General features: G+C 37.1%; 5 protein-coding genes across 10 annotated transcripts; 1 reads left to right on the top strand and 4 right to left on the bottom strand.

Moving 5' to 3' along the window:
- The first annotated feature begins 3,489 nt into the window (after positions 1–3,489).
- tubb2 (tubulin, beta 2A class IIa) lies at positions 3,490–9,266 on the top strand. Its single transcript, XM_016449694.1, has 4 exons — positions 3,490–3,650; positions 3,966–4,074; positions 4,797–4,907; positions 7,934–9,266. Exons 1-4 carry the CDS (start codon positions 3,594–3,596, stop codon positions 9,004–9,006), a joined length of 1,350 nt encoding a protein of 449 aa, XP_016305180.1. The 5' UTR covers positions 3,490–3,593; the 3' UTR covers positions 9,007–9,266.
- Positions 9,267–11,506: 2,240 nt separating this feature from the next.
- ssx2ipa (synovial sarcoma, X breakpoint 2 interacting protein a) lies at positions 11,507–31,756 on the bottom strand. 5 transcript variants are annotated; one of them, XM_016449697.1, is made up of 15 exons: positions 31,578–31,755; positions 28,546–28,703; positions 27,187–27,353; positions 20,531–20,731; positions 19,920–20,030; positions 18,887–19,022; positions 18,647–18,722; positions 18,390–18,570; positions 16,974–17,121; positions 15,384–15,520; positions 14,312–14,485; positions 13,360–13,477; positions 13,079–13,217; positions 12,200–12,317; positions 11,507–12,109 (listed from the first exon to the last, which is right to left on the bottom strand). In XM_016449697.1, exons 2-14 carry the CDS (start codon positions 28,589–28,591, stop codon positions 12,206–12,208), a joined length of 1,746 nt encoding a protein of 581 aa, XP_016305183.1. In that variant the 5' UTR covers positions 28,592–28,703; positions 31,578–31,755; the 3' UTR covers positions 11,507–12,109; positions 12,200–12,205. The 5 variants fall into 5 exon arrangements, with proteins under 5 accessions (XP_016305183.1, XP_016305184.1, XP_016305181.1 ...); XM_016449698.1 differs by having other exon boundaries at positions 11,507–12,317; positions 14,312–14,482; XM_016449695.1 differs by having other exon boundaries at positions 11,507–12,317.
- A 2,235-nt stretch (positions 31,757–33,991) lies between these two features.
- mcoln3a (mucolipin TRP cation channel 3a) lies at positions 33,992–44,779 on the bottom strand. The gene is made up of 12 exons (XM_016449711.1): positions 44,564–44,779; positions 43,977–44,141; positions 41,851–42,004; positions 41,553–41,634; positions 41,361–41,457; positions 40,655–40,754; positions 37,076–37,188; positions 35,989–36,138; positions 35,769–35,870; positions 35,475–35,597; positions 34,372–34,578; positions 33,992–34,138 (listed from the first exon to the last, which is right to left on the bottom strand). The coding sequence occupies exons 1-12, from the start codon at positions 44,777–44,779 to the stop codon at positions 33,992–33,994; spliced, it is 1,656 nt and encodes a 551-aa protein (XP_016305197.1).
- A 4,513-nt stretch (positions 44,780–49,292) lies between these two features.
- LOC107660423 (B-cell lymphoma/leukemia 10-like) lies at positions 49,293–53,387 on the bottom strand. 2 transcript variants are annotated; one of them, XM_016449722.1, is made up of 3 exons: positions 53,026–53,387; positions 51,336–51,624; positions 49,293–49,804 (listed from the first exon to the last, which is right to left on the bottom strand). In XM_016449722.1, exons 1-3 carry the CDS (start codon positions 53,074–53,076, stop codon positions 49,365–49,367), a joined length of 780 nt encoding a protein of 259 aa, XP_016305208.1. In that variant the 5' UTR covers positions 53,077–53,387; the 3' UTR covers positions 49,293–49,364. The 2 variants fall into 2 exon arrangements, with proteins under 2 accessions (XP_016305208.1, XP_016305206.1); XM_016449720.1 differs by having other exon boundaries at positions 49,293–49,807.
- Positions 53,388–56,295: 2,908 nt separating this feature from the next.
- exosc4 (exosome component 4) lies at positions 56,296–58,913 on the bottom strand. Its single transcript, XM_016449723.1, has 3 exons — positions 58,642–58,913; positions 57,454–57,660; positions 56,296–56,858 (listed from the first exon to the last, which is right to left on the bottom strand). The coding sequence occupies exons 1-3, from the start codon at positions 58,810–58,812 to the stop codon at positions 56,499–56,501; spliced, it is 738 nt and encodes a 245-aa protein (XP_016305209.1). The 5' UTR covers positions 58,813–58,913; the 3' UTR covers positions 56,296–56,498.
- Between the last annotated feature and the right edge of the window lie 12,903 nt (positions 58,914–71,816).

Genomic DNA, 71,816 nt, shown 5'->3' on the forward strand with positions numbered 1-71,816 from the left:
GTTATTATGTCTGTATCAATGAGTGTATGCCCATTGGTATTTTGTTACCATGTCTGTGGCACTTTATTGTTCACAGTGACAAAAAAAAAAGCATGTGAACATGAAAAAAATGAAACTTTCAATGAATGACGTTGACGTAATGAGACTACAATTGTCATCTTTCATTTGTGGTACATTTATACCAACAGCAATAATATATTTATAATGTGCGAACCCATGCCATGAGTTTAAATCATTTTTTAAATTGTTAAAAATTAGTAAAGAATACTAATATTTCATTCCAATTTTTAATTGCTAAAAATATCCCCTTTCCATTTTCCATGTTCCATTTATGTAACATTACTTTGGATAAAATGAAAAGAATGTTTTAAAATGATTGTGGCATATTCTTAATCATTCCAGATAATATTTAGTTTCTTTTTACTTTCAATAAATAGTATTATTGCCCTGAAGTATGTCAAATTTGTAGAAAGGTTTTTGATTATTTTTGTCATTTAAATGACATCTTTTGTATTTCGAGTTATTCCAAAGACGGTGCATTTTCTTCTCAAATATATACCATGGCCTTCTTCTGCTGTATCTGCTGACCTGCTTTAGCTTTTGCTACTGTTGTTACATTTGCTATATACACATTATGAGTAATGATGAGTCATTCATTTTCAAGCATGTTACATCAAAAGAACAATCTCAAAAGAAAAATCACACTTTTACATTTGCAGTCACAATGTGACTTGTTAGCATGATTTGGCTTTGAGATTTGTCTAAACTGTTTAAAGCAATACAAAGACTCACATTTTGAAGGTCTTAAGTCCCAAAAGGGATTCAGCATTTAATGAAACTGATTTCCTAGCCAAGAATTTTGGAGAAAGATAAGGCCAGAAAAATATTTAACACAAGTGTGCAAATACTGACGTGAATCTTCGGCCAGTGCATGCTTAACATGAGCTCTTTTATTGTTGCTCTTAATATTAAATCAATGTTTATGAGAGCAATAGTTTTACCTTCAGTGCTTGTGCCACATTAGTTTCAAGATTATTCAAACTGTTGATTTGCCATGAGAGTAGTTGATCTGAAAGAGTCTGCTATAATGCTTATTGCAGCAATGCTGAGAAAAAATGCATACTTGCAATCTAAAGTGTCAAGATTGTAATTCAAAGCACAAAACAGCCACACATGAATTTGTGCTTGTGTAGCTAGAATTATTTGTTCATTTACTTGGAGAAGGTATGTTTTGGGCCAAATCTCTTCCTCCACAACGTTGAATTCTCAGCTCACTATTTGACACTAGACATTATGAATTATTCATTATGGTCAAGTTCAAAAACAACAGTCCAATTTAACATTTCGAACAGGTTAAATGCCGTAGTTCAAAGTCTTGACACTTAAGAATACACATAAGAAAGCTATATTGTGACGACTCTTCCATAGGCAACTCGCGCAACTTCTTGCTTTCAGGTGGAATCACTTGACATGCCAGTCTTATGCATAGCATGCAAAGATTGACCGTTAATAAGAGAGAACAGGTGCAGTGTTTAACATTGAGGTGCACTTCACATTTGCAGATCAACCACTAGATATGAACCACATCAAACTGACCTCTTTTAAAGCTAGTAATCTGATCTGTCTGATGTGATCTAGGAGAAATGAATGTTAGAGCCAATGCAAACTTTTAAATTCAAATTTGTGATTACTTGAAAAGGATCTCTAATACAGGTATTCCCTCAGAATGTAAGAAACAAGAATACCGAGGATGATTGTAAAAAAAAAAAAAAAAGATTGTTTTGGGGTTTAATGTACATTTTTTAACATAAATAATGCACATGTATATAAAGTCATATGTGTCGTCGTAATATACGTTATTGAATAAAATATATTTATTGATACATTTATTGGTTTACTGATGAATGTGTAAATATGTTGCCTGATAAAATACAGTCTACAGAATAATAATGCAGAATTATATATATATATACACACACTGAGCACATCCACAAATGGGATAGAAACATTTCTACAGATGGATAAGCAGTCCAAACAGGCTAAGAGAAATGGAAATGAATTAGAATTAGAATTAGAAATGGCCTGGTCTGCCTCAGTGGTCTAATAACAGCGTTCATCAATCTGGAAATGACTGAGATGGCCAATCAAATCAAAGGTTTTTTTATTGTACAGAGAAGCTGAATATGATTTTTAGGGCGACACATCAGTTTTAATGGGAATGGGCGTGAGTTAAGATGCAGATTGCCAGTATATAGTTTATCTTTGACAACTGGTTTACGATAGAAAATGTTAAACAACCAACAGTATAACACCCAGGAATGCAAAATTCTCCAGTAAATGGATATATTTTCTCAAGTTTCTTGTGAAGCATTGTGTGAACTGGGTGATCATGAGAAAGTCTATCAAAACACAGGTCAGATCCTTCAGGCATAGACACACAGGATCATTATTCATTTAAAGGGGTCATAGGATGCTACATGCACTTTTACAAGTTGTGACACGGTAAAAAAGGTGTTTTTTACACTACCATTGTGAAATCTTAACCAAACTATGTTATAGACTTTTCATTAATACCCTAAAGAATCATATCAACTTGTGGAAAATGGGCATCTTATGACCCCTTTAACAAGCCAAATCTTCAGCTGACGAAATGTCTTTGGGAAAAAAAGTTCAGTAGATAAAAACTCCATAAAATAATTGGTGAAAATGACATGATCTAGGACCTTTATTATTTACGTACCATTGTAAAAACTGTAAGTCTGTCCCTCACAAACAGGTTTCTGTTTTATTTTATATTTAAGACCAAAGCAAGCTTTTCAACTGAATATCATGTGCCTATATATATATATATATATATCATTGTAAAATTTCAAGATTTGTCAAATTATGCAAAATATTTGAAAATAAATGTAAACATTTTTCACATTAAATGCTAGTTATGAAATTAGCCATAGCAACACAGTTTTCTTTTTCGACAATTTATTCCATAATCTTAACATAATAATTTCATCACCTCTAAAATAGTTGAAAATTGTAGCCTACATAATCAAAATGTGGAGGTTTGGCCAATGGAGAGTAAAATAACTAATTTAGAGCAATCGATTTAAAACCCTTCTCGGAATATTTAATAAGGGCAACACACTGAGCACTACATTGTTTAAAATGGTAACCACAGGCTTCCGCGTGGCTAAGCATGTAAGCTAAAGTTATTGGCAGTTATAAAAGTTATGATAAATTAAATTTATCACATTTGCAATGTAGAGTCTCGCTGCCCTCTGCAGGAAAGATGTGGGAGTAAATAAATAAATATTAGTTTTGAATATGAAATAGAAACAAAACTAGGATTTCAACAAACGTATATGTCAAATTAATCAACATTTTGAGGCAGGTGTGTGTGTTTTCTGGCGTTTTCGCGTAAACGCAGAGTCAGCGTTTGTGACGGAGGAACACGAGATGCTGCAGCACGTCGTCCACTGCGTCAAACCCGCGGCTCGTGATTGGCTGCCGGCGAGAGACAGAAGAGGAGACCGAGGAGCTCAGAGCCGCATCAGCTGCAGACACACGCCGCATCCGCATCCTCACACAGCAGCGCAATGAGGGAAATCGTACATATTCAGGCCGGACAGTGCGGCAACCAGATCGGTGCCAAGGTAAGATCATATACATCACATAAGGTTTAGTAGATTAGACGTGGAAGCAGTATCTTACATTTTTTTATTGTAAAATAAAGAATGCAAAGTGTTTTACGAATCACTTTGCTATAAATTGCAAGAAAATCCTTTAAGTTCTTGTGTTTTATGTGGCATCTTCTGATCTGAATGGGTGTGGTGAAGGTCTGCAGTGGCTCTGTGCAGGACTCAGTACATCGGTCAAATGGGAAAACTGCTGCATCATTGAGTAACCAATGTGAATGGACATGATGTAGCTATTCAGCATTCAGTTGTAAAACATTTTGTGCGTTTCAGTTTTGGGAGGTGATCAGTGATGAACACGGAATCGACCCCACTGGCAGTTATCAAGGTGACAGTGAACTGCATCTGGAGAGGATAAATGTTTATTACAATGAGGCATCTGGTAAGCAATTGAGTCAATGATGCTACTGTATATGTCAGTCAGAGAATTTTGATGTGCCAGTCAGTTTTTGATGAGATATACTGTATGCATGTATTAGGTAATGGTTTTGCCAGCTCTGCTCCCTTGACTATAGACCGCAGCTGTCAGTTATTGACTATTACAGAGGCGAGGCCCATCTGACCGCCGCCTTATAGGCTACATTATAGATTTTCAATTTTAGATTGGTTTAGGTTTCACCCGACTTGATTACTGCCCATCTTTTTGTCCACGGTTTGCTTAAAAGATGACAAATTTGGCTTGCATTTCTGTGGTTTTAAACATCAATCCGTCATAACCCTATGTGAATGCATTAACATTGTGGGATATTCGCACAATCATTCAACAATACCCAGATGTGCTTTTATGGTTGTAGAGAAAACCGTTTATCTGGAGCTGCTGTTGTCCTCAAAAGGGTGAAGCAGGGCAGGGAATATGGATGATGTTGCACTTATTTAAAGAGGGTCAGCATTTACTATACAGACATCTTACCAAAGTAGTAAGGAAATAAATTATGCATACATTAATTTATAATTAGTTATATGTATTACATGCACCAACTGTAAAATCAAATTCACTTATATGAATTTTCTAATTCATGAACATGAAACTGAATCTGTTTTTTTTTTTTTAGATTGGATGTTTCAACCTTTGGATGTTTACACCAAACCTATTTTATTTCACAGGAAGCAAATTTGTCCCTCGTGCCATCCTGGTGGACCTGGAGCCTGGCACCATGGACTCGGTCCGCTCTGGCCCATTTGGACAAATCTTCAGGCCAGATAATTTTGTGTTTGGTATGTTTATTACACATTATTAATCCCATTATTAATCCTGTACAAATACAAGAGGCCGAAGACTTAAAACTATAAATCTCCTTCCTTTGTTGTCTATAAAATAATAAACTGGGCCTAAAGATGCTGAGAGTGATGAAAAAGCACCATAAAACCAGCCAATAAAATTTGTGTGCAATATTCCATATCTTCTAAAGCTTTAGAACAGCACAAGATGAGAAACAGACTGCTTGTTATTCACTGAAAATCCTACACTGCCGTTGCTCTAAAACCTCAGTCATGCTTGCATTCAATCCCAATATTGTACATGCATAAGCAAAAAAAAAAAAAAAATCTTGACCACATCAGCAATGCAGCGATATTTCTGTCTATGTCGTGGACTCATGCACAAACAACAGCACATGCTAGTAATTGAGTACTCAAATTGAAGGATCCACTAGATAGTGTGCATGCACTGAATGCGTCCATCCACACACACTGTCAGTTAAGTATACTTTCAAAGACTTAAGGCTCAGATATACTTAAGCGAGATCCAAGAACAAATGGATGCATCAATTTTTAACTAAATCTGGTCAAAACAATATTCATTTGGAGTTTGTTTTTTCAGCTTGAAACAACTTCCGGCGCAAACCCGCTAACACTGCACAGTTCGTCACACTCTATTCAAGTCTTGCGATCTCTAGTAATGAGCTGATGAGTTGAATCAAGTGCAGGAGATGAAAGAGACATCCAAAATATGCAGTGAGGAGGGTACCCCAGGACAGCTTTAAAAAGCACAGATCTAAACACCACTCCACTTGAATCGGATTATTCAAACAGTAAAATGCTGTTCAAGTATTTCACATTTTGTTTACCACCTGAACGAAGAATGAAACCTTTGCTGTTGGCATATTGCTGAATTTACTCAAGATGGAGTGGATCGTAAAAACACAGTACACCTATTTCTTAACAACCTCTGGTTTATCGTTTAAACCAGTTTATCGCCTACCCCAACTTGTCTTTAATGCATGCTCAAACTTGGTGCAACTTTACAAGCCAAATTTGAATGAGATTGGAGAACTTGGTGGAAGAGAAAACTGTGATCTAAATAGTGACCTAAATTTCCATCTATTCCTTACACAGCCAGAACACATCGTCTTGACTACTTTTATGGAGCTGTTTTTGTCATAGCTCAACAGCCCACACCCATCCCCATAATGAAAAATCATACCGTGTAGAAAATGTTGTGTTCCACAGAGAGAAATGTCATATTGCTTTAGAGCAAAATTAGTGTGAGTAAATGATGATTCAACTAACCCAGGTTTTCTGGAGGCACACCAACAGTACACATTTTGGATATCACCCTTTTCTGACCCTTAATTTTTGGTCTTGAAGTCTCAAACTAACAAATTGATTAGTGGAATCAGGTGTGTTTGATTAGGAAAAGTTCGTTTTGGTGTGCCTCCAGGAACAGGGTTGGGAAACACTAAAGCTGGTCGCACGCTGGACGAGAAGCGCAGCCATTCGGCGTCTGTCTGCGGCACCTAGCAACGATTCAAAACAAAGTGAAGGCATGGCGCTGCGCTTCTCGTCCGGTGTGCGACCAGCTTTAACCAGGGATCTCCAACCCTGCTCCTGAAGAGCTACTGTCCTGCAGACTTCAATTCCAACCTGATACAACACAACTGCTTGCAATTGTCAAGCAACCCTTAACACCTTGTTAGCTGGTACATGTATGTTTGGTTGAGGTTGGAGGTGAAATGTACAGGATGGTAGCTCTGCAGGAGCAGGGTTGGAGACCCATGCTGTAGAACCGAGGTTCTCAATCCTGGTTTTGGAGAACCCCCAACACAGCACGTTTTTAATGCCTCTCTTATCTGACACACACATTTGAGGTCTTGGAGTCTTTACTAATGAGCTGATGAATTGAATCAGGTGTGTTTGATTAGGGCGACATCTAAAATGTGCAGAGTGTGGGGGTTCTCCAGGACCAGGATTGAGAACCAGTGCTCTAGAACTGCGGTTCTTAATCCTGGGCCTTGTGACCCCCCCTGCTCTGTACATTTTGTATGTTTCTCTTATCACTTCAGAGGTTTGTTCCATTCGACCGCAAGTGCACTGCAAAGTGGACTTCACAGGATATTCCGTCATGATTCCAGTTCGAAAGGAGCATACATTTTCCATTCAAAGGGCATTAAAGTTGTGTGAGACCTGAACTATGCAAATTTCTTGATTACGGTTAAATAACCCTTCACACTTCTGAAGTAAGTTTTGTCTGTGTGTGAAGACGCTGCAGGGAGTGATGTAGTGCAAATCTGTGTTCTTAAGTGAACTTCAGCCAATTAAGAACTGTTGCTCTAGAATATTTTGTGTTCCACCATAGCTTTAGGCATGGCAACAGGCATGGGCAAACTCGGGCCGGTGTCCCTGCAGAGCTTAGCTCCAACCCTAATCAAACACACCTGAACAAGATAATCAAGGTCTTGCCAGGTATACGTGAAACTTCCAGGCAGGTGTGTTGAGGCCAGTTGGAGTTAAAGTCTGGGTCAAATTTTTGGTCAACTAACCCAGTGATTCCCAACCCTGTTTCTGGAGGCACACCAACAGTACAAATTCTGAATGTCTCCCTTAATTAACCCATTAATTTTAAGTCTTGAAATCTCAACTAACAAGCTGATGAGGGGAATCAGGTGTGTTTGATTAGGAAAAGTTAGAAAATTTGTAGTTTCGGTGTGCCTCCAGGAACAGGGTTGGGAAACACTAAACCAGGCATATCCAATCCTGCTCCTGGAGAGCTACCGTCCTGCAGACTTCAGTTCCAAACTCGCTCCAACACACCTGCCTGTAATTATCAAGCAACTCTGAACACCTTGATTAGCTGGTACAGGTGTGTTTGGTTGGGGTCGGAACTGAAATCTGAAGGAAGGTAACTCTCCAGGAGCAGGGTTGGAGAGCCTTGAATGAAATTAACCCTCCTCTTCCAAACAGCCGGAATTGTTCATTTTAATCAACCTCTGTGTTTAAACTCGGACACGTGGGCTTTCTTTCAGGTCAAAGTGGAGCTGGGAACAATTGGGCCAAAGGCCACTACACAGAGGGAGCAGAGCTAGTAGACTCAGTTCTGGATGTGGTACGCAAGGAGTCCGAGAACTGTGACTGCCTGCAGGGCTTCCAGCTCACACACTCCCTGGGCGGAGGCACTGGTTCTGGGATGGGCACCCTCCTCATCAGCAAGATCCGTGAGGAGTACCCTGACCGTATCATGAACACTTTCAGCGTCATGCCTTCCCCCAAAGTGTCAGACACAGTGGTGGAGCCCTACAATGCTACGCTCTCTGTGCACCAACTGGTGGAGAACACCGACGAGACCTTCAGCATTGACAACGAAGCACTCTACGACATTTGCTTCCGCACACTTAAACTTACCACACCTACTTACGGCGACCTGAACCACCTTGTTTCAGCAACAATGAGCGGAGTCACCACCTGTCTGCGATTCCCAGGTCAACTTAATGCCGACCTCCGCAAGCTGGCAGTCAACATGGTGCCCTTCCCTCGCCTCCACTTCTTCATGCCCGGATTTGCGCCCCTGACAAGTCGGGGTAGCCAGCAATACCGCGCTCTTTCAGTGCCAGAGCTAACGCAGCAGATGTTTGACGCCAAGAACATGATGGCAGCCTGCGACCCGCGACACGGCCGCTACCTCACCGTGGCAGCCATCTTCCGTGGCCGCATGTCCATGAAGGAGGTGGACGAGCAGATGCTGAGTGTCCAGAACAAGAACAGCAGCTATTTTGTTGAATGGATCCCAAATAACGTCAAGACGGCAGTCTGCGACATCCCACCACGTGGGCTAAAAATGTCCGCCACGTTCATCGGCAACAGCACAGCCATTCAAGAGCTGTTCCGCAGGATTTCAGAGCAGTTCACCGCCATGTTCAGACGCAAGGCTTTCCTGCACTGGTACACTGGCGAGGGAATGGATGAGATGGAGTTCACAGAGGCAGAAAGCAATATGAATGACCTGGTCTCTGAGTACCAGCAGTACCAAGATGCCACCGCTGACGAAATGGGCGAGTACGAGGAGGACGATCTTGAAGACGAGGAGGATGCTCGCCATTGAGACAGCTGATAGCCAAGTAGATGTAGTTTTCAAAACCATTGCTTTTAGTTGATCTGACAATTTCCATAATGTAAAACAGTGCCGCTACGCCATAATTCAAAAGTTGCTACTGTGTTTAATTGATGTTCAGGAAAGATGCAAATTAAGTCATTCAGTGAACAGCGATCAATCCATCTTGGGGAACAAAGGGTACATTAAGACATGTTTTGTAACGTATGCTTCAAACTGCAGTTGCCAAATAAAATAAAGTGGTCACTAATATAAATTAGTCTCCTGTCAAAATGGTTCCATTCATTTTTACACATTCATTAATTAAACTCAATCACAAAAAATAAAAAAATCTGACCTTTAGCCGGATGACTATAAGTAAGGTACATAGGTTGATTCCCCTAAAGCAGGGGTTCTCAACTCTGGCCCTCGAGGTCCACTTTCTTGCAGAGTCTAGCTCCAACCCTAATCAAATACACCTGAACAAGCTAATCAAGTTCTTCAGGATTTCTAGAAGGTTACTGGCAGGTGAGTTTGATCAAGGTTACAGCTAAACTTTAATGCTGTGACTCAACTGTGTCACAACACTGCTGTTTGAGGATCCCGACCAGCCCGACTCACCAGTGGCCTAAGTTTGGGGGAGGAACTACCTGTTTGTCAACCAATGGCAGATGGAGGGAGGTTAATGGGAAACCTTTCTTAAAACATGCAAACAAGAAAGCAGGGTTGTCAGGTCAGCGAAACCATCCCAATTGCTATTCAAAACTATCCCAAAACTAGACCAATCACATTTTTATGTGGGTTTCCCCTCCATCAGGGGTCTCCTCAGGTGGAATAGCATTCTGGGGGCGACTGCTTTAACCCGCAGCAAGAGTGTAAAACAATGCCCAGAAAGTGGCACGTCTGGTAACCTTAGTGTAAAAATAGCCCAATTCAAGAAAGCCACTTAAAGAGTTAGTTCAACCAAAAATGAAAATTCTGCCATTAATTACTCACTGTCGTTCCAAACCCGTAAGATCTTCAGTACACAAATTAAGATATTTTTGACAAAAAACTGAGCATAGAAAACACGTCCAGAAACGTAGCAAGGACATCGGTAAAATAGTCCATGTGACATCAGGGGTTCGACCATAATTTTACGAAGCAACGAGAATACTTTTTGTGCACAAAGAAAACAATAATAACATAATCAATTCTTCTCCCCGAGTTACCATTTTGGAGAGTGCCCCAGAACGTAATCAGCATTGTTTACGTTCTGTAGAAAGCGCGCACATGCTGAACGTAAACAGCACTGATTACATTGATTACGTTCTGGGGCACTCTCCAAAATGGCGGAAGACAGTAACTTGGGGAGAAGAATTGATGAATAAATTGTGTTATTATTGTTTTCTTTGTGCACAAAAAGTATTCTCATAGCTTCGTAAAATTACGGTTGAACCACTAATAGCACATAGACAATTTTACCGATGTCCTTGCTACGTTTATGGACCTGGGAACATTGCAGTTGCATTGCTGTCTAGGGAGGGACAGAGAGTTCTTAGATTTCATAAAAAATATCTTAATTTGTGTTCCGAAGATGAACGAAGGTCTTACGGGTTTGGAACGACATGAGGGTAATGACAGAATTTTCATTTTTGGGTAAACTAACCCTTTAAGACGTGTTCGTGTTTACATGTACTGTTAGTGGCTACCTCTTAATACCTTTATACCAGGAGTGTCCAAACCTGTTCCTGGAGGGCCACTATTCTGTAGAGTTTAGCTCTAACCTTAACTGAATACTCCTGAAGTTAATCAAGGTCTTAAGACTCACCAGAAACTTTGGCTAGGTTTTAGCTAAACTCCAGGATGTTGGCCCCTCCAGGAGCAGGATTGGACACTCCTGGTTAATACAGTAAATATTCAGCCTTCTCCACCTGACTTTACTACCATATTATGAAATATCCTAGTCAAACAACTTAAGCTTGGTTTACACTACACAACGTTTGCCCAGATTTACAGTCTGGAGGAGTAGACGGTAGAGACAGTCTGGAGATTTTGGTCACTCGAAGTCGACAGATTTTTGCAGAAAATCGCATAGGTGTAAGGTGGTCACAAACACCGATTTCTTAGCTTCAAACTAGGATTCCACCTAGACATGTTTGATATTTTTAGACAATTTAGAATGCATATGGTTTTAATTTGCCATGCATATTTTAGAAATGAGGCACATGTCTCTGTGTGAGTTTGTTGTGTTCAGAGCAACTTAAAAGTCTGATAGTGTGTGATCCTCAGTCATTTAGTGTATCATTTACAGTCAGCAAGGGAATTTTTGTTGGTATTTTGTCCATAAATTGTTGACTGGATTGTGCAAAGTAAGCGTCACACATCTGATTGTGATTGGCTCAATTGCTATGTGGCCTTACATATGTCAGCAGAGAAGGGAGTCATATCATAGGAAGACAAGTAACATTCATTAAAGAAAAAAATAGGGTCAATTATGATTTCATGCCAACTTTAAAAACACAAATAGATCTTTAATTTTCAAATCTTTCAAACTTTATTGCACTGATTTAAAGAAATTGATCTTTAAATGTGTAAACGTGTTCTAAAAGTAATTCTATCAAAGTCATTCTTGATTTTTCAATATAAATATTCAGCATTCAAGTGGAAAAAAGCCTGTTCTGTGTCTTGCATTAAAAAAAGATGTGATCAATACATAGTACTTAGCATCACTAAATTATAATAAAAGTACAAAACTAAATGTGAAACCCAACCCAAAATAAGTGTTTTTGCAACAATGGCAAATCAAAATATCAAATTATATTAGTATTTAAAAGCTACATCAAACATCTCTCCTCTTAAAAGTGCTTAATGAATTAATGTAACATTTACAGCTCACAAAATCATCACAACCTGATTTAAGGTATATTTTTTAATTACCTTATAATTACTACTACACAATGCACATTGGCCACTTTACATATTTATGAGATTTAATGGTGGCAAATGCAAATGATTGTCTCCGAGATCAGTCTGATCCAGCAAAACACACTATCTGTTTTATTCAACCCTAAATCCCTAAAGGGACAACACAGCAAAGCCGATGAGGAGGTAAAGGAGCAGCTGGTTCGTCATGCTGTGATGGGGATGAACGAAAGACTTACAATTACGACAGTTTGAACAATGGAGTGTCTCTTCTGTAGTGTTTGACCAGTGTAATACTGACATGCCATCAGATGGGGCTGTTCTCGTCTCGGACCAATGAGATGACACTGCAGTCTGTAGAACAATTACGCAACCGTGACTTTGTCGACATCTCACCGCTTGGACATTTCCCGTGGCCTCTGGAGAGACAGAAAACAAATGTCAGCTCTATTAACACAGAAAAGAATTCGATTCGATTTTTGGTCAAGCGTGAACGCGAGGAGTTTTCCACTAGTGCTTTCTGCACTGCCTCTGGCGGTCTGAAGAGAAAGGAAAAAGAACAGAATTTTGCTCTTGAAATTAAATAAACAAACTGAAAATCAAACATAAAAAAACAAAAAAAAAACAAACTTGTTTTATTTCAGCTAGTTGTCAAAGCAACATTTCTCATTTTCATTTAGTTTAACTTGATGTACTAAAATGCCTAAAACCAATAGTGAAACAGAAAATGAATAAAAACTACATAGACTTTTAAAGAATAATAACAAAAACAAAATTATGAAAACTTTTAAAGTATAAAGAAATCAGAAAACATTAAAACCAATTCAAAATGTTAATCAAAACAAAAATAGTCTCTCAATGATACTAAAATAATAAAAGTCCCATTTGGTAATACTAATCAAAAGTTCAAAACACACTTGCGGTCTTCATACCCACTTTGCAAGTGTGGGTAATGAGACAGGTGCTTTGGCTTCAAAAGACCGAATGTAGCACAGCAGCCTTGTGTATCATTTTCATGGTGCTTTTACCATCATGTGTTTGTCCTCATTTTTGGAGCTTGACAACTGTGGTCTTTTACCTTGTTATAAAGTAAACGACCTGTGTGAAGGGTTGGAATGGTGTAAGGGTAAATTCATGACAGAATTTCCATTTTTGGATGATTTGTGGCACGTGAGAGTACCTGCTGTCTGGGATGAGGTGCAGCGTGCGGTAGAGGTCAGCAGTGGAGGGCATCTTCACCGAAGCTGCTTTAGGGGTGGAGAACAGGGACTTGGTCACGAGCGGTGGAGTGGGCTGCAGTTTGGCCTCAGGTTCTGTGCCTAGAGATAGACACACGAACTGTGAACTTCAACTACCAAGTTCTATGAACAGAAAAGCGATGCATTTCACAGATTCATAAACTGATCACCAGTGAGCAAGTGTCAGACGTGGGATGTTTTGTAGGGTCTCAGGGACACTCACCAACTGATAATGCACTGTGAGGTTCAGACAATGCAGGTCTTTTACGGTCTACAAATGGAGTCATGTTCAAAAACTGGGTCTTCAGCCATGCAGCTCGATCTTCTTCAAATGCTTTCCTCTAAAGAGGGAAGAAACTAACAGGAGTTAGGGGCTGTTCACAAAGAACATCTGCTCGAGTTAAAAACGGCCGGATGGAGTGCAATGTACCAAAATTTCTGCAACCAAAAGCTTATAGTGTCAGAGGGCCAAAAATCCCTGCCCATGGTTTAATTAGCTTTTTCTTTTTTCTCGGATGGTGTGTTTTGATTGTGTCAGTGTCTTTGGTACGCAAACAACACTGACACACTGCAACAGGTAAACATGTCAGCTGTATGGATGTGAAGAGCTTTCAGTTCATTGTTAGAAGAAGCTATGGACTCGGATGATGAACAGATGTTTTACTCCGATGTTGAGTGAGTTAGTTTGCTTATTTATTTAGGCCATATCAGCCGCAAGGCTATCTTTAGGCAAAAACAGATAAATAACAAGTCATGCAAATTACCCAAAAAAATATATATACATATATAAAAAGATATTTAAGATTAATACTAGACAAAAATTCTAAAATACATTCAGGTGATACTTTAAATATATCAGCTAAACACATCTCCGAACATTAAAAACAGTGACAGTCCAGTCCGGTTTAACAGGAATTGTAGTTTGACAAGGAAGGCATGATGTTGGTGGTTCAACTTCTAATAAATAGCTTTGTGTTTTGTAAGTCTTAAATGGCAACTTGATCATACCTAGATTTGAAATGAGTAATTTTTTAGATTTACTTATTTCCGTGGCATTCATCCCATTCCATCTGCCACACAAGAGTTTCTCGAAACCATTCAAGGAAAATTAGATTTCTAAATGCATGCCTCCTTTAATGTTAATTGTAATAAATGTATTTGTATGTATTCAGTACCTCGTGTCCCAGACGAATAGCAGCTTCAGTGAAATTCTTCCTCTCTCGCTCAAAGTTCCTCTTCTGCTCATTGAAGAGTCTCCACTCCTCTTTGAGCCGCTCTTTCTCCTCCAGTGTGTAGCAGTCGTTCAGCAGAGCTGCCGTCTCCTCATCGCACGGTGAGCTCAGCTGCTGCTGCAAACACACACCAGACTCAATACAGCCGCACGTCTACAGGCTTTCTGCAAGCTTGATGAAGGAAAGTTTAAGACCTTTTAAGACCAATTAAAGAATTTAAGGAACAAATTCAAGGGAACAGTGTATCACTATGTTCTGTAAATGTAAATGTCTGAGGAGAACACAATGAAATGTATTAGAAGCACTTCAAAAATTGAAAATATAACTTCCATAACTTAATTTTATGAAAAAAAATGGCTTAGCTAGAATATGGAAATAACTTTTACTTTACCTTCTGATCACACTACAAACATTGATGTTCTTCCTCAGTATTTTTTGTCTTGCTTTCCAGTGCAAATGTCTAAATATTCTTAAATCACCATGCAAATATGAGATGAGATAAGTCTCGTTTTCTGAGAAATTTATCAAAATGCAGTGAATTTATGATTATGAAAAAAAAAAGAAAAAAAAGACATATCTGCCAATGCAAGGGGAAAACCTGTTTATATAGCCAGTTGACATTTCTCTTAAGACTTCATATCTCAAATGCAAAATGTATCTTGATTTAAGGTTTCTGGACATTTATATTTTGTTAAAAAAAGACAAGAATACAAAGAAAAATGTAAAACTTTCTGCTCTGATTTAAGACCTTTTCAGGCTTTAATTTGTGGAAGGGCAAATTAAGACTTTTTAAAACCATGAATTGGGGCAAGTGCAAACACACTATATGATCTATGTTTGGGCCCAATTTATGGAAGGGACCAGAGACACAGAATTGCATATGCTCATACACAAAGGATCCATAAATCATTACATAAGGCAATACACTGACAGCCAGTTTGGGACCATTGACAGAATCTGATATTGGAAGTGATGTACTACTGTACATTAGTGTTTAGTGTGTACAGACATTGACCTGTAGAAGCTGCTGCTGCATGTGGATGAACTCTTTACACTGCTGTAACTCCATTCTCATCCGCTGCATCTCCTCCTCGTGCTCCTTCCTGGACATCATCTCCTCTCCCTCGTGCTCCTGACTCGCCACCAGCGACGCTGCAACACAAGCACAAGCAGTGGCATTGGTGATCAAGGCCCGTTACAAAAGAACTGACTCTAAAGAGTGTTTTGTCTAAAATTCAACATCACTACAGTTTGCAAGAACAGGACCAATATGTAACAGATGAAATATTTTAGAACAAAGTGTAACTAGAAAAATGTATATTTACTAGGACCCTATATAATCTCTTATTTTTTTCCAAATTCATTTTAATGGTTAAATTAAATTTGAGTAATCAAAAAGCATGTCAAATTTATTGAAATCATGAAACATACACAATTTATATATATAAAAAAAAAAAAAAATAGGGGCCTATGAAATTTGTTTTATTTGTTCTCAAATTCGTTTTTTGTTTTCATTTTAATTTTTCTGGATTCCATTAAAATGTAATAATCAAAATGATGTCTAATCAATTGAATTCATAAACAACTTGATTTATTTTTTACAATAATACGAAATATTGTTTTTGAAAGAAATTCTGTGTCGTGTAATCAAATGACAGCATAAAACATTGACAACTGAATTAATCTTTTAATCACATGAAAACTGAATGTTATGTAATGATTTGAATTCACCCTATTTGCGTCATCACAATTTTCCTCTTACATCTGTGACCCTGGAGCACAAAAGCAGTCTTAAGTCGCTGGGGTATATTTGTAGCAATAGCCAACAATACATTGTATGGGTCAAAATTATAGATTTTTCTTTTATGCCAAAAATCATTAGGATATTAAGTAAAGATCATGTTCCATGAAGATATTTTGTAAATTTCCTACTGTAAATATATCAAAACTTAATTTTTGATCAGTAATATGCATTGCTAAGAACTTAATTTGGACAACTTTAAAGATGATTTTCTCAGTATTTTGTTTTTTTGCACCCTCAGATTCCAGATTTTCAAAGATTGCCAAATATTGTCCTATCCTAACAAACCATACATCAATGGAAAGCTTATTTATTCAGCTTTCAGATGATGTATACATCTCAATTTCAAAAAAATTTACCCTTATGACTGGTTTTGTGCTCCAGGGTCACATATGCATGTGTAATCAAGGACATTTGCTCAACTCACGTCTGTCCAATCATAAGAGTGATACCGCCGAGTAAAACTGTCCAGTGTTATTCTACCCCACCTCCAAAACCTAAACCACGCAAATTCCTATAAAAGATTATACCATTTGAAGTTTATTTTTAATGAAGTGTCTGAGTGACTGAATGAGAAGGTTTTCGTTTTATGTTTCATTTCACAACAGACCTCTTCTTAATTATTCTCACCGTGCTGCTGGTTTTTCTCAATATGTTGTATTGAAATCTACAGCACTGCCAAGTATTTTGTCCCTGGAAGCAATTGTTGTCGCACTGGTTTATTTTGCCCATTTACTTCAGAACACATACATTTATAGATCTGAAAAAGCATTTAAGAAGGAAAGCAACAGCCACACGTCGTACCTTGGCTGTCGAGTCTCTCCACGTGGCTCTTGAGCTTCCTCCACTGCAGGCGGATGCTGTTGGTGAGCTGCTCGCGGGCCTGTTCACACGACTGCTCCAGACTCTCTCTGCTGCAGTCACCAATCTCCTCCTCACCCTCAGAGACAGCCTGATGAAGGGATAGTTCATCCAAAAATAAAAACTCTGTCAATTACACGTCCTCATGTCATTCCAAACCCATAAGACTTCAAACAAATAAAGATATTCCAAGACAGTCCATTCCACCAACACAATAAGTTCATAAAGAGATTGTAAAAGCAATCCAAATGAATAGAGCCGTTTAATCCAAGTCTTTGAAAGAGACACATTCGCTTTATACGAACAGATTTGAATTTTTTTATATAAATATGAACATTGATCAACACACGTACTGCACATTTAGCACAAATGTGACCCTGGAACACAAAACCAGTCATAAGGGTCGATTTTTTGAAATTGAGATTTATGCATCATCTGAAAGCTGAATAAATAAGCTTTCCATTGATGTATGGTTTGTTAGAATTGGCTGAGATACAACTATTTGAAAATCTGGAATCTGAGGGTGCAAAAAAAATCTAAATATTGAGAAAATTGCTTTTAAAGTTGTCTAAATGAAGTTCTTAGCAATGCATATTACTAATCAAAAATTAAGTTTTGATATATTTACGGTAGGAAATTTACAAAATATCTTCATGGAACATGATCTTTACTTAATATCCTAATGATTTTTGGCATAAAAGAAAAATCAATAATTTTGAGCCATACAATGTATTTTTGGCTATTGCCACAAATATACCCCAGCGACTTAAGACTGCTCCAGGGTCACACAAATATGGTAAACAGAAGCTTAACTCCATTTTCTTTTTAACCATATTTGATGAGCTGTTTGTATACTGATCAATGTTTGTATATGAAAAAAAGCCTAAAATAAATCTGTTCATCACATAAAGCTCATGCATTTCTCTCCGCTCAGTCTTCATTTGGATTATTCTTACAATCTCTTTATGAACGTTTCGTTCAGTAACGTTCATAAAGTAATCTGCCATGTTCCATTAAAATATCGTTGTTTATTAAAGATGAACAAAAGTCTTACGGGTTTGGAACAACATGGTGAGAAAATTATACCAAAAATAAAACAATATGTATGCATGTATATTATAACTCCAGGTAAGATTTTAGAAAGAAATTTTCAGTATTATCTAATGTACAAAAGTAGGCAAAAATGGCTAATTAGGTATTGGTTAGTCAAAAAGGACAGTTGATTCAGAGGTGGTGCCTTTCATGTTGACTTAGGTTTATCGAGTTGAAACGACACTGTTTGATGCTTTAACATGAGATGCTATTTACAACTTTAAACAACATGTCATTGTTCATAGAGTGTGCGAGGAGACTTCTGACCTGCTCGAGGCTATCATTCGCTGGCTCTGTTTTGACGCAGGGTTTCTTTGGGCTCAGAATGGTGATCATGTCCTTCTTCATGTGCTGCAACACCTTTTTAAGCTCAGAGTTCTCCATCATCAGAGATCTCTGCCGTGTCTCATAATCACTCAGCAGAGCCCTGTACATCTCGCCCTCGTGTCTGACAGCACAAGAGCAAATGTTTTACACTGCGAGGAATACAAATGCCATGTCAAAGAGCCACATGAGCAGGTTACCTGGCCTCCATCTTTCCCGTCTTCCAGAGGCCTCTCTTGCCATCTGACCTTCCCACATGGTTTGATATTTCAATGGCTGAACACAAATGAAAACAGAGAATACAGAAATACTGTAAACTTCAAATCTTTCAGGATAATGTGAATTGTGAATGTTTGCAGTCTAAAAAGGAAAATAAAAGAATAAAACAGACATCTGGCTGCTTCACTATATTAAAGGTTGTCAGAAATGCAAGCTCTCACAGAGTTTCTTGTCTCTCTTGTCCATGAGCAGCTGGTTGAGACGTTCCTTTAGTTTGGTGCACTCTCTCTCTTTCCGCTTGGTGTCGTGGTTGTACTGCGTGGCACGGCTAGAGATGATGCTCTGCAGTTTCTGTACCTGCACCATATTAATTACACATAGAAAGAAGTAAGGGTGCTGTATGATTATTATGCAGGGTATATGCACAGTAGCCTACACTAAAGTCATAAAAAAAATTACTATAATATTACACTCTATAACTAGAATATAGTCAGTGCATGGTCATGTACAAGGTAAAATTGTCCCTGTTTCCAGCAGGTATTGAAGGGATGGTCTACAAAAAACATTTTTTAGTAACCAATCAGCTTTTGGTCCCCATTAACTTCCATAGTATTTTCATCCATGCTATGGAAGTCAATGGCTACCAGCAACTGGTCGGTTACCCACATTCTTCAAAATATCTTCTTGCAGGTTCATTTTTAAGTGAACTATCCCTTTAAGATGCACTTTTCTTTATCCAGAGTATGGTCGGCCAATATGCATTGCAGTTTTCAACTGGTATTAACATGCACCTCTAACACGTCTTTTGATCACTTGTGATCACTTCCTCATAACACGTCTAGTAATGATTACATATTAAGTGAGAGGCGAGTAGGTGGTGCTGTCTGGGACACATTTAGGACAGACAGCGTTTCCACTGCAAGCGATCGGGTCACATTTGCCTTTGATACTACAGATCATGACATTCTTTTGGTTGACTTTTTTTACCACTTTATGTTAGCAAAAGAAGTGTCATATAACCCACAACTTCAGAAAGGAGTGACACAGGGCTCATTTTAGGTCAGCCAGGTTACACACAGACACAGTGGGGACCATATGGTGGAAAATACATTGCTATTTTGCATTTTCAAACTTTGTGTTTGAGAAACAAAATTGTAGTTTAGTTGAAAGAAAATGCTGGAACAAAAATGCATTAGCAAATATAGGGCAACATGGTGGGGTGCAGTTGGACCATGTGAACTGAGTTTCTCTTACTTCCTCTTTCTCAGACTTGAGCCAGTTCTGTAAGGTTTTGATCTTCAGCTGTAGCTGTCGCTCACCCTCATGCAGGCCCGAGTTATCTCTCCTGGTGTGCTCCAGCTGGTCCTGAGACACAATTACACAACAGTAGTAGAAATTAACAGTAGGCTGCTTGTGTTTTTTGCGTAGAAATTTTACAACACTTTCCTCTTATTTCACTATTTTATGGATAAATTAGTAAACTCAGCACCACAGCACTGTGCAAAATAGATCTCACTTCACGAATGTTGAATGTGTTACTGGTAAAAAATAAATAAATAAAGTCATACTCCAGACTGTAACTGAAACTGTGGCAAATTTGTAGCATTTTCTACCATTTAAAATTAAGTCATCATTAGCAAGGCATCAAAACTTTGTGAAATCCGGTGAAAAGGCATTAATAAAAAATAAAATAAAAAAATCATCGAAATCATAAAAATTCATATTCACTACAGAAATCTTCCAGACTTTTACAGGAAGATTTTACTTATTTCCCTGACTATTCCAGGCCTGGAAATCACATTTTAAAATTCCTTCATATTTCCAACCCATTGTTTTGTCTGGAGTAAACATAGAAAGTGGAGTACTTTGAGTCTACAGTTGCTGTGCTGCAGATGCTCGAGGTCACTGCCGTTCTTTAGCTGCTGCGTCTCCAGCTCATGTAGGGCTCGCTGAGCTCTCCTCTGCAGCTGCAGTACTTCATAGAGCAGGTTCAGAACCGGCACAGCGCTCAGACTGCCTGATTTAGACTCTAAACTCACTCCAGTCAAGCCCAGCGAACACACCTCCTGAGGAGAACCAAGACAAACAACAACTTCAATTTTGGTTAAATTAACATTAATTGCAACACTTAATTCCTATGCAAACTGACATGCTAGTAAAAAGTCCGAGAACTTGCATTGTCCAGTCCGGACCCCTTTTAACTGTCATATTTTGTGTTAGTTAAATTACTCGTGTCGGAAGTGTGAAGTAGACACAACAATCTTAGCCATTTTTATATATCACTCATCTTGCGCAAAATGTCCGAATAAACAATTAATTTACAGACATACTGTATATCCTAAAAACTAAATCCCCATTACTGATATGCTTTAAACCATGTCATTTTAGGTCAAAGTACTGGCTGGGAGTCGATGACCTCTGATGGATGAGAATCGCAATATGGCCGTTCAAAAAACACCATTGGTTTTACCTCCGTTTATAATTCTATGAGCAATCTATTAAGAAACAAGGTGGAAACATCTTGGATATGTAACCCTGGTTCCCCGAGTAGGGAATGAGACACTGCGTCATTAGCTGACTCAATGGGAACACCTTCCAAGTGTTACTACAGAGTAATATTACAGAGTGTCTTCCAGTTTATGAGCCCGTGAAAACACAATGAGAGAAAAATGACACCTGTTCAAACAGATAAAACCTGGGAACCAAGAGTGAAGTCAACATCCAGATTATCAAATCGAATAAAAGTGTGTAGAGAGGCCCAACCTGCCGCCACACAAGTATCCTCTAAAGTCGCATCCTTTGATAATGCCTGAGAAGGTGCAACACCTCTCGTGGAGCGAGCTTGAACGCCAAGAGGCGAAGATGTGCCACTCACCCAAGTCGCATCTTATACCCAATGCAACATCCGTTGTTTCATAGTGGCAACATCCTTGTTGCGGCCACTAAAACACACAAACAGCTGATCAGATTTACAACACTGGCTCATGCAGTCAACGTTAATCCGTAGCATATGTGGTCTCTCATTCTCCTACGACTCAAAGAATGGAGGAGAAAATGACTGCAACGACATCCAGAGAGCAAAATGAAGGAGAAGCTACTTTTGATATGCAACCTAGCTTCGGCCACAACAAAACCATCACTATACTGGGAGCAATTGCCACTACATACACCTTGAGTGTAGCTGGGGCTGCACCCGTAGAAAAATACTCTTGAAGGAATGCCAGCACTGAACCAACAGGGCAGGGATCTGGACTGTGATTGTGCTCTCTGCACAGTGACGCAAAAAAAAAAACACCACCACTTAAAAGCGTATAGTCTCCTAGCAGAGGGTATCTCCATTATCTCTGGTCAAAAAATGTAAGAGCCTGATTCAAAGACTTAACCAGTAGTTTCCACATTTCTTGCCAGGGATCCCACATGCTGCCCCGAGCCTGAGAGTATAAGGGCTTGTCCAAATACTCACACTTGCGGTTTTTGCAATTGACCACTTGTCTACTTACATGATGCATTTCCTGTATTTGGCCCAAGTGTTCAAGTGAGCATGAAGACCACAAGTGTGTGTAGAACTTTTCATTGCCTGATGGGACACACTTATAGTATTGTTAAATGCAAATATTTACAGAGCTTTATGTTGATTTTCAATACTTGGCATTTTAAAATAAACTTTTAAACATCTGTTCAGTCTCTGTAACACAAGACACAATTTAGTAATTGTGGTGCTTCTAATAAAGTGATAAAACGCACTTGTACAAAATTAACACTCATTTTTGCACCAATAAAATTAGCAACCACAAGTGTGTGTAGAACTTTTCATTGCCTGATGGGACATACTTATAGTATTGTTAAATGCAAATATTTACAGAGCTTTATGTTGATTTTCAATACCTGGCATTTTAAAATAAACTTTTAAACATCTGTTCAGTCTCTGTAACACAAGACACAATTTAGTAATTGTGGTGCTTCTAATAAAGTGATAAAACGCACTTGTACAAAATTAACACTCATTTTTGCACCAATAAAATTAGCAACATTTTGTTTTACTACCAAATTTGATGTAATATCTAATTATTATTAATATTTAACTTACACTGAAAAGGTTTCCGCAACCTCTCGCGAGATCTCGGCAAAAAGTTACTATTTATTTGCAGACCATGGTGCATGATAGGATACACTTAGCCTTGAATACCATTCCAGAGCATTTTTTCATTCTCAAGTGGGCAAGACTGCAAGTGTGGGTATTTGGACAAGCATTTACCAAAAGCATCTATGGTCGCAAGTTCCAACATTACCAATAGAGTTCAATGGAACTTGTGACGCATAGTTAGCTAACAATGCTTTTGGGAAATGCTCCTCAGATCTCCCAAGGAAGCTCCTCCAGGAGAGACACCAAACCTGAGAACAATATGGTGAAATGGCCAAAATGGTGATACCAGCACTCTGTCCTTCCGGACCCTCATAAGAACTGCCGGAAGCAGACTTCGTGGAAAAGCACTCAGATGGACCATCGGCAGCACATAAGCCAGAGTGTCCATCCCCAGAGACAATAGAGGAGACAGAGAGAATGAAATGGGGCAATGAACGGTCTCGCTCAAAACTAACAGGGCAGATCCACTACTGCCCTGTCAAAACTCTGCTGAATCAGACCAACGGTCTAAGAATGCAAATTCCATTCTCCAGGCCTCAACCTGTACCCTGAGAAAGAGCAGCTCCCAGATTCAAACCACGTGGGAGATGCAACGCCCTCAGCGACAGAAGCTTTGGAATGGGGCATAAATGCATCCCCCCTAGTGGTTTCACATAAGAGACCACTGACGTTGTCCATCCTGATGACCACATGACAGTCTCTAATGTCTGGAAGAAAATGGCTCAAGGCTAAAAACCACCATCACCTCCATGCAATTAATGTGCCACATGAGATGATCACCTTTCCAGACTCAATAGACTGGATGTTTTTCAAAAAACTGCACAAGACATTTATCATCGCCTTGCAGTGACAGACTTTGCCCAAAGGCACAAACTGCCATCTTTTTTCAGCACTAGAAAATACTGGATGTAGAAACCAGATTCCCTCTTGGGAGGAAGCATTTTCTCTACAGCTCCTATCTGCTTACAGGGAGTGTATTTTCTGCCCTAAAATTGAGCAAAATATTATTAATGCACGTCTCTTCAAAGCAATAAAATAACTGTCTTTGAAAAAAAAGTGCATGTTTAAATTGTTTATAAATCAAATATAATTAAGTTGCTTAGACAATTAGAAACATGTATGTATTTATAGTTTAATACAAAGGACTGAAAACCAATCACAAATAGTACTTTTTTTTCATTTAAAAACATGAGATGCAGTGGGATGGGGAAAAACCACCATAAACTCTCGAGACATGTTTTTTTAAAAGTTGAACTTGCGTTAATTTTACATGGCTTTCTAAACATGCGGCTCTCTTGTGCGAGACACGAGTGCAACGGTGATAGACGTCCCTCTAGAAAATGTGATAAATATGCATTCTGTGTGAACTGCTTGGTTTCAGTTTTGACGTAAACAAGACCTTCTCCGCATTGATGTTCTCTTTTTCCGCAATATTTTGAATGGAGGTAGCAGTGCCGCATCTAGTGGGTTCAACTGGATAAGCTAAGAAAAACATTAAAATGCAATGACACTTACATCGTCATCGCGCAATTCTTGCATGCCACTGATAAGGCTGCCTGATGCACACCTAAAATTCGAATGCAACGTTTTTGCATTCGAATGTGGATTTTTATTTTAAATTCAGCCCAATTTTTTTTTGACAGCCCTAGTGGTGGGCAATGAGGGGGGTAGTGCCAAAATTGGATAGTGCACCTCTTTTATATGGTTTGCAGAACCCAACAAGAGACATTCAGCAGATGTTCTGCCAAATGAACAGAGGCATCAGGAATTTTACAGCTGAAGCCTGTGAAAGAGGGTCACTGAGGCTCATATTAGAGCAATGCAATTGCCAGATCAGAGAAAGCCTTCTTTGTCTCCAGTCAGTGCATGAGATATGAGCGTACCAAAACGTCCTGTGCCTCTGTCTGTTGCAAGCCTTCACAAATGGGACCTTTAAGTGGCTGAGCAGCAGGTAAAACCCATCCCATAATGTAAGAATGCACAGCCTGACTCAAAATAATAGGTTCAGTATGCAGCATGGTGGCAATGCTTCTTAAAAGCACATCATCATAAACTTCTGGGCTCCGTAGGCATTGCTATGTGGCACGCAAACAAAAAGATTGTTGTTCAACACATGGTCAGAGATGTGAAATGGCAAAACAAACGGAACAGAAGGGGGCCTGTCCTCTCTTTTGATACCCATTGTTCAGCAACACGTTTTGTGTATATGAAAAGTCAAAGACAAATTTCCACATTAGTGGACAAGAAAGGGTAATCAACAATTCACCGCATCACTGAAGAGCCCCAACTGGGCAACAGGAGCATTCAGGACGTCTCTCTCACACATACCTGGGAGATTCAACCACAGATCTCTACCACAGATCTCTCTGTTGCCACCAAAACCGCCATAGAATGATGGTTCGTGTGAGCCGTATGCTTCCTGACTTGAAGTGACTGAGCTTCTTGACTGCCTCAGGAATCAAGCCAGCCTCTTCTTCCATATACTTAAAGGGACAATTCTTCTCCTCCTCGTCACCTTAGGGTGCCATTTTGGAGAGTATCACGACGCACGTGCATGCTCTCCTTTAAATGTAAACAAGGCGTGTTCAACGTACGTTGCACCATGTGCATTTGTTGTTTATGCGCAAGAAAATCACGCATGCATCGTGATACTCTCCAAAATGGCGCTCTAGGGTGATGCGGAGGAGAAGAATTCTTCCAGCCTAGGGTGAAGTCATTATGTACATTAAAGTCCACGTGAACTGGAAGTTGCTGCCGACTTTATTTCAGTATAGTGACTTATTTCCAACTGAAACGAAGTATTGAGTAGAGGGTGGGGTTTTATTTTAGTGCTCCTCCTCTCCAAGCCGTCAAACTTACATCATTCCAGAGTGGAAGCAAATGTTCAGATTTTGATTACCAAGATAAACCACATTGCACGGATTAATTGTTCACCTCAAGACTAGAAATGTGCACTAACAAAGTAAATAGAGTCCATTTGGATTTCATGAGGACTTTAACAGCAATTTGGGACATATATAATGTAATTTAATGGAGAACTATGTGAGTGGCGTGAGATTTTGAACAGCCTCCTGAGTCGTAGCTGGGCGCCGCGGACAGCATGTGGTTCCACTGCGGTGCATGTACTCATAGAATACAATATGTTTGAATTTTACATTTAATTTATCATGGCATGTGTCACAACACTCAAAGCTCTAATCCAAAGAGGGACACATTTCTTGGAAAGAGTGCCGCTCTGACTATTGCCAAACTCCTCAAGAGTCCATTACAGCAGTAGAAAGAACACTTTCCCAGCCGAAAGTGCAAACTCCACCAGAGATACACATGACATCTGATCTGGTGAGAGCGCAAGAAAAAGGGAGCAATCCATCAGCTGATCCTCAATAGCCTCAAGCTCAACACTGGATCTCCAGGACCCAAGCTCATGAGCCGGGACCACAAGGGATGACTGATTTTCTCATATTATTCATAAAGAGGGCCTTAAACAAAGGACTTCACTGTTAAATTATTGCAGTGTGAGATATTCAAAAAGCCATTAAGTGTGGCTTGAGCATGACAAAGACCCAAACTCTTAACACACTTATCATGTGTGTCCTCACTCATGATGAAACAAGGAAACAGAGAAATGCGAGGACATAGCAGAGAAAGGCGCTAGCGCAATCAGCCAATGAATCCGCACCATTCTGTACGGACTTCAAACAATCGTCACAGACCACAAGGGATGACTGATTTTCTCATATTATTCATAAATAGGGCCTTAAAGGACTTCACTGTTAAATTATTGCAGTGTGAGATATTCAAAAAGCCATTAAGTGTGGCTTGAGCATGACAAAGACCCAAACTCTTAACACACTTATCATGTGTGTCCTCACTCATGATGAAACAAGGAAACAGAGAAATGCGAGGACATAGCAGAGAAAGGCGCTAGCGCAATCAGCCAATGAATCCGCACCATTCTGTACGGACTTCAAACAATCGTCACACCTGGAGGGTGTTCCCATAGGTTCACTCGAAGACAGGAACATTACTCCAAAATAATCTTAAGAGCTAGAATTACGGCGCCTTAAAGGTAGAAGTACATCTGCCCTGTCCCTCACATTTATTCAATGGGACTGAAGCACCACTTGCACTGTTCGTTTGATGTTACATGTGCAAGACCACAATAAATGGAGCCATGGGGACTAAGTAAACGCTGTAAAAACGTCACTCTTTGCTTTGCGTTTAATGCTAGTAAAACTTACATTTAAGTCTATTTAAATCATTACATTATCCATGTTGCTTTATTTCTCAATCACCAATCAGATGAAAGATAATAGTAATAGTTTAACCCCTGACATCATCATATCCGACATGTGAGCAACTCCTCTTGTAGTGTACCTGATTGATATATGCGATGCACTGCGATATGTTCTCCTCAGTGCAGAACGCACTTAACACGCTGTAGGAGGTTTTGGGCAGAGCCATGGTGGAATGCAGCGAATGGTGCAAGTTTTGCCTGGAGGGAGACATGCTGATCCCAGAAATACTGGAAAGCTCTTTGGTGTCTGTACAAAAGACAAAAGAAAAGTTATTAAAGCCTGGCGAAACTAGACATGTCTAACATGACTGTTTTAACATGGTGCCGTGTAGCTGCAAAAGAACTAACCTGGGAGAGTTTAAGTTGAGGAAAAGTTTTAAAATAATAATTAAAAAAACATACTTCAGGCAGTAGTGTTGCCAAGATATTGAATAAAACAATATGCGGTGCATTTATATATTTGATAATGAGTTAAATGAAAATGGTCTGAAGTTTTAATAGGATTTCAAGATGGTCTGCTGATGATCTGTGTGAAATGTGGTGAAGATCAGACAATGGTCTAGAAGTTTGAAAAACTAGGTTTTATACATTACAATTCAAAACGCAGAAAAACTAGTCTGAAATTGAAACCATGCTGGTTTTGACTCTTTGCATTCAGCTTTGCAGAAGTTCAGGAAAAAATAAGAATTTTGTTTCTAGGCCTTACAGTTCAAACGTTACTAGCCTCGGCATGAGTGCAGATTTGACCTGTTGGTGGTGCTAGAGGGTTTTAGATAGAGATATCAAATTTGCTATGGTAATATTGTAGATTGTCCTCTATCTGTGTGCCAAATTTCCCCAAGTATGGTCCTTCGGGCTGCAATAGAGTTATTAGTGGAGCAGGACAAGAATAAGAAAGAGACTGCTTCGGTGATCGGCACCTAATAAAAATATTAGTTCACTAACAACCAAAATGGTGTCATTATTTACTCACCCTCATGATGTTCCCCAATAAGTATGCTATTATGTATCCAAACACAAATTTGACCATTTTTGAACAAACTTCACAACACCTTTTCTCCCCCCATACAACAACAACAACTAACAGACAAATCTGTTAAGATTAGAAGTTTTGCAGATATGGTCACTATAAACTGACTGTTTGATGGAAAACAGTTGCATGAAGATTCTTCAGAAATGACTCTTTTGTGTCAGGCTTGGAAAGACATGAGGATGAGTAAAAATGGTAAATATTCTTTGTTTGTTAAACTATTACTTCCAACATATTACAGAACAAAAAAAAAAAAAAAAAGAGAGAACAGGGAGAAACATTATTTAATATTGTAAAATTTGCTTCAATATAATGCAACACTTCACAGATTAATTACAAACCGTGCTCAAATTAGCTCAGTCTCTTAACAAGATCAAGCCGACTCAACATTTCAATGTTTGCTGCTCACCGAGAGATGGATCTGGCATCATTGTTGGAGTCCACCAATCTCCCATGTCAACCTTCGGCTCGGATGGGATTCTCCAGTGTCCTGCTCATCCAAATGAGATGCAAGGCTGGACACAAGTGGCTGGGCCAGAGACAGAGGCTAGCACTCGGCCATCGCACCTGAAACCGAAGAGAGGCGCACTGGATTACACAGCAGAAGGCCTGTGAAGCCGGATTAAACAGCCGTGGAATCCCACTGCAGGATTACCAGAAGCAGCGGGGGACGGAGCGGGTGGAGATCACACAGAGCGAGAAAAGCATAAAGCACAGGAGGATTGATGTGTCATACAAGTGCATTTCCCCCCAAACCAGTTAAGTGCAAACCCCACCCCACAGCCCATTTCATTGGTTAAGCCATTCACACAGACACTTGTCAAGAAAAGATAAGACTTCACAATTCAATTCAGAATTCAGGAAAAAACATGGATGCATCCAATCGCGAAAAACAGTAAACACTCTGAGGAAGTGCTACCAACAACACAATTGTGTAGTAGACGATCAGCTATGCAATTAACATGACAAATGAAATGGGTCTGTGCCTAAAAAACTAAAAAAAACTTACTTTAAAAATGTTTCTCTTACATATAATTTTTTTGTTGTTTTGCAGTGCAATTATCTACACATTTTCAAATCAAGATACATTTACTTGAGAAGCAAAATGACTTAAGATATAATACTTATTTTCTGAAAAATGTATCAAAATTAAGTGACTATGCTTAAAATAACAAAAGTATCTTAACCCATTGGGATATATTGTCAATAGAATGCTTTATATTATATTTTATGTTAAGCAAAGGAGTTATGACTAAGGCCCAAGACATTGTTCCTTTTTCCTCCTGGAAAATTAATTTGCATACATTCATTTTTCATATGCTTTTTATCCACACCATCAAATCCATTGATATTTGCAAGGTACAATCTGTAAATTCTCTCTTTCTTTTCTTGAAATATGTAAAAATTAGTGCTGACAAATGATTAATCGCATCCAAAATAACAGTTTGTTCACATAATATATGTGTGTGTACTGTGTAATTTATTATGCGTATGTATGTATGTATGTATGTATGTATGTACAGTGGGTACGGAAAGTATTCAGACCCCCTTAAATTTTTCACTCTTTGTTATATTGCAGCCATTTGCTAAAATCAATCACGATTAATCGTTTGACTGCACTAGTAAAAATGCATTCGATTTACTTTTTTACTGTTGTGACAAGTTTCCATAATGCATATTTATCAAAATATATTCTATATGAAGTGTATATACATAAAGTAAAATATTTAAGATGTATAAATGTGAATATAAAGGTGAATTATGTGTTTCAATTTACACATTGTTTGGTGAACAAGGATGTGGAATGGTCCCGATCCCAATTCCCCACTCCCTCTCTTGCCCTACTTTCCGGTCTACACTCCACTGTCCTATTCAGAGAGACTAAACTAAATCCAAAAATAAAATGTGAGAGGTCATAATGGCAGGGTTTGGAAAAATCCTACTTGAAAAAGTATAAGCAATTAGTAACAGATGCTTATCTTAGCAAACACCGCTATGTTATTTTCACTGGGTATTTGCAGGTTTTGTAGAGTTAGATTAGCCACTTCAAGTGAAATTTAAGGCCAATTTCACAGTAACAAAAGGGCTCAATTCTAGCATTTCTGAGCTTTTTTAACAGGTTTTTCCCACCATTTTGTGCTTTGAACTCTGATTCCACTGTCTGCATTCTTATAATATACATTCAAATGACCATGTATACACCTGGCCAGTTTCTAATAATAAAAAAAAGTTAATTATTATTAAAAAAAAAGCAAGCTTTTCCGACTACCCCAAGTATGTGCTTTCAGTGATCTGATCACAAAATGTTTTAGACCTGATTTTTCCTTTACTTTTGATTTTATATGGTTTGTTCTGGCATACAGATTTATGGATGTGTGAACTAATATGTTAATAATTAATCCTCTATGCTCCGCTTCTTTTCCTTATGTTTTAAACTGTACTTTGTTTTCAGTACCTGTTATGAAAAACAACATTGCTTTCTGTAGTCAAGGTCATTCTGTTCTGAGAGGCTTGGGCGGTGGAGAGAGGTTTATCAAGAAGATATTAGCATGCTTAGGGAGAGAGTAGATAAGGGACTTTAACTCCATGTCAGCAGCTGGAGTGATTCTCATTCTTCTGATTTCACAAGAGCTCTCATGGATGGGTGGAACATTAACTTATATGACATTACTCTCATTTAAAGCACGGTTGTAATTTAATATCCTGCTCCTCAACAAAAGCCAGAACTGATCAACTCAGCACAGTTACAGAAGCAATACAGGAGGAAACTAAACAGTTTTACTCCCACTACAATTAATATATTTTTACCTAGTCCACAAATCCTGTACATTTTCAAATCTCAAAAAAAAAAAAAAAAGTTTTAGTTAATGAACATGCATTATATAAAATATAAATGTATAGCCCACACGAGTCTGGCCTACATGCTGTTTTATTACTGATTTTATTATTACTTTGTTTAACAACTACATTATGCACCTGCTTTCCAACACCAATGCCAAATGAGTTATTGCTTCAAAACGAAATGACATTAGAGCAAAGCAACCCGATTCAGTGGGATTGTTTGGGTTTTATCACTAGATGGCAGAAACGTGCACTGCGGGTAATGAACCCAATACATTTGTATTTGAAGAATTTTGCCATCACTACTTAGCGACACTAGTTACACCTGATTCTAATATTCTCAGTTCTCACTATAACATTGCTTATTTGAAAATCATATTTCACACACATTTGTTTACTCGCATTCGCTAGCATTCAAAGGACGCAGTGGGTCTGTTTTCAGTCAGCTAAGCTACATAGACAGCATTTTTGGGCGGATTTGAACATGTCTCTTCGCACCTAGACGCGCTGTCTATGTAGGCAGCACACTACAATTAGAGACACAGCCGGAGTTTTAGCTTTAGCACAGCGGCTAACACACAGTCACACAGGTTGACTTACATCAGCTGCGGCTCCACGGATCCAAGATACAGACCGATGAGGTTTTTCAGACTGGTCCGTGTTTAAAGTGTTTAAAGATGCCGTGTGTTTGTTTGTGTGAGACCGCAGCGCGAGTATCACCCACCTGCCCTGAAGCGCAGGAGATGTTTGGATGATTTGAAGTGCACCTCTGTTCTTCTACATAAACAAGCACTACTCTCATTGGCCAGCCTGTTGTCAAGCAACCAGCAACTCGCCATTTGATTGGCTGGACCATCCTTCCCAGTGTTGCCAATTTAGCAACTTTTCAGATTACCCTAGCAACTTTTTCTTCCAAAAGCACCTAGCAACAAATGTAGCTATCTTTTTTTTTTTTGCCAACTTTTAGCAACTTTTGATAAGTGACTCAAACGATAAAAAGGCACACATTTTCCATCTAAATTAGACAAAAAGAGGAAACCAAAGATGCCTAGCAGTGCGCACATCACGTGAATTAAGTTAACTGCTATTTGCAATTGTTCAATAATAATTAGGTGTGTTCGACTTGAAGCGGCGCTGCGCAGACCGATCGGTGTATGACATCAAAGGCTGCGTTCACACTGGCACAAAAAATCAGATCTTTCGCTCACATCTGACACAGATCGGAATTTGTTGCACACGTGTAAACACAAAAACCCGCACGAGATCCGATTTTTTTGCATCAGATCTGAGCCACTTCCAAATGTGGATTTTAATCGGATACACATCTGATATCTGGACATCCGACCTACGTCTAAACACACATATCCGATTCTCCACAGAACTCCCAATGTGAGGGCGGCACGTTTGCACTAATACACTGCTTAAAACTAATTGTTCAGAATGTGCTAATACATTTTTTTTTACTAGCTAATAAAAAAAAACTTAAATTGTAATTGTTAAAAAATGTGTAAGTGTTCAATAATTTAATGCTGTATTTGAAAATACAGTTATTTATATTTTAATATTATTATATTATGCATTTACATTATTTTACGAACAAATCGAAATTAACTGTAAATAATAAAATACACAAAGAAATGTTATTGATTTACTTGATTTTGTTTAACATTTATTTGTTATATTATATCTATTTAACCTATTTTCACTCGTCTTTTATTAACTGATTTATTTTCTTCTGTATGGTCGAAACATGGAATATTAAAAAAAAAAAATGCTAGTGCTGTCAAACGATTAATCGCGTACAAAATAAAAGTTTTTGTTTACATAATATGTGTGGGTGTGCTGTGTATATTTATTATGTAGGCTAAATATAAATACACATGTGCATGTATATATTTAAGAAAAATATGTTATGTTTATATATTAAATATATTTATATATAATATAAATTATATTAATAGAAATATATACATGTAAATATGTTCAAAATATATACTGTACGTGTGTATTTAGGGCCTATATATACATAATAAATATACACAGTACACACATATAATATGTACTTTTATGTACAAATACTTTTATTTTGTATGCGATTAATCGCGATTAATTGTATGACAGCTCAAAAAATACGCAACTAAATAAATAAATAAACTCAGTCAAAAAAATCTCTCTCTGCATAAAAATTGTATGCACATTTTTATTTATTTTTATAACTATTTATTAATCACTTTTCTCCTAAATATTTAAGGTTGTGTCCTTAATACTGTTTCACCATGGCCTATAACATACGTTTTACCAAGTTTTAGTGACTGGTTATCTGCTGCTGACGTCATATTTTCATGCATGCATGCATGCGCTTGATAGTTAATCAGGAACTCAAGACCAAAGTCTGAGATGACCGAGAAGCTTGATCATTTTTGTTTTGTCAGTTTATTGACAAAATTGAATTGCTGAGTTTACGACTGTTTGCAGAAACCATATTATGAACAGAAGAAAATGCATTCAGTCACAGGCCTCCTTATTCTCAGTAAAAAGTCAAACCACAGTTTTTAAATTGTGCTATTCATATGCATCTTATTTCATATGTAGCTTGATTTATTAGAAATTATTATTATAATTAATTTATTAATGTACATTTATTATCATTTGCTATAACATATTATATGTTTGATCTTGCCTAAGGGAACCATATACAATAAATTATATTATAATAATGCACAAGTAAGTTGGATGCTTCATCAGCATCATCAGCTCCTCCCAGAATCATTCTTTCCTTTTCAATTCATTAGCTACTAATGTGTGCAGGCAGCATGCTAACACAACATGTGGCAACATTTCTCCTCCCTTTCAAAATATGCATGTTTTATTATCGGTATTAATCGTTTTTTCGTGCTGTCCATGATCCTGTAAGAAAAGACCTGCAACCCATTTCTAGTCACGGCCCACCAATCGAGAGCCACTGGTTTGCAGCAATGCATGAGATGCTGAGCAATGCAGTTTTCTCATCTGTTTCAGGTGCAGTTCACACAAGGAGCACAAAGGCACCAGAAGGTGGAGGATTGCTCATCCACAATGTTCTTCCCCGACTTCGGTGGTTCTTTGCATTCAGCTATGAAAGCCTGCAGCTCTGATAGCGGCGCTCTATGCTTCTGATAGTGCTGCAGGTAAAGAGAGAGCAGAGTCATGATGTGTGATCATTCACGGTGCTTGCTAAGACTGTCAGCCTTACAGTTAGTTCACAGTATTCATAGTCACAATAAGCCCATCACTACTCCTCACAACTAACCCAAACTTCAGCACATAACTTGCACATAATCGATCACATCCTAGTAATCACGTATCAGTGTGTTAGCGCACCACAAAACCAAAGCATGCACTTGAATAGACTCACCTTGATGGTTTCATAGGTGTCTGTGATAAGGGCAATGAAGAGGCTCAGAATCATGAATGTAAAGAGTGGGACGAAGGTGTAGATATACATTCTGCTGAACATCCACACCAGATCATTCTTGTCTCGGATTTTGGTGAAGGTTGAGTAGATTTCATCCCCGTTAATCATGGAAAAAAGGCAGTTAGCTACCATATTAAATGACCGAAACTGTGGAGAAATAAGCATTTGCATCATTTTCTTCATAAAGCAGGGATGCCATTGTTTTATTTTAATTTAAGCCACTTAAATGACTAGCTGATATTAAATACTCATACTCCATCTAAAACTATTTTTTATGCATGTAGCTTTTGTGAGCTCATGTATAAACTGCACTGAATATTTCATGTAGTTTTAAAAATTAATTTGTAACTGCATGCATAGCCATTTAATATGTTTACACTTTATCTATACAATATTTATTTTCTTTCATTTTTACTGTTGAAGGCAGGATTTAATTTAGGATTTTCAGGTTTCAAGGTTTCACGCTGTACATTAGTAAACAGCAGGTTAGGTCTTTATTTGCACATTTGCAGTGTCAAAATTACTGATTGAATGAACGCATCAAGCAATCTATTTAAATAATGGCTTATCTCGCAGGGTTTAGGGTTAATTTTATTTGTGAAAAACAAAAAATGTAGCATGAAAAATGTAATATAGTTTGTGAAAGCTTCTGTGATCGTACAAAGCCATGCATATTTAATTCAGGGTTTAAAAACATCCTAATTTCATCACCCCTTTGCCTTTGCAAAAATGGTCCTATAGCACATTAAATTAGTTTTTACATTTACAAATATTGTATTAATCCTCATATAGTATGAAGCCATACTAATAATAAAAGAACAAAGAAAAAAAATGATGTCCACTGTATAGAATAATGACAACACTGTACATATACTGTGATTATATAAAGACAAGACAATATATAATAATGTAAGAAGTATACGCAGAAGTATAAGCATGGGAAAGGTTTGACACAACGTCTGAAGCAATAAAGGTCAAACTTTCACAGTTCATGCTGGCTTTGGTATGTTATAGTCATGAATATATTTTTTAATATTGCTCACATTTTCATGGTGTGGCCCCAAAACGATCCATCCGCAGAAGCAGTAGCTAAGAAAGATCATAACAGCGCAGAAGGAGAATCGAATGACGTTAGGAAGTGCAGCCTGCAGGGTGAGGATGAGGATCTGGAGACACAAGAAATACAGACTCATCACTGTCTAACATTAATTACTAAATACACTGAAATACACTAAAAGTTCTTGCTAATGCCACTTTATTTTTTTATTTTGTATTTATTTTTAAATGTGGCTTAATGTTTAAAAAACACACAAAAAACGAATAAATGAGCGACTTACATAATATTTCTGAAAGAACCTCAGGTAATGCATTACTCCAATCCACACAAGCATTGTTGCTGTGCCCAGTAAAATACTGCACACATCATAACTTGTCAGTTCCTGAAAACAAGACAAGTACTGAGCATTAGTGCATGCATCTACACTATTGTGCCTGTCAGCTCATATGATGAACAGAAACAGACCGTGACTTAACCTCTGTTGCGCATCTCTTGCTCACCTTGCTCTGTATGCATATTTTGAGAACTGATCCTGCAATAGTCAGCGTGTCACTGATGATGATGAGAATGTACCAGCCGTTGATGAACTCCATTCTCTCAGACCAGAAAACTCTTTTATTGAGGTAAATGGATGCGAATGTGGTGTACTCCTGATGAGAAAGCACACGCATATGACATGTTAGTAGCAGGCATTTATTGTTTTTTAAAGTATGATATAACTCATTTGACGTCTGTGCTGCAGTCATTTTGGATAAAATGTGTAATTTGGGTAACACTTTAAGGACCAATTCTCACTATTAATGAGTTGCTTATTAGCAAGCATATTACTGGCATATTGGCTGTTTATTAGTATTTATAAAGCACATCTTAATGTTTTATTCTGCATGACCATATTGTAGATCCCTTAAACAAAACCCCAAACACCTCACTAACAATTAATAAGCAGCAAATTAAGACATAGACAAAAGTCATAATTAATAGTTAGGCTAGTCATTAGTGAAAATTAGTCCCCAAACTAAAGTGTGACCCCAAATATGGTTGTAAAGTCTTTTCCATAACCTACTGACTTTAATTTCTTACTTTTATGACTTTATTCCTGTAATATGACAACTTCACAACATTACTATTTTATTCGTATGCACCTAAAAATAGAATAGAATAGAATAGAATAGAATAGTGTTTTTTTGGGCTTGTAATTGTAGCTACACTTAAAGGGATAGTTCACCAAAAAATTAAACTTTGCTGTTAATTTAGTGTTCAGTTTCTTGCGCAGACCAATCGTTTCACTTCATAAGACCTCAATATATTGTCAAGAGCCACAGGAATTAATTTTGTGTTTTTTTTCTGCATGTGCTTTTTTGAGTCTCAAAGTGCCGGTAGCCATTGACTTGCATTTTATGAATCACCAATGATCTTCTTTACTGTTCTACTAAAGAAAAAAGTCACCTCTCAAATGACCAGAGGCCATTTGCCCAGTCTTATGAAGTGAAACGATTGGTCTGCGCAAGAAACTGAACACTAAATTAACAGCAAATTTGAATTTTTGGGTGAACTATCCCTTTAATGGGACGGCCATATCAGACGTACAAACTGCAAGAGCATGCCGTTGTAGACTGAGCGTGTGCAGAGGATGAGCGAGAGCAAACAGGAGCAGATCACCACACAGTCGAACAGAACGATGAGCTGATAGTGAAGGTCTGCTGGAACAAACACGGCAAAACAGACTTTCAGACATTTTCTCACATACTATTAGTTAGTTACATGGACAACATAGGTAAATCAGTGACTAGAAATGTATTCATCATCCTCATTTTTCATGCAGTGCATAACTGATCACATGAACATGTTGAGTGGGGGGTGTATCGAAAATCAGTAAGGAATGAAGCTACAGAGGCCCTAGAAAGAACTTGGACACTTAAGGATAATACAAGTACATTTTCAAGTTTGCAAGGTGTAATACAAACAGTACTTGGACACTTTTTTTGGCTGTCAAATAACAGTACAGTGAGAATTTCAGCACAAAGCTTCCATTTTATTGGTCAAAAAGTGAGATTTAGTAGTAAGCAGCTAAACATTTGTGACCCTGGAGCACAAAAGCAGTCTTAAGTCGCTGGGATATATTTGTAGCAATAGCCAACAATACATTGTATGGGTCAAAATTATAGATTTTTCTTTTATGCCAAAAATCATTAGGATATTAAGTAAAGATCATGTTCCATGAAGTTATTTTGTAAATTTCCTACCGTAAATATATCAAAACTTAATTTTTGATTAGTAATATGCATAGCTAAGAACTTCATTTGGAGAACTTTAAAGACGATTTTCTCAATATTTTGATTTTTTTTGCACCCTCAGATTGCAGATTTTCAAATAGTTGTATCTCGACCAAATATTGTCCTATCCTAACAAACCATACATCAATGGAAAGCTTATTTATTCAGCTTTCAGATGGTGCATAAAAAAAGACCCTTATGACTGGTTTTGTGACTGGTCACATTTAATATTTGAAAACTGTGTTATGATAAAAATGTTAAAGCAGAATAGAGCTGAAAAGGGGCGGAGCTACATAAGGTCTGTATGTACACTGAAAATCACCTGGACAGCAAGTGGATCATAAAAGTGAAGCCAGCTCTAAGAAAAGTTGTGGCATTACGTGTTTGCAGATTGGTCACTTGTTTGATATTTAGTATATAATCATTCATAAATGTTTAAGCCTGCCTGAAGTTTCCAAATATGCTCTAATAATTTAGTTAATGTCATGACTATGATGACTGCTGATTTTGTATAGAGGGGATTTTGTGTTCTTTTGTGTGTGTGTGTGTGTGTGTGTACCTACTTAACCATATTTGGGGGAAAAATTTGTACCCAAAAGTGAGCTAAATCTGACAAAATCTCCAAAAACCTCCCTTTGGGGACGTCCTCATTTGTAAAACTGTTATAAAAATAAAGTAAACAAAGTTTTTTTTTAATTGTAAAAATGCAGAAAGTTTCCTGTGAGGGGTAGGTTTAGGTGTAGGGTGATAGAATATACAGTTTGTACAGTATAAAAACCATTACGCCTATGGAATGTCCCCAATTAGATAGCTAAGTAAACGTGTGTGTGTGTGTGTGTGTGTGTGTGTGTCTGTGTCTGTTTGTCTGTGTGTGGTGTGTGTGTGTGCGGCGTGTGAGTGTGTGTGTGTGTGTGTTTGAGTGTGTGTTGTGTGTGTGGTGTGTGTGTGTGTTTGTGTGTGTTTGAGTGTGTGTGTTTGTCTGTGTATGTGTGTGTGTTGTGTGTGTTTGAGTGTGTGTGTTTGTCTGTGTATGTGTGTGTGTGTGTGTGTGTGAGTTGTGAGTTCTGTGTGTGTGTGCATGTGTGTGTGTGTGTGTGTGTCTGTGTGTGTGTGTGTAGATGGATTAGATTTAACAGGGACTTCTCATAGCACTCTTTTGTTAGTTTGCTTCAATTTTCCTCATTTGTGTTCTATCTACTTTTCGTTAAACAGGACAGATACACTTTGTTACACTTTGTGCCAAGAAGGGCCAGAACAGTATGCTTAAAATTAAGTATACTGCTAAGTACTAGATTATTATACATTTGTTGAATTAAATCTAGGGTGTACTCATTTTGGCAATCCTTCATTTAAATAAAATAGGCTAATTTACTTTTTACAGATATTAATGACATATATTTCTCTGTTTTTATTAAGTATATGTTTAATAAATGTCTGTTTTGCCATCTTTCCATGAATTGTATTAGTGATCAATAAGAAAATACATCTTTAGTATTTGTTCAGAGGGGGTGTACTCATTTATGTTGTGCACTGTACATATTGCTGCTCATTTGTTGGTTTGATTGCTTCTATTGCCCTAATTTGCATCTCATTTGCATCTATTGCCCCAAGTTGCTTTGGATAAAAACATCTGCCCAATGATTAAATGTAAATAACAGCTTTAAGTAACTCATAGATTAGAATATAAAAACATTAACCTAACCCTAAAACAAGAAAATTAAAGTATAAAAATAATTTAAAAACAAAATTATGAAATTATATATTTGAAAAAAAATCTACCTAAAATATATATTAAGATTTTTTTATGCAAACATTTAAACTTTTTCTCATTTGACTTAAAATAAAAAATATATATATTTAATTGTGTATGTATTTAAATGTATTTCTCTTACTAAAAGTAAGGACTAAACAGGCACAGTACTTTTTTTTTCTTGGCTGATGAGAGTTGATCACTACCCTGAGAGCAGCGGGACAGCAGCAGAGCACGTGGCACTCATTAGCATGTCTGTGTTAAAAAACGGCCAACAATTAGGCATTGCCCACACAACCACTCCACACACCTGTGCTGCATTTGCTGTGCAGACACTTTTGACAAACACAAATAGAGCTGCTTGTGTCATCATTTCCAGCCAATAAAGAGAACAGTATGAGAAATTATTTTAGGGCAAAATTGCAGTCAGCCAAATGTTGTTGTAAATATTCTGCACTGACTATAACAAAATATAAATAAGCCTACAGACAGAAATCCTTAGACTAGATTAAAGAAATCATTCTACCTCAAACCTTCCTATTTCATGTTACCACACTAATAATTTCTGCCCAAGTTAAATCTCAACTTGCAACTTGTCACAAACTTTGAATGTTGTTCATGTTCAATTGGTTTCCTAGGCTCAGATTAAATATTTTATTTTCTCAGATGTTGTCTTTCATAGGTTGCTCAGTTCAGGAAGTTCTCTGTTGTTTTAAGTATCATGTTTTAGATGTTATTCTTAAAATTCTTCAGTGTGTGTGTGTGTGTGTGTGTGTGTGTGTGCCTGTTTTTCTATTCTGGTGGGGACTTAAACCTGAATACACACAGACTCATGGGGACTTGTGTCACGGTGGGGACCTAAATTGAGGTCCCCACGGGTAAACAAGCTAATAAATCACACAGAATTAAGTTTTTTGAAAATCTAAAAATGCACAAAGTTTCCTGTAAGGGGTAGGTTTAGGGGTAGGTTTGGTGTAGGGCAATAGAATATACGGTCTTTACAGTAGAAAAACCATTACGCCTATGGAGAGTCCCCACAAGGATAGCTGATCAGACATGTGTGTGTGTGTGTGTGTGTGTGTGTGTGTGTTTGTGTGTGTGGGTATGTGGGTGTTCTATTTTTGGTCCTATATCACAACTTACTTGAGCCAGAAACCTTCCAGTCCTTGCAGACTTTTATCTGAACATCACTGCTTAGAGATATCTTGATTCGTCCACTGTGTGCATGGTTGTCAAACTTGATCTGTAACCGAACGCAGCAGATTACCCACTTTATCAAATGAACTTTAACCTGTCCAATAGGAATTCCAGCTCTGAGTCAGACATCTTCTGGTTAACATTGAGAAATAAAGACCTTGAGAGCTTGTGACGAAACGGCATGAAATCAACAAAATAAGTTGACATGAAAGAAATGGAAGCAAAAATGAAGGAGAAGAGGGCAATGTCTAGTCTTCATGTGACAAACCTCTATTAACCAATCCTGGAAACTGTGTGGTTATGACTAGTAAATGGACTTTTGGAAATGTGCCTTTTGAAACCTAAAGCAGAAGCAGCTGTCTTTGGATGTTAAGCAAACAGAGAATTAAGAGTTTCAAGACAGTTGCACTTTATGCACTTTAGACATTCTACTAACTATAAGTACATTTGCAGCTACATGTCAGCTATCTCTTTTGTCTCGGTTTGTAGAATAAGTTGACATGTACTTGCAAAGATAGGCAGTAGAATGTGTGTTGTTGAACCATCAAAATAAAGTGTTATAAAGCAGATGACTGCTAGTTGACATGCAAAGTTACACTTACAAAACAAAGTGTTATCGTAAAGACACGTATGTGTGACATTTAACACTTACATTAACGGTAAAGTCATAGCAGTCCGGTAACTCCTTATGACGCACTGTTTGAAGGCTGATAGCCTTCACTTTGAGATAGATGTTTACTGCTAACAACCTGGAAATGAACCACAAAAATGTCAAGTCAAAAATAAAGCACAAACTCAATGAATTTAATGATGAATGATTCAAATATAAATGTAATGTACACACCTTTGAAAATCTAAAGTGAGGTTCATGCCATTTTCCAAATCATCCTTCTTGTAGAGTGAAATGGGGTAAATCCAAAGACATTCTGCAAATCAAGTAAATCAATCAAAGACCAAAAGTTATTTAATGTTACAGCACATTTAACTTCTATCACAAAAGTCTTTGGTTTTTCATCTTAATGTGACAGTGGATGTTTACTATTTAGAAAACTGTGCGCAATAACTGTATGACTTCTGCCATCCTTACCACAGTAATTACATTAGATTGTACAGCTGTGTTATTATGACAAATGATGATGTACCTGTCTCTACATGTGGATCAATATCAAAAGTCTCATTGGCTGGTAAAACGTTAGCATGTCGGTATAAGTCTTGACAGATGGACAGAGGAGTGAACACGTCATCAATCCTCTCATACGCATGATTATCAACCGTCAGGTTTTGTGGGTGTAGATACTAAAAAAACAATCAGACAAATCAGATGCAAGCGATAAAAGAGATTAAATCACGCCACCTCTATGAAACGTAATATTTAGCTCATATATAGTGCTTGTTTTGCACATTTACATGCATTTCATGATTAATATTTAGTAAACTCCACAGGTCTGTGCAAATCCTAGAGAACAATGTTATCCAGCATGATTTCAGCATATTCCATTTGCATATTCGGTTTGCATTCGTAGGAGAGGAGGGTTAGATTTAACTTGAGTTTCTTTGAAAATCCGATCTTTTTCTGCTTATTTTAATGTTCCAGTTCTCACTGTACATTATAAATATGCACTGAAAATAACTGAAACAATGTCATTTATTTAAAATGCATTGTCTAATCAGATAATAATGGAAAATCATAGTTTTCAGTTTAAACCTTTTCTGTTTAGTGTGTCTAAAAACAAATAACACTCTTCATAGAAAAATGAAAAGAAACTATTTTGTTTAAATAGTGTGTTGATGTGCGGAACACATACTGGTTTACTAGTTTTACTGACCGCAGAAATTATCGTAGGTTGGTTGGCTTATTTATTTATGATAGATTTTTTAAAAGATTATATTTTTTAAAAGACATCACAATAAACATTGAGGTCTTTCAAAAACAATGTTCCCATCTTTAAGTGAACTAAATTAAACATTGAGTAACAAAATGTTTTTAGTTGATCTTGAGTAAATTAAACATCTGTGACCCTGGACCACAAAACCAGCCATAAGGGTCAATTTTTCGAAATTGAGATTTATACATCATTAGGATATTTGGTCGAGATACAACTATTTGAAAATCTGGAATCTGAGGGTGCAAAAAAAATCTAAATATTGAGAAAATCATCTTTAAAGTTGTCCAAATGAAGTTCTTAGCAATGCATATTACTAATCAAAAATTAAGTTTTGATATATTTACGGTAGGAAATTTACAAAATATCTTCATGGAACATGATCTTTACTTAATATCCTAATGATTTTTGGCATAAAAGAAAAATCGATCATTTTGACCCATACAGTGTATTTTTGGCTATTGCTACAAATATACCCCAGAGACTTAAGACTGCTTTTGTGCTCCAGGCTCACATATAGTAACGAAATGTTTTTTTTGTTTACCTTGAGTAAACATTTGACTTCCATATTATAAGTAATTTAGCTTTTGTTTATGGTGAAATAAATAAATAAATATATATTGTATATTGCAATAAATAAATATATATTGCTTGTATCTAAATAAAATAAATTAAGTTTATGGTTAAACTTAAAGAGTTTTAAAAGTTAAAAGTTAAGACTTTTTATTTTATTTATTTATTTTATTTATTTTTGAAGTTGGTCCAAAGCATGCTTTTTTTCAGTGTGTACACTGTAAAATATGACCGTGAATTAAACGGTAAAAGACTGTAAAAATGCTACAGTAACAAAAAAGTGAATAACCGTAAATTGACGTTCCCAGAATTCCCTGCGTTACATTTCAAATTTGATGTTTTTTTTGTTGAAATAACTATGTTTCCTCTTAGTTTTTTCTTATCAGTTTTGTATATTAGGGTTGTGTGTTACACCTAATGTTGTTAAATTAATGTTTATTGCATTATTTCAGTTTCATGTGTGTTACCGTGATGGTGTTTAGTGTTTGTGTGAATGACACTGTGCACCTTCTATATATGTTATTATTTAAAAGCTGCTTGTGATGGGCTTTGGTTCATCATGTGACTTTCTCATCACCTCCTGCATTTGGTGGTTATCAGTGTATTACAAAGGTACAAAACAGATTTCAGTACTTCAGTAGGTTGGTATATTAACATTATATCAGTTAGTGAAATTACGTATTAGTACGGTTAGTAAAACCTAAAATGTTGCTACCGTATTTTTTATGGTAAAATTCCGGCAACCACAGCTGCCGTTTTTTTACCGTAAATTTTACGGAATTTTTTTTTACAGTGTAATCCAAAGCACTTACCCTATTGATTATGTACAGGATGTGGTCATGAACCTCGTGTCTTGTGTACAAGGCATAATCTTGATTTCTGTCCTGGTAATTTTTCAGGAAAAGATGTTTGAAGGCGATGATATTTTCCTCTTTGAAGGTGACCATCATCTCATTGCTCAATCCAAAAGAAACTAACTGTGGAACAAATACAACACGCAGGCAGATCATAATAAATTTTATAAACAATATCATCAAGAACAGCTTATCTAGACTAACAAATTGACAGTAAATGAAGTGTGAAATTTAGCTTTGAAATAAGACACATGGTCACAGTCATATTTCCAGTTTTACGAAACAATTGAAATCTAAGGATGGTGAGACGCATGAGAAACTACTACATATTAAATGTAATGCACTCTGAAAATGAAAGGATTTGCATTGGTTATTGAATTAATCTGTGTAACTTAAAAGGTTCTCCTGATGTGGCAGACTACTGCTAACAGACTACTAAAAAACTGATTACTTAAGAGTAAATATTTAGAATAACGTGGATTTCAGCATTAAACTAACTTATATTGACCACTCAAAATGCAGTAGTTCTGGAGTAAATCCCATACCTGGAAGGTAATTATGACAATCTTGAGTATCTGCAGCATCATTTTCCACGGCTTACGACCTCTGGCTCTGTACTTCTGGCATGGACTCATGAAGAAATATTTCAGTTTTCTCCTGAAGTTGTCCACATACTGAGGGTCCACCTGTGATTTAGCTGTTCTGTGGCATGCCGGGTGATTATTTGGACCACCAGACAAAAAATGCTCTCCGTCAGCCATTGTGCCAGCTCACTCTGAAATCAGGACGATGGACTGACTCGACACTTAACACACACAGGTTTTTTTTTTTGAGGAACTGAAGCTGTTGTCTCGCAGTTTTCAAACTGGTAGAACCAGAGCTCGTCTTCAAGTTGAAGTGCTGGTAAAAGGTCTATCAGATAATTTCACATTTTTTGCCGCACATCAGATAATATGCAGATAAAACATTTCTGAGCAGGTTGTGCAGCATTCACTTCATTTGTCTGCCACCACTTGTGGGTGTGGATGTAAAAGTATAAAAAATAAGAAAATGCTGCAGTAACTAGCCTACATGAAGTCTCATCTTTAAATGAGAGATAAATAATTCTCTTTAACATATTTGTAACACATTTTGTAATAGTGAGTGGAGTCAACCAAGCTGCGAAAAGGGCTTTCACACTTGAAATATAAACCTGGGTTATCTTGCCTCATGTTTCACACTGCTCATAATTTACACAGGGTTAATAGTAGGCTACTGTGTTTTCATGAATTGACGTTTCACACATTCCTAACTGCGAGTTAATGTTCTTATTTGCATATTTATGGAGTCAGTGTCATTGATTGGATGAATGCAGCACTTGACCTGTTTATGCATTGGGCCTCGTATTATCCACCTTTTTCTTGTGGTAAAAATGGGAGCTGCCATTTGTAAATTCTATGGGTCTGGCTTCCGGTCTCATCTGCGTCAACTCCGTCCAGCTATTTTTAGCTGAACAAAACAGTTCGTTTTGCTGCTTGATATTGAAAGTTGCTGTGTCTTATCATATTATTTTAATGTATTGTCTTAATTATGAACACACTGGTTTGTAGTGCAAACAGTGTTACCGTTTAGCCTAATGCACGTTGTTATTCTCCTCATTATTTACCTACAGCGGCTAATGAACCGGAAGTCTCACCCATAGGCTTACTTCCGCGTTGAAGAAATTGGTGGATAGGCTGTGTTGCTGACTGTATTATCACGTTTTCTACAATGGACGGATTGTAAGGTAAGAATTAAGCGGTCTCTTCTTCACTCTAGTTGACGCGGTTTCATTCACCACATTTTCCCGCCAAACGCAAAAACGACGCGGGTGTTCCCGCATGCTATAGCATCTAGCCGCAACCAAAGCTGTTGAAAATTTCTAAAAACTGCAACATTATGAAACTGCATTATTTCACACTTTTCACGTGTGGCACAGTGTGAAGCTTAAAAGCCGTGCTAATCCTGCTCAAACGCGGAACGACGATAACCCCGGGTTAAATGCAGTGTGAAAAGCCCTAACAAGTTCCTGTATCATTTTAAACTTGCTTTTCAATTCATCATGTTGTTTTTCAGACATAATGCTGACTGAAATGTCACAAGCATGGCTGGTGGCAAAACCAATCTTCAGAATTCCAAGCTGACAGCACAATTGTGTTGACAGTCCATAAAAAACTGGAAGCTGGTTATTTCTTCCTTAAGTGTAGTTAACCTTTAAGGTGTTTTAACACATATTTTAGCATTTGTGTCGAACAAGTGTACAAATAAAACTTTGTTTGATGTTTGAAGTTCATGTGACTATGAGATTTATATAATGTCCTTGAAGAGAAAAGTCAGTCAAATGAATACACATGTACAGATCAGTTGGTTATAATTATCAAATATGAAACCCCCATATTGTATTTGTATGGAATCAAATTATCAAATGAAGTGTTAACACTTTATATTAGGTGGGGTACTTTACATGTAAAGTACTTGCATTTAACCCTAACCTTCCCAGACTTCAAACTCATTAGCAGTTAAAGTGGAAATTTTCCAGAACAACATGCAGTAGATCCATATTCTTGAATGTATTTAATGTTAGTACATAGTAGTTAAAGCCACCTAATATAGTGTGACCAATATATACACTTTTATAGCTATTAGCTGATGATCTTTAACTATATACGACTATATAACTGTTTAACAAAATATAAACACAATGCACATCATCATTATTATCATAATGACATAATTTAATACCATTTACTCTTAATACCAATGCTCTAACAGCAAATGCACAAGGGACACATATTTAAAAGTTAAAGGAATAAAAAATAAAAATAAAATAATTCACTCAACCTCATGATTTCCTCTTTTTTATAAAACAAAATGAAGTATAGCATAACATCCAGACTGTTCTTCTTTGTAGAGTGGAAGTGAATGGTGACCATGACTGTTATGCAAGATTTTTAGTGAACAGTGACCTAAACACAAAGCTTCATTAGGCTTGATGTGTAATGCATTAATGCAGTCATATGGACTCACTTGGTATTTTAATGCTGTTCTTGTCTCTTTATGAACCCAATAAAAATCTTTTATCATTACATTATTTCAAGGATCCTCAGTAATGCACTGTAAAAACTGATCCATTCCAGAAAGAAACGGAGGTAACAATCACACTCAATTTGGTTTGGGTAGATTTAATCCCATGTAAAATCCACCCAAAACTACCTACATTTAAAGGAACACTCCACTATTTTTGAAAATAGGCTCATTTTCCAACTCCCCTAGAGTTAAACAGTTGAGTTTTACCGTTTACCGTCTGGCGGTAGCACTTTTAGCTGTAGCTTAGCATAGATCATTGAATCTGATTAGACCGTTAGCATCTTGCTCAAAAATGACCAAAGAGTTTCTATATTTTTTCTATTTAAAACTTGACTCTTCTGTAGTTACATCGTGTACTAAGACCGACGGAAAATGAAAAGCTGCTATTTTCTAGGCCAATATGGCTAGGAACTATACTCTCATTCCGGTGTAATAATCAAGGAACTTTGCTGCCATACCATGGGTGCAGCAGGCGCAATGATATTACGCAGCGCCTGAAAATAGGCTAACTCCTGCCAACATAACCAACGTGACCACCTGCTTGCACAGGGAGCATGCTGGGGACTATTTTCAGGTGCTGCGTAATATAATGACGCTTTTCCACTGCGTGGTACGACCCGGCTCGGTACGGCTCAGTACGGCACGGCACGGCACGGTTTGCGTTTCCACTGCAGTTCAGTACCGCTTTAGAGTGGGCGGGATTATTTACATGTCGTTATAGTTGCGCACGACTCCTAAAAAAAACTTTTTCATTCCGCGTCACCTCATCAAGCTCTCGCTGGATCCGCTCCTCTGCTATCAACGAGAGGAACATCTGTTCTCCCGCAACGGACAACAAAACTTGGTTGTTAAAAAAAGGTGCGCTCGTTCAAAACAGTTGCGTTCGATCCTTCGCTGGCTGTGCTGATTTAAATCTAGCGGTTCTTTTGTGTTCCTGTCGCAAGTTCAGTGACGCAGGTAGTGACGATTCTCTTCGGCCAATCCGTGATCAGCAGAGTTTACACGTCACGTTTTGGTAACGGTACGGTTCGCTTGGAACCCCAACCGAGGTGGTACTAAAAAAAGTACCAGGTACCAGGTACTGTACACCCAGTGGAAAACCCCCCAAAAGTGAACCGTACCGAGCCGTACTATGCAGTGGAAAAGCGCCATAATTGCGCCTGCTGCACCCATGGTACGGCAGCAAAGTTTCTTGATTACCGGTATTAGTTCCTTTTAGCTACAGCTAAAAGTGCTACCGCCAGACCCGGAGATCGGCTGAATGGATTCGAAAACGGTAAAACTCAACTGTTTAACTCTAGGGGAGTTGGAAAATTAGCCTATTTTCAAAAATAGTGGAGTGTTCCTTTAACAGCACTCTACCTAAAGTCTAACATTTGTCAGTAAGTTACACAACTGTTTACTTGTAAAAGTGAGTAATAGGAACTCTTGACTTTTACTGTATGCTTAAAACACTTTCTGTAGTCAGCATAGCAAATGTTTGCAGTGAACAACTCTACACTGATGTTATATCACATCAGCATTATTGCTCATTGAGTGGAACAACATACTATAAAACTTAAATCATGGATCCACCCACAACTTAACCATAAGCTTTACTCTTCAGCACAATGGTAACTACAAAACCACAATATAGAAACTCTTTAAATGTCAGCATAACAGCATTAAACACCAACAGGTTTTTCCCTTTACTCAGAATTACACATTTTACTCTCCTATCAAATAAGCAACATTTACTGTCCTGATCCAGCCCTATGCAAAACATGCAGGGAACTAAAAATCCACTGCCCAGTTTGAGTTAATTCTAATTTCAAAAAATTCTAAAAATAGCACTTTACTTGAAGCCTTAGTTTTAATGCATTAATTATGCCTTGTAATGCACCTTATAATGCATTGCATGATTTCATGAATAATTGCAACCACAGTTATTATACAATGCGTTTCTATTCATTGTTACACCTTTAGAAAGTATTCAAATATTATAATGCATTTTAACTCTGTTACAATTATTTATGAAATGACACAATGCATTACAACATGCATTATGAATACATTTTTAGTGCATTATGAATAAAGGCTTTAAGTAAAGTGTTAACTATATGAAGTAAAATTCAGTTCTACATGATTGGATACATCTAAAGCAAGTAGAAAAAAAATTTTTCAGCATGAACTCATTTTAATTAAGCAGAAAAAAAGATTTGCAGTGTGACAGTGCTGTTGGTTTGGAGAATGTTCTGCATCTCACACATTGATGGAATGCATCGAAAGGTTGCGCTCCGACATGTGAGACATCGGAGACAAAGAACGTGAGCGCAGCGGCTGGAAATTAGCATCCCCGCTACTTCCTGTACTTCCACAGACAGCAGCATCTATATCCTGGAGGTCCATATTGGGCTCCTCGGGTAGCGGCGGAGCTCCGGGGTCTCCAGGTTTAGGCAGGCTTGATGAGATGGTGGAGGACACATTCGTGCTCCCAGCGCCTCCGCAGACCGACAGAGCCTCGTTCCCTCGACCCGATCCATAACGCAGGTTAAAGGATCCCGTAGCCACAGAGGACGACGGACTTCCTTCCCCTTCGGGATGATAGCATATAGTGGAGTACTTGTCATAGTCCGAGTCCATTTTGGAGAAGTCATTGGTTGCTCCTTTTGTGCTTGAATAACATGAATTTGCAGAGGACCCTGCTGCAATACATGAAAACATTGATCAGAAGAAAACAAGAAACTAATAACAAACACTTTATAAATTACTCTCATCAAACTAATGAATGTTACTTGTGATTTAAAGCCATTGGACAACTTTTTATTAACCACAGTCTACAGAAAGCACTTTTAAGAAACCCTTTGCAATGTGAAATTAGAAAGGAGTGAATGTATCCAGCTCTGTTCACAGCTTAAAGGGGTCATATGATGCGATTTCAAGTTTTCATTTCTCTTTGGAGTGTTACAAGCTGATTGTGCATAGATAAACCTACCTCATTTTTACCTAAAAAATGTGCTTCATGTGGTATTGCATTAACTGTTTTTTACACTGTCTACTATTATAAATTCAACACCTTGAACCCAACTGCTAGATATTACTATATATTCTAAGATGAAATATATACAGCAAAATGATACATTTAGAACAAATGTTACAGCTATGATATAACAAACCATCTGTTTCAAGACAAGCTATAAATCTGAACAATTTTTGCTGAAAAATAAAACCAGCACACTGAACTAAATCTGAACAATTAAAAAAATCACTGACAACATGCACAAGCAAATCACAGCCAACTGCCCTCTAAAATCTACTCATCATGACATACTCAAAATCTAAACCACTTCTGCTTCACTTTGAGTCACTGTTCAGCAGCATCAGCTCATCTTTTATTCACTTCAAGCTTATAAAACTCATTTTTAAATGTATTACTCTCTTCAAAGAAAGATAAAAAGGCAGACAGACAGTATATGTCTTATTTCCCAGAACGGGACAATGAATGGATGATCTTGTACGCAATAAACATCAATTTCATTTGGTGAGAGCTCAAGCTCTCAATGCTGTAATCTATTAATAACGAAGAAATATTTGTCCATGTTTACATCTGATATTAATTTGTGACCCTGGAGCACAAAAGCAGTCTTAAGTCGCTGGGGTATATTTGTAGCAATAGCCAAAAATACATTGTATGGGTCAAAATTATGCCAAAAATCATTAGGATATTAAGTAAAGATCATGTTCCATGAAGATATTTTGTAAATTTCCTACTGTAAATATATAAAAACTAAATTTTTGATTAGTAATATGCATTGCTAAGAACTTAATCTGGACAACTTTAAAGATGATTTTCTCAATATTTTGATTTTTTGCACCCTCAGATTCCAGATTTTCAAATAGTTGTATCTCGGCCAAATATTGTCCTATCCTAACAAACCATACATCAATGGAAAACGGTTTTGTGGTCCAGGGTCACAAATACATTTTGGTTGATCCAATCTCAAGTGGGCGATGTAAAATACGGGTGTAAATGGGGTCCAAAACCCTTTGAGCTTTTCCTCAATTTAGACATTTTGCATTTCTTGCATGGTTGATTTTTAACAATAATGTTAGCCATTTGTCAATGGCTGTTTACGCTCAAGCCTTAAAGGAGATGTAGCAATACAAATATATAAATAAAAATCAAGTAAATTTGGATTTCATAATGTAACCCCTTTAATTAACATAGGTTACCTTTTAAAGCTTCCAGTCGCTCATTTTTCACGCGCTGCACCTCATCAGTGATCTTTGCGATGATGAAGTTGAGCGTTCGGCCCCATTTGATGGACTCAATAAGCATGTCTAAACCCCGTGGGTTTTCTGCGAGGATATCCAGCAGCTTGCTAGTGCGTCTCCCTCTCGTGGTTCTGCAGCTGATCTCCTCTGTGTCCTCTCTGGTCAGGATCTTCTTCGAGCGCAAGTAATCAAAGTGCCGCTCTGCGATGATCTTATCTACCAGGTATGGTCGTAACCTGTCTATGGCCTACGATGAAAAAGAAACACGAAGACAAAATATTTAGAGGAATTTTTAAGGAAGCCTGTTTCCACAACAGGATAAAAAATAAAAAAGTAGTTTTGTTTATTTTCCATGATACATATTACTTAATATATAATTTAAAAGACTTTAATGGTCATATCAAATTGCCTAGCTGTAGGTTTTCTAATCAGGCCATGAATAGAATACATCTTAAAGGGATAGTTCACTCAGAAATGATACATTTTGTCATCATTTACTCACCCACTGACTTCCATAGTTTGGGGAAGAAGAAAAAAACACCATGGAAGTCAGTGGCTACCAGCAACTGAATGGTTACCCACATTCTTTAAATATTTCCTCTTGGATTCAACAGAAGAAAGAAACTAGGTTTGGAACAACATTTTTAATTTTGGGGTGAACTATCCGTGTTCATTGCATTGTTTTAGTGTTGTGTGAATTTTAATTTTTGGGCGAAGTATCCCTTTAAAAGTCCTTTGTACCAAGGGAAACGCTAGGCTGACCCACTTGCTCATGACATCTGCTGCATTCGACACACCTTCACCAGTGGTCGAAGAATTTAAATCATGACTCTTAAAAACTATATTCTATAACATGTACATATGTGTAGCATGGATACAATACAATCCAGACATACTACAATTGTTTCCCGTCTACTATTTAATGAATACAGTGAATTCAGTCCTACTACTCATTTCACATATGCTCAGACACTACTGTGATTTCTCACGAAAACCATTTTTTAGTGCAATTTACAACTTTTCTTCCCTTTTCTTTTTTTAAAAGAGAAGCAGGAGAAATGCTCTTAGAATTAAAAGCAGGTAGGCTATTGTTTTTGAAAGCTGATGTAGCCTACAGGGTTAAACATTTAACACAAAAACGCTGGACAATAACTTATGATGTCTATAATCTCTCTAATCTATAGGATATATGATTTGTCGCGTAGGCCTATTTAATAGCCTAAGTATGCTTGAAAGTTGAAGTGTGTATTTTATAGTATGATACTTTTTATAGATTAGGCTATCCACATTCCAGAAACAGATTCTGCGGTAAGTGGAGTGTATAAAAACTTAATGAACTGGCTTCCGAGAAGTCATTTAATGATTCCCATTAGTCTTTTCCACTCTTTGACATATTTAGCAGTTCGATCGGGTTTATGGTCAGCAGATCAATAGAGAACTGGCACCGCTTTCGCTTCCACCTCAATACAACGCATCATCTGGCAAACCCCGTCACGGCACTTTCGCATTAATACACAAGCACCATGAGTGCATAATCTAAATTAATCAGACTGCAAAAACACACACACACACACACACACACACACACACACACACACACACGGCATCTCTGATCTGTTTAACCCACATTCATACACAAGACACTTACTTCCTTCTTTATATCGGCCATTTCGTCCTCCGTCAGGTGAGTAACATCCATCCTGTTGTCTGCTTTTCACCTTTTTTGAGTTTTCAATTAGTTCTGGTAAGAAAATCTGACTACGAACTCAACATTAAAGACCGGAAACGCATGAAAAGGCTAGACTTTTTGACCATGCGATGGCGAAGCTTGAACTGGGTTTTAACTGAACTATCTAATAGTTCTCTTAAAGCAAAGGGGAACTACCCGGATCTCCGACTTCCTTATTTGATACATGCATAGGCGCACTTACGTCATACTGCACGCGCATCATCACCGTGCAGCGCTTTATGGAGGAGTATATATCACACGTAAAGTGCAGCATAACAAGTTATGCACGTTTCATTACGATTTATTCCGCAACATTTCACCGAGCTGAAAAGAGGACTCGCGCAGAACTGAATGGCAAAAGTGTTTATAGGTCAGTGTGTGACTCATGAATGACTCATTTGATGATTTTTCCCATACTTCTGACAAGATAAGAGATAAGATCAACTTTATTGTCCCAAAGGACATTTGTATTGGACACATACAATACGATATCTGCTGTTTTATACTAAATAACCTGTTCCTTTTATTCCGTATTTCAGGATTCTTTATTTGTTTATTTACATACTTGGAATATGGCAATTAGGTTGCTTTTTTTTTTTTTAAGATGTTTTTGTTACAGTGTACTGAGTAACATGTACTTACTATAGAGCTAGTTGCTTATAATTATGCATATTGTATTGTTATTACTATAGTAATACTATGGTTATACTAACAAAGTAGTAGACCAAAACTTACTAAAGATTCGGTTTTAGGGTAACAGTTACTGCGTCCAAAATGACGCACTATACACTATGTACTTATACACTATGCACTTATACACTATGTACTTATATACTATGTACTTATACACTATGTACTTATACACTGCACTTATACACTATGTACTTATACACTATGCACTTATACACTATGTGTGCAGCCCTACTATGCACTTATACACTATGGACTTATACACTATGCACTTATACACTATGTACTTATACACTATGCACTTATACACTATGCACTTATACACTATGCACTTATACACTATGCACTTATACACTATGCACTTATACACTATGCACTTATACACTATGCACTTATACACTATGCACTTATACACTATGCACTTATACACTATGCACTTATACACTATGCACTTATACACTATGCACTTATACACTATGCACTTATACACTATGTACTTATACACTATGCACTTATACACTATGCAGTTATACACTATGCACTTATACACTATGTACTTATACACTATGTACTTATGCACTATGTATTCAACCATGTAGTGTATGAATTATATATGGTTATTTGTCATTCATAATCGGAGTCTGATAGCCCCTCCCCCTTCGCTACGTAAATTAAAGCTGCGACAGTTGAGTGCATGAAGTGTCCAACATGATATTAAAATTAGAATAATTTTTAATAATTTCTCCAAAAAGGGAATTTTTTGGGGGGTTCTAAAATAGATAACATTCAATGGAGGAAAACATGGTTATTACCATATAAATACTGTATACCCAATAAAGTGAAAGAAGTGCATTTTAAAATTTTGCATAATATATACCCTTGTAACGCTTTTGTGTCTAAATTTTGTGATGTAGCTGATATATGCACCTTCTGTAAAAAAGGAAGTGAAGATATTTGTCATTTTATTTTTCTCTTGTAATGTTTCATCACTTTTCTGGAAAGATTTGAGTTCCTATTGTTTTTCTAAAGTTAATATGAACTGTAATTTACACATTAAGGATGTTGTTTGCTTTTTTTGAAAACCAAAACAAATCTTTAGAATCTGCTGTCAACTTTCTTATCCTTGTGGCAAAATTCTATTTTAACAAACAAAGGTTTCTTAAGAAATTACCTACTTTTATAGATTTCTTATGTGAAGTAGAACATTGAATTAAATCACTAAGAGTAATAAATAACAAAAAAATGTATTTATTTTTTGAAGAGATATGATGAGATCTTTCATGTACCGTGATTAATACTTGTTTTGGTGTTTTTTTTAAAATCCTCTTTTCTTTATTTGTTCTGTTCCTGCCTTTCTTTATGTTCATAAAAAAGCTATTTAAATGCATCTTTCTTTTAAGTCATTGTCAACTTCTTTTTTTTTTCTTCTCCTCTTCCATATGTTCAGATGACATTGGATGTATTGTTGATACATTATGTGTAATGTATGCAAAGTTGTTATTCATTAATGTCAACTCTGAATTGTTTGCAATAAAAGAAAAAAAAAAAAATGAAGTGTCCAACATTCCACACTTCATTTTCTCGGTTATTTTATTTAAGTGCATCATCCGGGTATTTAAAGTGCACTTTTTCTTTTTGGAATTTTCAGTGTGAACGCACTACTCGCACTATTTATACTACAGAACGTCATAGAATAGTGCATAAGTACGCGATTTGGGACGCACCTAAGTGTCTTTATCATTTACACACACTGTTCATTGTCTGTTTCAGGATGTTCAATTCATTATTTTTACTTTGAGAATTGACAAAATATACATTGCTATTAAAATTTGCTTAACTTATTTGAAAATAATTCAGCATATGTGTAACGGTGCTTTCTTTAAATTATAATTGTACTTTATAAATTATGCAAATGTGATGCAAAAGTTCAGATATGACACAATGTAAAAATCATTTAAAGGGGTCATATGATGCGATTTCAATTTTTCCTTTCTCTTTGAAGTGTTACAAGCTCTTGGTGCATAAAGAAGATCTGTAAATTTGCACAGACTAAAGTCTCAAATCCAAAGAGATATTCTTTATAAAAGTTAAGAGTTAACCACGCCGTCCTAAAACCGCTTTTCAGACCGATGAGCTTTGTAAAAATCGATGCAGAAAGGCGGGGCATAGAGGAGAAACAATAATGTACAGTATGTGGAAAATAATGTGTTTTTTGAACCTTAAACCGCATAAACATTTCATTACACCAAATACACAAAATAATGTTATTTTTAGCAACATCATATGACCCCTTTAATTAATAGCTTTTCATGAACTCACAAACCCCCTTAAATTCCCTGGTTTGATAAAGCCTGATTAGGATGTGTTTATTCACAATGTTTTTTTTGCACAAACTACTGGCAGTACAAAACAGATGTGGAATAAATTTTTATAATCTATTAGTGGGGGGGGGAAATTATAGTGTACAGAAGTACACAAAAGGAAAAACATACCAAAATCTTTTCATGAAACTCTTTCAAAATGGAGATCTTTATTGTTACAAAACAATTTTTGTCGAAATTATACATGGCGTTTCATCCATATTTTTTTGTTGTGGTTCAAATCTGTCACTTCAGCCAAATGTAGGCTTCATTCTACAAATGATAACACCGTCCGTTTCCGGGAGTTAACAGGACGTTTTACCATCAAAGCTGCTCTCCTCCTCAATCTCTGGTCAGAACTGAAACCTCTTCTAGATGCTGACGCACAACACCGTCCAGGACTTTGCTGAGACCTTTACACGCCGTCATGGCTGCCTCTATTAAAGCATCCAAGTGGTCCTGGTGGAGCCGGGCGTCCATCTGCAGCAGGGCGATGTTTCCGTTGCGGGGCAGCAGGGCCAGCGCCAGAGACATTCCTCCTCCGCTCTCCTCTGCGTGACACAGATCGGCCAGCGGCGTGTCCTCCACAAAACCGGCAGTGCAGGCACACACATAGTCACGCATGGGAATGCCAGCGTCCACCAGAGCCAGAGTAGCAGCATTCACACAAGCACTGTAGTTCCCACCGTCTGCCTGCAGAATCTACAGCACATGACCAGAGACAGGGATTGTGGATATTATAGCCAATCAAATGCGATACGATCTGAACTTTGTATTTTAAGTGACTCTTTCTCCTAGAGTAACAAGATATTCAAGTTGCATTTCTTGATGCAGCAGCAGACTGTGTTAAGTGACAGCAGTTTTCTGAAGTACTCCTGAGCCCATGTCGCTATATATAACACTGCAGCATGACGGTTTCTTATGCAATGCCATCTGAGGGCTCAAAGGTCAAGCACATTCAACTGAGGTTTACTGCCTTGCCCTACATGTACTGCGATTTCTCTGGATTCCCTGAATGTTTTCACAATATTACGTGTGGTAGTTGGTGAAAGAACTCAATTCTTTGCACCCTCAGATTCCAGATTTTCAAATAGTTGTATCTCGGTCAAAATTTGTCCTATCCTATCAAACCATACATTGATGGAAAGCTTATTTATTCAGCTTTTCAGAAAAATTGACACTTAAGACTGGTTTTGTGGTCCAGGGTCACGTATAATTCTTTATAACCCGTTACTACAGGTTAGCACACACAATTAGCACTTCTAGATTACATTTAGTTTAAGTTGAGTGCTCTTACCTTAACGTAGATGTCGATTTGTGATCGTGGGTAGAGCTCGGTGAGCACCGCAGCTTCAAAGGTCTGTTTGAGATGAAGGCTCATCTCGCTGGACTTGCGGTCTCCGTGTGGACGTCTCTTCCTCTCCGCCGTGCTGAACGTGGCCATGCTGTACTGACAGTTAATGACTGCACGATCGTGCAGAGATTTACTGCGAGAGCCTCGCGTCTACAGGGAGCCAGAAAAATCATGTGAGGACAGTATGGATAAATGACACAAAATGCAGGTTTCTTAATGGTGTCTGTCTGGAGTAACTGCTGACACATACTGAAAATGAGAAAGACTTAAATCCTAGCTGTTTGGTAACAGGAAATGACAAAAACGTATTAACTGAGATGGTGTGTTCGAAACACTGCTTCAAGGAGTTTTGAATCTTGTTGCAGTAGTTTGTATGTTGACCAAATCCTCGAATCTTCAAAAAGTTCTCCCTAGGTGCCCAGAGGATATTTACTACTAGTTTTGTGCTCAAAATATCATTGAAATCTCGCTTAGGGACAACAGATTTTATTTTATTTTTTTTTTCATTTAATTGTTGTGGATTATGTGTACTTTTAACAATTCAATGTTATTATAATGTCAAATAACATAATGAAAAATAGTAGATAGCAACCATTGAAAATACCAGATTCAAACAGTATTACAAGATTATGAGTATAAAAAAAAAACACATTACAAGCTAAAGAAATATAAGAACATATGATAAATAAAACTGTATTTAAACATGTGTTAACATTTTCATTTATCACAAACTTTTAATAGTATTGTATACAGCAATTAAACGCTATTTTGTTTGTGCTTTTGAAAATGGAACTTTACTATTTAGAATTAGGCCAATTTTGCATTTTGTGCTCAAAATGAGCCTAACATCGTACCTGCTTTCAGCAGATGTAACTGATGAAAATGTAATTGTTTCGTTTTTTTGTCTTTTTTTCCCTAATGCATCACCCGCATGGTAAGATGCGTGCTTGTTAATTAATTAACGTTACTGCGTTACGACGGAGAAGCTTTCGGAAAAGTTTACAGTTGTGTTCAAAACAATGCTGTTCAGGCCCCGTTATATAAAACACACTACCCGCATTGCTTAAATATATTGATATATATTATTATTGGTCTATCTGACACGCATGATGCGCTGATATAAGGCCTGACCTCATGCGGTCCATACACCACGGCCAGTGCTTTAGTGTTGCCCTGCTCCAGATACGCGGATCCGTCCGCCTGCGCGAACACGCTCGTGCGGGCCTGAACCTTGCGCAGCTCGGACGCTTTCCGTCCATCGAGTCGGTACCCCTGATCCGACAGCAACTCGAGCCCCGCCATTGAGCACTGCTCATTCAGTAAAACACACGCGTTGGCTTCTTCACTGATCTTCTTGTTGTTGATTTCAGTCTCGGAATGTAAATACCTCCGCCTGCTGGACTATGGTAGGTTAGTATTGAGGTCTTCTTCTCTGGATACACTTATCTGGTGCACTACCGCTGTCTACTGAGCTGGAGTGTGAAACGGATACCAGTGTAGTACAAAAAAAACAAAAAAACATCCTTTTTTAACATCATGAATCTCCTATATGGCTGCATTTTAGTCTGCAACATTGTTTTTATTACAACAAGCCATGCAATGCATATCAAATTGTAGTAGTAAAAAACAAATTGTGTATTGTGAATATACATGCCCCAAATTAAAAGCCCAATAACAATGAATGCACCTGTGATTTGTTAGAAAACCAGTAATAATTGAAACTAAAACGTGTACACCTAATCTTCCAATAAACTATAAAATGACCCGTGAAGACCAGAGCTTCCTCAGTTTTGGATATCTCTGCTTTACTGCATCGTGGAAAAGAATTGCCAGAGGAACTGAAAAATGCAGAAGTCCAGAATTGCTGATGTGCTTTATGTTGTGAAATAAAACGTGAAAAATGTCTTGAGCTTGTATTAACCACAGACTTTATTTCAGGCATTAAAAACAACAACAACAACAACAATGACTTCAGGACGATGGAGCTAGAAGTGTACTCTGTTGAGTTTCTATAGGACCTGTATTTTTAATATAAGAAAATCTTATCTGTTAGTGGGTGAAAACACAGTCCAGGAAGACCATATGGCACATAGAACCAAACATGACAGAAGCCATGTGCTCACACCAAACATGACTATACAATAAGCTTTCCATTGATGTATGGTATGGTTTTATAGGACAATATTTGGCCGAGATACAACTACACTCTTAAAAATAAAGGTGCTTCAAAAGGCTCTTCAAGCGATGCCATAGAAGAACCATTTTTGGTTCCACAAAGAACCATTCAGTCAAAGGTTCTTTAAAGAACCATCTCTTTCTTACCTTTTTGTAATCTGAAGAACCTTCTTTCGCCACAAAGAACCTTTTGTGAAACAGAAAGTTTCTTCAGATGTTAAAGGTTCTTTATGGAACCATTTAGACAAAAAGGTTCTTCTATGGCATCGTGAAGCACCTTTATTTTTAAGAGTGTATTTGAATTCTAGCCCGTTCTGTTCTCCCTTGTCTGGAGTTGTTGATGTCTACCCTTGCTCATGTGTTTTTCTGTTTCCCTGCCTGGATATTATTAAAGTCTATAAGTTTGAATTCGACTCTGCGTCTCCTCGTTCTTCGCTCCGTGCTCCTCACAGTAGCGAACCATGACAGTTAGACACAAGACACTGTATATTCACAGTCAGCTGCTGCTGTATGTTTTACTGAGATATGCAGCTGGAAATGTCTCATGAACCAATAAAGTCCTTAGCAATGCATATTACTAATCAAAAATTACGTTTTGATATACTTATGGTAGGAAATTTACAAAATATCTTCATGGAGCCTGACCTTTAACATTCTAATGATTTGTGGCATAAAAGAAAAATGTATAATTTGATCGATGCAATGCATTTTGGCTATTGCTACATATACCTGTGCTCCAGGGTCACATTTCTATTTTACAAAACATATTAGTATTGCATCAATTCTTAATTAAGCATGTGTCCAACAACTTCATTTCATTCATTATTGTTGATGCAATGATTCCTATTAAAAGTCAGTTATTGCTTTTAGCATCTTTCGGGTTTCTATCAGATATTTCAGATAGTTCTATTTCTGTTCTATACGTACTTACTTAATTCTCTTTGTCCCATGTGAGACATAAGGCCGCTCTATCAGATACGCTCGTGGACAATTTGCTTTCATGATCTCTTGATCTTTATGATGTTGGTGTTGCTGAGATTTAATATGTCGTGCCTTCATGTTGAGAGAGGCCAGCGATTGTTTGTGTCCTACCACAAATAGAAACTCAGAGGAGACAGAAGATGCTGTAGGATCCAAATGATATAATAAATAAAAAGAAAACAGATAGAATAGAAAAAGAATAGAAAGATTGATTTTTGTTTTTTGTTTTTAAGAAAACAAGCAAATGAATAGAGTGCAAGTCTAAAAGGTACATGCTTTTTAAAATAAAGAATAGAATTAGAATAGAGAGTGCTAGAGTTAGAGGGTCAAATAAAGATGGAACAGATGTGTTTTTAGTCGTTTCTTGAAGATGGCTAAGGACTCAGCTGCTGGGATTGAGTTGGGCAGGTTATTCCACCAGGAGGGAACAGTTAATGTAAAAGTACGTGAAAGTGATTTTGTGCTTCTTTGAGATGGCTCAATAAAGCGCTGTTCACTTGCAGAACGCAAGCTTCTAGAGGCACATAAGTCTGAAGTAATGAATTTAGGTAAAGGGGTGCCGAGCCAGTGGTGGTTTTGTAGGCAAACATTAATGCCTTGAATTTTATGCGAGCAGCTACTGGTAGCCAGTGCAAATTGATGAACAGAGGTGTGAATTAAAAATTCATCTTGCTGCCGCGTTCTGGATTCATTGTAGAGGTTTGATAGAACTGGCTGGATTTATGGATGTTAATATCTGTTAATATATATTTAACTGGATGTTAATATCCAGTAACAATATGAACCTCTCAGAACTGCTGTCCAGAGAAAGGCAAGAATGAGTGAACCAGAAAGTCTGTTTATCCTGCTTGTAATAGCGAATGAATGGGTTTCAAGTGTGAGGGAAGCAGGAAATCACAACTCTGCAGAGAGCTCCCTCATGTGGGAATAATGCATTTCATTTTTCTCTACGAATCAGCCACATTTACTACAAACTATAAAATTAGATGCTCTTGTATATGCTCCTTCTGTGATTTTTATATCCTTAATAATGTAAACTGGACTCAAGTTTGGACGTTGCCTTAAAATTTCCTCCTTACAAATAAGATTAAGGAAATCTCATTCAAAATAATTCATCCTACCAGACGATTTCTACAAATATTTAAAAGTGATTTTTTTTTCTGCAAAAGTTCCACTGAAACAATTTCCCATTTGTTTTGGTCCTGCCAAGACGCCCAGTGCTTTTGGAAAAATGTTTTATCGCTGACAATATTTTAAAAGCATTTCATTTATCCTATAAATCTAAGAATCATTACTCAAATTATCCTGGTTTCATTATTCATTTTATTTAATTTTTGTGTAAATTCCATATGCATAAATGCAAATGTAGTGTTTTAAAGTACTTGAGAAGAGGTTAAAATGTGCATAGATATGTCACAATCTAAAAACAGTAAAGCATCTATAACAGGTGCAATATGCTCTTCCTTTAACATGTTTTACATAAAAAGAATGCCTAATGGTGCTTAATCGCCCATGTGCATTTTAATATAATTCTATTATAATGTCTTATGTAAATTAACATTTTAAATCATTATATATAATTAATGCAACTAATGTGCCCTCTCTTTTATTTATTTGTATTGATTTATTTTTTTCTGTTGTGCTATGATGCATGTGAAATGTTTCCTTAACATGTGATTTGTTCTTGTACATGCTATTTGTTTAGAATACAGCATTTATTTTAAATAATTTCAAATATTTAGAATTCATTCATTTAAAATCAGTAAGGCAGTGTGAAAAGGTTATATGTTTTTATTGAACCGACATTCTGATTTTAAGGTGTTTAAAAGTTTAAAAGGTGTGCCAAAGTTCTCAGGAAGTAAGAACATTTGAAACTGAATTCCTACACTTGAAGAATGGGGTTCTCTAAGCTAATGGGAGATTAGCAAACTAAAATGACACTTTTAAAAGTTAAAGTGTCAGTTTTGAAAATTGGCCCTCAAAACATTTGCATAGACACAATAACATGGCTCATTGGAGCACAGCTGCAGGCCATGGAGATGGTGACCAAAACACAATAATTGTGAGTCAAATTTTTCTTGACACTGATCCCGTCTTGTATGGGGACTGTCCCGGATTGTGAGGCGTTGTTCCTGTCCTTCTGTATCGTTACATGTCTGCATGCTGTATAATTTCCAGGCAGCCTCATGCCACACCAGCAGCCGCTGTATTGTTCTCCGTGACATAATCTATTTGTCAGCAGCCACTCCTCAATCTCTGCGCTGCATTTCATCCTGACACTGCTTACTAGCTAAATCTACCAAACGCTCAGGATTCATGTAAATACAGCTGTCAATAGCGCGATCGTTGCAGGCAGTACACAAATATAGGCCTACACAAAACACCACACGCCTGGCTAGCGTTACCGAGACAAAATACAAAAACTAAATAAACGGAGGATGCTAAACCAAATGACCACAGCAAGGATGTCACAAAACACTATATGCCATTTACTGAGATTAGCGTCAAGTCTTCTGTCAAGCTTGTTTGAGAGATAACAATGGTGAACTCCATAAGTCTCCGCTACACAAATATCTCAAAACTGACAGAAACTATCCGCTTTTTAAGATGCCATTTTGTGACAGACTTCTTCCAACCAAAAATGTTGTTATGATTGACATATAAACATGCAGAAGAAACATACAGACAACATCAGGATATGTGTGGGTAAAGTAAATAGAAGGCAGTTTGTACAAATACAAAAAATAAAAGTACATTTTTAAACATGATGGAATAAATATATTGTATTTTTTTTAGGGAACAGGGGATTGTTTCTTTTAATGGCATTAACATTTGAAAACAGCAAATGATGAGTATAGTTCAATTACTTTGAAAGTAATTTATTGAGCTGTCAACATCAGAGAGTGTAGATTATGAATTATAACGACTGATAATGTTCATTTGTTTGTTTTTATAACAGTCTTACAAACCCTAAGCACAGCTTAACTGGTAATTGTTTCTTCTGATTTAGAAAAAACAATATGACCAATTAAGCTATTTAATATTCATTTTGGATGATTATTGACAATTGAACATGCCTTCAGTTCAGAATTGGTCAGGTATTTTAGGAATTATTCAAATGTTAGCAGAATTGTTTAATTATAAATAATCATGCAGAATATTAAATGATCGTGTTGTCACTCCATCATCATTATCATCATCATCATCAGCTCTGATCGCCTGAATGAATTTGTGCTGAATGATTATTTTCAGCATCCTATCTAGATACTATCTGTGTATTTGTGTGTGTGTGTGTGTGTGTGTGTGTGTGTGTGTGTGTGTGTGTGTGTGTGTGTGTTCTCTCTTCTTCGTTTCGGTCTCTCTTTTACTTTCACTTTCAGAAATAAACCTTATTGGCCCATTGCTTTGTGTTCGGGTTAGTTAGGGGACACTGACTTTTGTTTTTCATATTTTTGTTTCTCTAGTTATATAGTGGTCTCTTCACTTTGTATTTAGTGATTGATTGATTTATGCTTGCTTGCTGCCCATATCATTCTTTCCCCTTTCATTTTTATCAGTTCCAGGCATTGGCTAATTTATATATGTCCAGTGGCTGATTTGTTAAAGAAGAAGAAGAAATTATTAACATCATATAGCTAACGATTACAAACTTTGCCTAATCATTAAAAACATTTTTATCAAAATACAAGCTTTATCAATTAAACAAAACACGTTTGAAAAATCTACATATGCATTACTCTGTTGAAGTAGGCCTATGACTGCAGCACTGACTCTTGGTGGCTTCGGAAGGCACTTTAGGGGTTTATAGTCTAATCGTTATCGTCATGCATTAAAGTGATTCTAAACAGAATTTGTAATAAAATAAAAAAAAACTCCTATATGTGATACACTTACACTATTACACTAGTTTGGGATTTGCAAGATTTCTGTTTCTTTGTTTTTGAAAGAAGATTCTTATGTTAGGCCTATATAAACCTTATTAATTTGTGAAAAAGTGCTACTTGTTGTTTCAATATAAGTTCGATTTTTAAATGATAAAAGCTTGACCTGCTCCATATAAATCTGCAGTGTTTAGTGTGCTATTCTGCACATAAAGCTGTTTAGTGCTAACTACAGATTCCAGTCCCTGGAGCACATTCGTTTACAACCGGAATCTTAGGATCACGCTTTGACTGTTAAATCTAGTGAAAATGTGCTTTTAAAGGGGTCATGAATTGTGAAATCTTTTGAAATATAACCGGTCATCTGTGATGCTTATGATGCATTTATGGGCCAGTTTATATCCTGGGCTGATTTTTAGTCTCGGTTCATCCCTGTCCAGGAGTGTCAGTTCTTGGGTCCCTGGACGTCTAATGAAAGTGTGTTTTAGGAAAGGCAGTACGGTGGATTTGTGGCTGTGGTGATGCTATATGAACCTAGTGTGCCTTACACACACTGCCAGTAATTTTGTATATCTCCTCCACCTGCAACATATGTTATGTTTGGCTCTTACTCCAGCCAGGACACAGATGAAGTCACAGGTAGCCTAAATATTACTTTGATTATGAGTACATTTAATTTGCATATTATTTATTATTATTAATGATAAGCTCTTTTTATATTACAATAGGTTATTTAAACCAATCTGGGAAACGTCATTGTTTTTGTCATAGGGTTTAAATAGGTTTATGATGGATTTTCATATTTTAAGAGTCTGGGACAAAGGTCAAACAATACAATCTACACAAGTGGAATATATATGCAGTACATGGAATTTGAGGAAACTTCCATCCATTTATCCATCCAATTTGTGAACTGCTTAACATGTACACTGGAAAAAAGTGAAACAACCGTGTCATTTATTTAAACTGTTTTTTTATATGCTTTATGTTGGTCTAATCAAAAACCACGATTTATACTTGTTTTGCTCAGTTTGTCTAAAAAAAAAATGACAGTCATTCAAAAAGAAACATATTTTGTTTAAATAGTATTTTCAATTGAGTGTTGATGTGAAAAACACATACTGGATTTTATTGTGGGTTTTATTAATTTTTCAGTTTTTTTATTTAATTTAATTTATTTATATTGTTAGAGCATAACATACATATATTTACACACATACACACACACACGCACAGTGCCCTCCACTAATATTGGCACCCTTGGTAAATATGATCAAAGTTGGCTGTGAAAATAAATCTGCATCGTTGATCTTTTTGATCTTTCATTCAAATAATTCACAAAAATTCTAACCTATCATTGAAGTAAAACAACTGAAAGTGGGGAGATAATCTCATTATTTTTCTTCAGTGAATGTTGCCACAATTAGTGGCACCCCCAGAAATTCTTATGAGTAAAATATCTATATTCCCATTCATATTTACATTTTTTAGCACACAGGGTGACTATGAAATTTTCCAGCCCTGACTTCCTGTTCCACAAGATTATAAATATGAGGAACACAAAGGCCAAATTCCCTTAATCATCCATCACAAGGAGTAAAACTAAAGAATATAGTTCTGATGTGCAGAACAAGATTGTTGAGCTTCACAAAAGAGAAAGTGGCTGTAAGAAACGAGCTAAAATCCCCATTTCCACCATCAGGGCAATAATTAAGATGTTCCAATCAACTAAAGATGCTGCAAATCTGCCTGGAAGAGGACGTGTGTCTATTTTTCTTAAAGGTCCCATGACATGCTGCTTTTTGGATGCTTTTATATAGGCCTAAGTGGTCCCTAGTACTGTATCTGAAGTCTCTTTCCCGAAATTCAGCCTTGGTGCAGAATTTCAGCCACTACGAGCCAGTCCCACAATGAGCTTTCCTTAGGACGTGCCATTTCTGTGTCCGTAGCTTTAAATGCTAATGAGGAGGAGAGAGGCGGGGCAACTGCCATGCTTCGCTCGTTTGCAAGCCGTGATGTCTCTTGAGGATAAAAAAATATTGTGCTCGCCTCGCACGGTAGTAGCTCATTTTCTCATGGGCGGGCCAAATTCTCTGGGCGGGCAAAGCAGAGAAAGGGGAGGTAACCTTTCCCCGTATGACGACATAAAGGGAAGATTCCAGATTGGGCCATCTGAGCTTTCATTTTCTCAAAGGCAAAGCAGGATACCCAGGGCTCGGTTTACACCTATCGCCATTTCTAGCCACTGGGGGACCATAGGCAGGCTAGGGGAACTCATATTAATGTTAAAAAAACCTCATAAAGTGAAATTTTCATGCCATGGGACCTTTAAAGCATGGCGAGGAGGAGAGTTTGAGTGCAAAGACTCTCCAAGGATCACAGCTGGAGAATTGCAGAGATTAGTTGAATCTTGGGGGGCAGAAAGCCTAAAAAAAATTAAAAATTAAAAAAATCAAACAGCCCCTACATCACCACATGTTGTTCAAATGGATTTCAAGAATATATATATATATATATATACTTACATTAAGTAACATTTTATTATCTTAAGAAAATAGTATGGTACAATGGAAAAATTGAAAAATGCAGATTGTCCAGTTTACTAAATCATATTATTTGTGATCTACACAAGATAATTGTGTTTTTGTTCTGAATGTGATTTTTTTTTTAATTTTCAATTAATGTAATTCTCTAAAATGTGCAATCTATTAAATTAGAATTTAAATGTAAATAGTTCATTTTCAATGACATGCTGTAACTGAAACTGTAGTTCCCAGCATGCTTTGCATGGGACCTATTGTAAAAATAAATTATGAAATTAAGTATTATTTTGTTGTGTTTTTAGAAAGATGAGAAAATTGGTTCAATTCAATTTCAATTTCACTGGGTAATCATTGTGGTGAAGAGAAGCTTTTGATTAGGCTGAGGACAGATTATTTGCTGCTTTAAGGAGCATATTTGACATTCAGAATTTATATCTCATTATTTAGTGCAAACATGAAATTCATTAAATCCTGTCTGGGAACCAATATAAAATCACATTGAGACTACTCAAAGTGGTTACTTTCAATACTGTGGAGCAAGTTTGTGTTACATGCTGTAATTGATTCATGTGGAACTGACGTAAATACTGTAAATCCAACAGACTTTTTAGTGTCTCCAGTTCATCTGTCCTGCTTGTCTTTGGATTGTGGGGTAAACTGGAGCACCCGGATAAAATTCACATTTTCAGGAAACTAAAACTTTAATCTAAAAATCATCTTTGCTGCCCAGAATAGAGTATATTTATAACAGAGTCTCTTTTTAAGCATAGCTTTATGCCTTTGACTTCCTAAGTCGCCAGCTTCATTTGCCCCTCAAACCAAAGCACACATTGCTGTGGGCATTTTGTATTCAGCAAACCATGATGGTTGCATTCTAAATAAGGACAAAGAAAAAACATTAAAGGAAGGGTTGGCTGCGTAACAATCCAGTCAGGAGCTCAGCGATGAGCGTCCCAGGAGGAGCGGATAGTGAGCGGTGAGAAGTCCTCGGTCTGCGTCTGGCATCTTACCCACGGCACATCCTGTAGCAGAAGAAGCCTGGTTTGAAGCAGAGGCTCTGCGGCCACATCAAACAATGGCTTTCTGCTGTAAACAAAGACAGGGCAGGCTGCCTGGGGCCCCGTCTCTCCCTCTCGCTTTCTGTGTTTCTCTTTTACCCCACACACCAGTCATTCTCCTTGTGCTCTCTGTCTCTCTGCTTCCAGGCCTCTGGACCATGTCCAGCCTGCTTCCCCATATGCCACAGGTCCCAGCTGTCTGTCAGACAGATCGACACGGGCTTTCACTTTTATTTGTATATGCATAAGCCCACAAACTTATCAAACAAAGAGAAGTGTGTAGGGGCGAAGGGGGAAGTCAGGGGAGAATGTGGCAAATGCATCAAAGCACCAAAACGATGTTCAAAACATGTCTACCTTATTTTAGAATATTGCTATTCTATTTAGCTGGTTGTACATCACTGACAGAAGAGGTCATTTGTCATTTTTGTTTTATATTTCTTAACCCTTAATGCATTTATTAAGCTCTTAAAGGCACAATATGTAAGTATCTCCACTATAGTGTGATATATTTCATGTAGTTGTGTACTTACATTATCCCAAAAATTCCCAAGGATTTGTAAATCCAGAGAAAGTCCAATTCCAAACCAGCAACTTCTCATTCAACTTCTCATTAAAGTTGTATGTAACCATGTTATTACTGCATTTATGTCTTCTTTGAAATTCTTTGGAATGTAAAATTAAACATGAACCACACCAAAAAAGCTATGATGCAATATATAGCTGTGCTGGAATGAATGGGATTGAGTTAATGAATGCAATTTAGTTAAATCCCTTTGAATTTATAACTCATGGATACCCTAGCAACCGCATAGCAACACCCTAGCAACCACCCAGAGTACCTTAGCACCGGATAGCAACACCTTAGCAACCACCTCGGGTACCCTAGCAACCGCATAGCAACACCCTAGTAACCACCCTGGGTACCCTAGCAACCATCCCAGGTACCCTAGCAACCACATAGAAACACCCTAGCAACCATCCAGAATACCTGAGCAATATTTCTAAGCCATATGAACTCATTTAAGCTTCCACTCTATCTAGTATTTCTACTATTTCTTAGCCATGATAATATCGAGACAGTTTTGCTATCGTGATATCACGATATTTATATTATCGTTACATCCCTACAATGTGGATATCTTTGCAAATCACTGGCATCATGTCGACACGTGAGGTAATTTAAATTACACTTTTATGATATTTTTAGTATATATATTAAGTATATTTAAGTATATTTGACACTATAGACTATATAGATCTCTCTATGTGAGACTAGTTAAATAATGCCTTTACTTTGCTTGACACTTGGCATTAACCTGAACATTGTATAAGCATTTATTTAATGTGTCATAGAATGGAAGAAGAGAGGCTCTCTGGAGCGTGCATAAACGTCACATCCTTTTGTCTTTCCCGGCAAAAACGTCCCAAATCCTTTACATAAAAATCAGACTTCATGCTTTCATAGACAACATAGGAAACAGGGGAAGTTCTTGTTTTTTAAGTTTCATTACAAGCTGGTCACACATCAGAAATAAAACGCGATTAATACGGGAAAATTCATAGGCTACATATAACTCCTTATAGGAACATCAGTGCAATTTCAAACAAACTGGGGCATACATATTAGTCTGAGATTGCAATATGCTTTCCCTTAATGGATAAAATGTGTATTATTATAAACATACCCTAAATTGCAGAATGACTCATATTCAGCATGTTTATCTAAAAGAATATTATAAAAAAAAAAGTTTTTTTTAAGAAAACTGCAGTGCCTGTGCACTGTCCCTCATTTTCATTAGAACCCAAATCTGTTTAAGTCTTGATGAATACTCTTTTCATGTTCTTTTCTCAAAAGCTGCTTATGAGCACAATTCATTTACAGCACATCTACACTGTAAAACAAATTCCGTAAAATTTACGGTAAAAAAACGGCAGCTATGGTTGCCAGAATTTTACCGTAAGAAATAAGGTAGCAACATTTTACGTTTTAAACTTAAATTTACAGTTAAATACCATAATTTCATTAACTGATATAATGTTAATGTACCAACCTATTGAAGTACTGAAATCTGTTTTGTATCTTTGTAATAAACTGATAACCACCAAATGCAGGCGGTGATGAGAAAGTCACATGATGAACCAAAGCTCATCACAAGCAGCTTTTAAATAATAACATATATAGAAGGTGCACAGTGTCATTCACACAAACGCTAAACACCATCATGGTAACACACATGAAACTGAAATAATGCAATAAACATTCATTTAACAACATTAGGTGTAACACACAACCCTAATATACAAAACTGATGAGAAAAAACTAAGAAACATAGTTATTTCAACAAGAAAACATCAAATTTGAAATGTAACGCAGGGAATTCTGGGAACGTAAATTTACGGCTATTCACTGTAAATTATACGTCCTTTTTCACTTCCAAAAACTGTATACTACCGTAAAATTACATGTAATGTCCAATACAGTTTTTCACTGTATATAGTAGGGGAACTTACCGTTAACCATTTAACAGGTTTTTACTGTAGCATTTTTACAGTTTTTTACCATTAAATTCACGGTCATTTTTTACAGTGTATGCTTTTAAGAGCTTACATGTACGCTAAAGTCCCTGGGCTCACAGTGTTGTGGACACTAATATATTACTGATTCAGAAAAGATGAATCACTGTCTGGTTTAATTAGTGTTGAGTGCAGCATTACAGTTTTCAGTCTCTCGTAGACATATGAGCAGCGGATGAAGGATAGAGTCGACTTCAGCGGCAAAGAATGTGATTCCAGAAGTGGGTTATGAAAGCGAGCTTGTGGGTGGAGTGCATGCCATGTGCTTTGTCTCCCATTAAAAGAAACCGAAATATGTTTCATTAAAAAAATCAAGTCTTGATGGAGAGTCATCCGCACAACAGTGCATCTTTTTTTTACCCCATCAAACTAATGCCTCATTTACCACAGATATATTTTGCCGCAGTTCTTCTCCAGCGCTCTCTTATTAGCAGTGTGACACTTTCTGAAAAGTTCTCAGTTCTTTCTGAGGTTTTCTTAGCATAGAGAACAATATGTCTAAAAGGGAAACACATGTGCGAATGGAGAGAGTACAAAGGAGAGGCTGATGAGAACATTGAAGCCTGTGCATGTGAATGGAAAACATTAGATATTTGCCTGCTGGAATCCGTCTGTAGCTGAACTCAAATGCGTACATATATAGATATACAAAATGCAATCAGTATCAATGTAATATCAGTGAATTTCTTTTATTTGACTGGTTGTTAGTGACAAATAAGATGTTTTTCAAAATTATTTAAAAAATAAATAAAACAATTTAATATGAATGTGACAAGTTCCTAGAAGCGATATATATATATATTTTTCTTTATTACTATATGTTGGTTTTATAGGTTTTTGGGAGAAAAACTAAGTTTGTTTTATTGCTTGTTTCGCTTGAAGTGCTGTAACCATCACATAAAATTAAGAAACATTAAATATTTTTACCTTACACCTTGATTACATATGCACACATTTTAATTATTATTATTTTAAATCTTATTTTAAGGTTTGTTTTCTTAGGCTTTACCATTTGAAAACCATGTCATAAAATGTCTAATTGTTAATGCAGGCACAGATGAATGTAAAAAACCAATCGCAGGGATTTTTCA

The sequence above is a fragment of the Sinocyclocheilus anshuiensis genome, unplaced genomic scaffold (assembly GCF_001515605.1).
Source record: "Sinocyclocheilus anshuiensis isolate Anshui unplaced genomic scaffold, SAMN03320099.WGS_v1.1 scaffold1635, whole genome shotgun sequence".
Taxonomy (NCBI): Eukaryota; Metazoa; Chordata; class Actinopteri; order Cypriniformes; family Cyprinidae; genus Sinocyclocheilus; species Sinocyclocheilus anshuiensis.

What these genes read in the sequence shown, in the direction of transcription:
- tubb2 (XM_016449694.1), top strand. Translation starts at nt 3,594, where the DNA reads ATGAGGGAAATCGTACATATTCAGGCCGGACAGTGCGGCAACCAGATC. An exon ending in GCAACCAGATCGGTGCCAAG is followed by an intron (nt 3,651 to 3,965) that starts GTAAGATCATAT and finishes TGTGCGTTTCAG; the next exon opens with TTTTGGGAGGTGATCAGTGA. An exon ending in GCCAGATAATTTTGTGTTTG is followed by an intron (nt 4,908 to 7,933) that starts GTATGTTTATTA and finishes GCTTTCTTTCAG; the next exon opens with GTCAAAGTGGAGCTGGGAAC.
- ssx2ipa (XM_016449697.1), bottom strand. Translation starts at nt 28,591, where the DNA reads ATGGGAGATTGGTGGACTCCAACAATGATGCCAGATCCATCTCTCG. An exon ending in TCAAGTCTGAGAAAGAGGAA is followed by an intron (nt 19,023 to 19,919) that starts GTAAGAGAAACT and finishes AATATGGTGCAG; the next exon opens with GTACAGAAACTGCAGAGCAT. An exon ending in GGAGAGACTCGACAGCCAAG is followed by an intron (nt 15,521 to 16,973) that starts GTACGACGTGTG and finishes CTTGTGTTGCAG; the next exon opens with CGTCGCTGGTGGCGAGTCAG.
- mcoln3a (XM_016449711.1), bottom strand. Translation starts at nt 44,779, where the DNA reads ATGGCTGACGGAGAGCATTTTTTGTCTGGTGGTCCAAATAATCACCCG. An exon ending in TGATCCACATGTAGAGACAG is followed by an intron (nt 41,635 to 41,850) that starts GTACATCATCAT and finishes CTTGATTTGCAG; the next exon opens with AATGTCTTTGGATTTACCCC. An exon ending in TGGGGCCACACCATGAAAAT is followed by an intron (nt 34,579 to 35,474) that starts GTGAGCAATATT and finishes ATTTCTCCACAG; the next exon opens with TTTCGGTCATTTAATATGGT.
- LOC107660423 (XM_016449720.1), bottom strand. Translation starts at nt 53,076, where the DNA reads ATGGATGTTACTCACCTGACGGAGGACGAAATGGCCGATATAAAGAAG. An exon ending in TGGCCGATATAAAGAAGGAA is followed by an intron (nt 51,625 to 53,025) that starts GTAAGTGTCTTG and finishes TTTTCATCGTAG; the next exon opens with GCCATAGACAGGTTACGACC. An exon ending in GCGACTGGAAGCTTTAAAAG is followed by an intron (nt 49,808 to 51,335) that starts GTAACCTATGTT and finishes CATGTATTGCAG; the next exon opens with CAGGGTCCTCTGCAAATTCA.
- exosc4 (XM_016449723.1), bottom strand. Translation starts at nt 58,812, where the DNA reads ATGGCGGGGCTCGAGTTGCTGTCGGATCAGGGGTACCGACTCGATGGA. An exon ending in TGGTGTATGGACCGCATGAG is followed by an intron (nt 57,661 to 58,641) that starts GTCAGGCCTTAT and finishes GGCTCCCTGTAG; the next exon opens with ACGCGAGGCTCTCGCAGTAA. An exon ending in AAATCGACATCTACGTTAAG is followed by an intron (nt 56,859 to 57,453) that starts GTAAGAGCACTC and finishes CATGTGCTGTAG; the next exon opens with ATTCTGCAGGCAGACGGTGG.